Below are 51,114 nucleotides of genomic sequence, written 5' to 3'. Positions count from 1 at the left end.
ATAAAAAAGTTATACTTAAAGTTTACAATATTATCTTAATTTACTGTTAATGATCAGCTCGTTCTAAATACCTCATCTATGGATATTATGGATATTTAAGGTAGAATGATATCAGATGATTATTTTAGATATGAGGACGTCACAATGACGTCGAATGCTGTACAATACAACATCACAAGCGAAAATTAAAGTTCACGCTTGTGGCTGTTAAAATTGCCTTCATATTTATATGAACTTACCCTTAAGATTAACTAGGATTTTTACGGTATAAATCACATTTGCAGACAATGCAAAAGTTATAAATTTTTGAAAGATATAGTCTCATAACTGCAGCGGTGTGCGCATACAACCTTTCATAACGCGCTAACGCGCGTTACTAAATTTGTATGCACACACCACTGCAGTTATGAGACAAAATCTTAAAAAAAGATTCAATGCTTAATAATTGTATCATTAATAATTGAAGTACATTTTCAAATGCAATAAAAATTATACCATTGGATGTCAACGATGGACTTATTTTGTTTGATTTTTTCCTCATATCAGTGGACGTGAATTTTGGCATTAAACGATATAATTTTGAAATTGTATCATTAGTGAACGGCAAGGTATTTCGTTAATGATAAAATTATATCATTAAGGGTCAGAAGTCCCACAACTAATGCAACTTTATATCATTTGTGGATACTGTATCATTAGAGGTTGCTGCAAAGCATTATAAACAATAGAAATATCAAAATGAAATTTGACCAAAATCATGACCATGTCCCTCTAAGAGTCTAACGCCTTTTTTAAAGAGAAAAATGTGACTATTCAATTGTAGATTTAACAGGAATACTCATAGGTTGCAGTCGTTATGTCACTAACCAAAAAACGGGTCATTTTAACCAATGCTTAGGATCTTTGCTTGTAAAATTCTCTTTAATACACATTTTTAGGGGAAAAATCAATATCCCATAAGCTCTGATCGCAAATATATTTTAATGTGAAAATGATGAATGGTATTAAATTTGGTCGTTTAAAGATAATTGCTAGATTTACTTGACTTTTAGCTAACAGATGAGTCGTATCTACATTAGGTATGAAAGCATAATGCATCTTAAAAATCGGATTTTGAAAGGCTTTTCAGCCTGATCATTTATAAAGATATAGCTATATTTAAACGCTTGATTTGAATCATTTACGCTCAAATAAGTGGATGTCGCATGTAATTGACGCTGTTAGACAATGCATGCTTGTCTTTGGAGCAGATGCCATCAATAGCCTTACGATCAGGAATACATTCTCTCGGGACGTAAGTTTGGGCTCGATCAATGCAACAAACTGACAAAAGCGGTAAGGATTAAAAGACCCATTACAGGAACAGGTTTGTTTGAAAACGACGAACATGATTTGGACAAAATGGTCTATACATTGCTTAGCTATAACGAAGAATTGAATACATAGATCATGTGATTTAAAGATTCCTTCAAGAACAAGTTACGTTGTCCTTAGTCATTCTAGTATTACTAATATATATCATAAATATTGAATAGCAATTAATGTCGAAAAAGTGTGGAAATATAATGATATTTCCTGTACATGATTACGGAGAAACGAAACATAACTAAGGACATAGTCATATTCAAAGGTTGATATTGTTCAGTACGTTATTAAGTGCATAATGGGAAGTGTGTTCTGTTAGGTTTCTGTAAATATTGATACAAATGAGACAACCTAATGTATAAACACAATTTAGTTATAGGCTAAAAAGCAAGAATTTATAATGAATAAAAGATTATTAATGCATCTACATAAAAAGGAACTTCATTATCTACCTAGCCATCAATTTCTATTGGATTACTTATTATTGATTAATAATTACTAGAAAAAGAAGTCGCACTACTAGAGTAGAAAAAAATCCACCTCTTTATTATATAAATTTTTAAAATAAAAACCGAGTTTGAACAAAGACAATTCAAAGTTAGGTTTTTTTGTCTATTGACATAATTACAAAGGGCAAAATAAACCTTCGCAACAAGAAAGGACTTTCTGTACCATCAAAGGTATGAAATGAACTTAAACTAAAGAAAAATGTACTTTTAACCGGGTAGATTTTCTGGATGTAAAATATAAGGTATCTTTGTGATGCAATAATAAAGATGTTACGGTTTGAAGATAGTCATTATCAAGAAATTGATGCTTCAGATGAAATATTGGATATTTTTCATTTTATTTATAGCTCACATTAGCTGAAAGTTCAAGTGAGCTTTTCTGATCACATTTTTTCTGTCATCCGTCCGTCTGTCCGTCCGTCTGTCTGTCCGTCTGTAAACTTTTCACATTTTCAACCTCCTTTCTTGCACCACTAGGCCAATTTCAACCAAACTTAGGCAAAGTGAATTCAAATTTGTGAAAATTAAGAACCATACACTTTTACAAGGGAAAATATTGAGGAACTATTGAAAAGTTTTGAGAATTTTTCAAAATCCATTTGCCTAGAAAAGCTGAAACTTATGTGGAAGCATCCTAAGGTAATGTAGATTCATGATCATGAATATCATGATCCCCGGAGGTAGAGTGGCGGCACAATAGGGGGTCGAATTTTTACATAGGAATATGTGGAGAAAAGTTTTCTTCACGAAACCAATTGGCCAGAAAATCTGAAACTTGTGTAGAAGCATTCTCAGTAGGGTAGATTCAAGTTTGTTTAAATCATACTCCTCGGGGGTAGAATGAGGTCACAACTGGGAGGGGGTAGGGGTGGGTGTGCTATTTTTATAACGGAATAATTATATATAGAAAAAATCTTTAAAAATCATTTACATAGAAAACTGTAACTTTAGTGGAAGCAACTTCGATTTGGTAGATTTAAATTCGTTAAAATCAAAATCTTGAGGAGTGAAGTGGGGGCCATTTGGGATTCAGTTGTATAAAGAAATGCATCTTGATTTTTCACAAAAACTTAAATGTTATAATTCATGGTTTTACTTGCGGTATATGCAAGTATTTTGACACATTTCTGATTCTTTGAAATTGTTTAGACCCTGGCCCAGGCAACGAACGATTCTTGGGTAGCACAAGGGGTTGACAGTTTGATGTAGGTTTACATCCCATATATTAACAATTGTTTAGAGTCTTTTTCAGAACTGCAATGCTCAATACGTGATATGACTATAAAACCATCCTGTTAGAAAATGGACTTGATTTTAAACTCCGAATATCCAGGTGAAAATGGATTTTATTAATTCAGGATCCACATGTTTTATACCATAATGTTCAAATATTTTATATTAAGACTCAATTAAGCTGATTTCATCATGCATATTGTTGCTCAGGTGAACGATGTGGCCCATGGGCCTCTTGTTAACGGGTAAGTTTATAGTTTTCCATGAACTGTAACATAAATTAAGCACGTAATGATTGATGAGTATTATATCAATACTTTTTAAACATTCATTGCTCAAATGTAAAAGAAATTAGCTACTATTCGGTTCATCTCAACCAAACGCTCAAGTGCGCTCTACTAATCAAACTGTCGTCGTTGCAATTATTGTCGTTGTCGTCGTCGTCCTCATTAGTTGTTCACACTTTCATTCTTAATTCCAGGACCACTATTCAATTTCAACAATACTTTGGATGTTTTAAAAATATAATGTAAAATAGACACTCTTTATGTCATTCCTAAACTCGTTACGTTGTCATTTGTAAATATTACTTATACATGTATTTACTATCAATATTCATTACACGAAATGTTAAATGTCACAAAAGTGCAATAATATCACAACAATTTCTGTACATCCTTTTAAGAAGAAATTAAAAGTAACTAATGACACAGTCACATTCAAATGGTTGGGTTGGTTCCGGATATAAGCAATCACTTACAAGTAGGTGTTATCTTAGTATTCTGTAAATATTTATACTACTGTAACAACTAAATGTATAAACATCATTAAGTGATAGGTCATAAACATTGTTTTAATGAATAAAATATTATCAATGCGCCTCCAATGATCACATTTTTATAATTTACTTAGTCATGCATTTTGACTGGATCACTGAACATTGATAAATAATTAAAAGAGAAAGATAAAAGTTAACAAGCACTAACAGAAAAATATCTAGAATTGGTCCAAAAATTACTAGTTTGATCAAAGACAATTTATTAGTACATTTGACTGCTTATTAACTACAAGAACCTAGGGGCAAAATGAATATCTGAATAAAAAGAGCTAAATGGGTGTTACTGACTTTCAAACTTAGCTCAACTTTCCAAAAATTCAAAATATAAAATCAGCTTAAATACAAAGAAAGTTAAAGCATTTGGTATTTTAAATTTTCTTTATTTTACTAAAAAAAAATATCAAGCTCATGCTTGCTCAAGTGCCATTATTCATCATGATGACGGTGTAAACAATGACCAGTAATTGTGGTAAATTGTTCTAATTGACTTGCATTCTATATTTTTTAAAATATTTTTAATGACCAAGTAGCCCTCATTTATCCGGACGCCTTCGTTCCCATGTCCAATCGCCCGGATAGGTGAAGCGTCCGGATATCTGAAATGTGTCTATTGTTATCATGAATGATAATGTATTTGTATGCAATGGTTACCAGTATTGATACTGGTTTTTTTTGTTTTTTGCCTTTTATACTAAATAGCAACATATTATAGAGTTGTCTGTTGAAATGAACAATTTTAGATATAAAGAACCCCGCTTTATATTATTATTTTGTCAGGAAATATTAACCGGACTAAAATGATAACCGAATCTAGCTAAATTCTTTGTGTCCAAGTGTGATATGTACTCCTTCATAAACTTGTGAATTATGTTATGATAACATAAATCTTTACAACAAGATTATTTTAGAGTGTTACCAGGAAATGTTGATTAATTAATATAAATTAAAAGGCAACGATAAACAAGATACATCGCAAACGTACAAATTTTGAAATACAGATTCAAAAGCAATAAGCAATTAATTTAAGTGATTGCTCATGAATTATTTAACCCTGATTAAGACGCTATCATCACTACCTTTTGTAATACTTTTACCGTAACACTTTAGGATATCACCTACAACTATGAATGAGCATATATTGACTTATTTAATCAAGTTAAAATAACTAATAACAAAATAGCCTTTGATAGCTGAATTTTATGTAAGAAAGCAAGCACTCATGCTCGGTTGGGAGGTCATTAACACCACGATGTGCAAAACTGTGAACATATCCGGGAATTTCACGATGTAGATATTGTAAGTTATGTACATTTATCACATGTTTATCTCAATATGCGGTGGATATCACTCATGGGATAAATTTTTGATATTCCACTGTGTGTTCTTACGCCACGTGACGTCATAATTGAACAATACATTGCTTTAGGAGATGAATGACGTAGAATGAAAAAGTAACAGAATAATCAAGTTGAAAGTGTAAAGTCATAAATGTGAAGCACTTAATGCTGTTTCATTTTTTTCATAAATTAATAACAATGTGATAGAAAATTAAATACTTGTTTGCTAATCTTCAAGGAACTTTTTTCCGAGCGTAAGGTTGTTGACGTCATTTAACGAATGTGTTATGGGGCTCACAATTGCAATATTTACAGATAAGATTGAGTTTTAACAAAATACGTTATGTGATGTAAAAACATGTTAAAACGTGATAAAAAGAATCTCTCATGAATTTCCGATGGTATATAATATTTATCCAACTCGTCGTGTGCTTTCTATCCCCTCGCCAAGGCCCGGGATAGAACACACACAACTCGTTGGATATCATATACCATCATACACTATATACCAAATCATAAGAGATCCTATATATAATTACTGCGTTAATTAATAATACTCCTATTTAAGGAATAAAATTTTTTTTGAGTATATGATAAAGCGATAAAATACGGTCGGGCCTTGTCAATCCAATAAAGCTCGAAGGGCCTTATGATATATTTTAGTGATCACACCGGACCTTATTTTATCATCTCAAAATATTCAAATAATGATTTTTTCCCCTAAGAAATAAATATCATGAGGTGATCATATATTGTCGTATTATTTAAAGAATGATTCTTATTACTTATGTTTATATAATGGTTAGCAATTAAAATAGTCATTGCTAAAAAAAAATTGGACTATACATTACAAAATCGATTTGTATAATGTTATCACGGACAAAGACACTGGAAATCTGAAAACATTTTTATAATTTTCAGCAAATGTACGATTAAATATCAAAATACTAGTAAATTTGAGATATAAGTTACAAAATCGATTCGTATTGTTATCACAGAGACAATGGAAGCTGGAAATATCATAGGGATTATGTAAGCATGATTTCCTTAATCACAAGCCTAATCATATCTGAAATTGTAAAATATCATGCTAGACAAAAATATCCTTTATAATCACAAAGCTTCAAACCTAAGACCTAATATAATCCATCTTGTGGTAATAGTAATGAAGAATATTACCATAACATCAAAAAGGGTAAATATCGACCAGTCTGCGAATAAAGCATTGTAGGACAATATCATTATGCTTTACTCAATAACGGTTTAAACCTTACAAAATAAAATGTTAAGTGGACCTCTTATGCAATATTGTCGAAGGGGTTAATTACAGTTTTTTGTCTCATTATCATTATGGAATATCTTCATCAAGTAATACTGCGCCGGATAATTATGACAGTGTGGAGATAACAGTTACCTGGATATACATATATGTTTTATAACAGACGATTGCTCGAGAAGTAACTGCGTAAGGAAAAAATATTTTTTCTTAGATTTCAAAGTGCGATAGAATGTTAAATAAAATGCTATATTTTTAATAAAAAGCTTTAAGATTTTAAAATCTTGAAGAAAAATTAAACTACCTATTTTGATTTTATCGTAACACAATAGGAATAAAACAAAACGGTATATGTATATAAAAAAGAAAAATTCTGCTTTTTATTCATGGGAAAATAGACAATATAAGAAATAAGCCGGTTTGAATATATTGAAGGGAGAAGTAATGTTTAGTGTGCGAAAAATGAAACTTTTTTTTAAAAGTGTAAAATGATACTATTTTAGAAATAGTTATAGGAGAGAAAACGAATGTGCAATATATTTGCAAATATATTCAATTGTGACGAAATTGGAAGTCATTACCAAACGATGTCAGACAATTATCATTTCTATAACATTTCATTTATAAGGGGGATCCTTTATTGTAGTATCTCCTTTCCGAAAATTGTGGAAATGATTATTAAAATATAATAAATGAAAACTGATGACCTATTGTTGCTTCGTCGGGATGCAAGTACATAAAAGAAGTGATATTTAAGAATTTCAGATTAAAGTTTACCTGAACGAAAAATTACAATATTGTAATGTATAAGTGTGTTTGTCGAGAAATAAATGAAACAACGATTAAGTTGAGTTAAGATTTTTAAAATTTTAATTATCGTTTAAGGGTTTGTTAAGAAAACTGGGCTTCGATGGGTGCATAAATGTCAGCACGGTGCTGTCTGTATATGTTTGCAAATTGTAAATTAAAGTACTGAAGTACTGAAAGCCGGGCTCTTTTGATGTGTCTTTATGCGTATTGTGTAGTAAAGACTGAAACTCTCTCTCTCTCTCTCTCTCTCTCTCTCTCTCTCTCTCTCTCTCTCTCTCTCTCTCTCTCTCTCTCTCTCTCTCTCTCTCTCTCTCATGCATTTACCGTCGACAAAGCGTCAGAGAGCGACCAAATTTTGTAAGCGGCTATAAACAAAAAAATATGTTCTGTCTAGTAGAAAAAAACTCAACAGTTTCTGCCATCAATTTTGCAACAAGCGTTATTAATTCAATCCCCATTTCTTCAACGCGCAGCAAAGTAGTTCATGGAAATTCATGCGCATTGTATGTGTCCAAAATGCATAGAGTCTTATTTTTAAAACACGTAATTAATAAGAAAACTAAAAAAGATAGACAATTCTCTTGAAATTAAAAAAAAACAAACAAGCAAAAAACCAACACTCTTAAAATAAAAAAACCCAAAAAACCAACACTTTTCACAAAACGTGGTTCTTTGTGTAACTATTTGGTGTAGCGGAAGCTTTTACTTTGACGCTGTTCGGTTTTTTGTTTACTTTTGAAGTTGTGCTATTTATAGTAACATTGGTGATTTGCCTGTCTACAGCCAGGACTCTGCTTTCAGCAGAGCCCGGCTAAAAAACTATTTTCGCTAACAATGCACTAGTTATGTACTAATTGAGAAATTCTCTGCAGTCTGTATGCTGTTTGTTTATGACTCTCTATAGACTAATGAGGAATGTTTTTTGGATTTCGGAAAATTTATCTCGCATGAACAATTCATTTGACATATTGAGTTAATCTCGTTTATATGCCGTTTTCTCCGAGGAAAATAACCAAGCAACATGAAAAAACAACGTTTTTTTTCGTCATATTTAAAAGGAAAAACATACAAATACAGTGTTCGTTTACTTTTTATTTGTCTATTGAAATGGAAATAATTAACGATTTGTCGAATATTATACATTTGAGAATTCATTTTGCTGTATACGAGAGGACAGATCACGCTTGGTGTTTAAATTATTCTGCATTTTTAAAGTATGCAATGTGGATAGGGACCTTTTTATGAAGAAACATTTATAAATATATAAAAAATCACAAGAACATTATTAGAGCTGAGACAGGTAAAGAGATTTACTCTTCATGTATTCTTCTGCAAAAGTTAAAATGTCAAAGTTTTAGTTGCTACTCAGTATCCACCTGCTTTTCAAATAAACTTTCAGATAATACCCAATGATATATTGACAGAATTCATCTTACAGCTTTAAGATCAGACTAAACTTTATATAGTACTTACTCTTAGTAGCTCATGTTTAACTTTTTACTATAAAGTCTAACCCAACATTTAATAAAGAATTTTTTTTGCAAGTTTTCCTGGAATAAAACCAAATGATTTTCAACGTGCAAGTATTTTGCTTGATGTAGAGTTAATGTTCAAGTTTCAAGCAAACCCAGAAATCATTCTGAATACAATTAATCTTAAAAAGGGTTCTATTACAGAGTAAACGAGCATGCTAGCAGCTATAATGGACAGATTTGTCGTACATGTGTACAAGTATTTTATTTATGATACATTTGATTCAAAACACATTATCTTGACTTCCCCCGTACAGTACTTATGCATCTGTTTACAAACACGGAAGGAAACGGCGCTTCTGTTCTAAACTGCTTCTATATACAAGTGGTGACTAACAAAGAAAGCTGATCATGATCAATGAAAACATCCCTTGTAAGTTGAAATAGTCATCAAATGTTGCAACCAAGACTTAATCACCATTAAACAACGACCCGTTAAAGGGTAAGTGTTTGTATGAATTATTGAAAGGTTGACTCTTATTTTCATCTTTTATTGAGTACTTCTTAGCTTTTAATGGTTGCTTGAAATGAGATACTTCCACAGCAAGCATCAAATGAAGTGCACTTTAAAGGTATTGATTTTTTTTAGTTTTATAGAAAATCCAAGAAGTCGTTTGATTATATATATATATATATATATATATATATATATATATATATATATATATATATATATATATATATATATATATATATATATATATATATATATATATATATTAAGCACAAACATTGCAATAATCTTGCTTTCGATGACGAACGGAACTACACAGTCGCTTGAGATAAAACGGAACCCATTCTCCTATCATTCACTATGGGCAGGTTTATGTCAATTTGAGAGTTATTGCAATGTTTGTGCTCATTATATATGTGTGTATCTATGCAATGTGTATCGTTCCGATCCTCTCAAATTGTCTTTTAACTGTATTCCACCTGTATCTCAAGCGACTGTGTAGTGCGCGGTCAGCACGCTAGGTTCCGTTCGTCATCGAAAGCAAGATTTTTGTCTTGCCTAGATGGCTGAGTGGGTAGCGCAGTGGCCGCTCACTGCTAGGAGATGGGTTCAAGAGGTCCTGAGTTCAAGCCTCGGTCGGGGTTAAGGTGGAGCTTCAACAAAAGTGAATTTCCCTGTGCTTTATATATATCTATATCATTCACTATGGGCAGGTATATGTCAATTTGAGAGTTATTGCAAAGTTTGTGCATATTGTAAATGTGTGTATCTATGCAATGTGTATCGTTCCGATCCTCTCAAATTGTCGTTTAACTGTATTCCACCTGTATCTCAAACAACTGTGTAGTGCGCGGCCAGTGCGCTAGGTTCCGTTCGTCATCGAAAGCAAGATTTTTGTCTTGCCTAGATGGCATAGTGGGTAGCGCGGTGGCCGCTCACTGCTAGAAGAATGGGTTCCAGAGGTCGTGAGGTCAAGTCTCGGTCGGGGCGGAGGTAGAGCTCCAACAAAAGTGAATTTCCGTGTCTTTATATATATCTTTATCATTCACTATGGGCAGGTATATGTCAATTTGAGAGTTATTGCAATATATGTGCTTATTATATATGTGTGTATCTATGCAATGTGTTTCGTATCGATCCTCTCAAATTGTCGTTTAACTGTATTCCACCTTTATCTCAAGCGACTGTGTAGTGCGCGGCCAGCGCGCTAGGTTCCGTTCGTCATCGAAAGCAAGATTTTTGTCTTGCCTTGATGGCCTAGTGGGGAGCGCGGTGGCCGCTCACTGCTAGGAGAATGGGTTCCAGAGAACGTGATTACAAGACTCGGTTGGGGCGGAGGTGGAGCTCCAACAAAAGTGAATTTCCCTGTGCTTTATATATATATATATATATATATATATATATATATATATATATATATATATATATATATATATATATATATATATATATATATATATATATATATATATATATATATAACCATTACACTTGCATATTTATATGTACTTTCCGAACATGACACGACATATATAATATAGTTACGGTGAACTGCATTTGTTATAATAATGAATAATTGAAAAACAAATCGATGCGTAAAGAATACGAGTTTCTTTCGGTTTTTAAAGTTCAAAAAATATTTAAGAAAAAATCCCCCCGAAAAAGATACTATGCGTAAACATTGTCTAAAGTGTTAGGTTAATTAACTTTTTGCAAAATTAGCTTTGGTAAAAAAAATAACGGTGAAGCTGAATATAAACCAGCATATACTTTGAGTTTATGACCGAGAAATTTTTGAAAGTTAAAATTATCAGATTTAAAAACTCTATACAAAGTGGTGATTTATATTGCAAAGAGAAAAAAAATGATTTCTGAGAAAATTAACCTGTTGTGAATGTTGTGAAGGAGGTCATTTATAATCTTGAGATATGCTGTTTAAAAGTCAGTGTTTTTGTCACTAAAGAATGCAAACGTATATTGTGTGATAAAATTACTGCTACCAAATTTCTAGTCGAAATTGATATGGAACATTGATATGTTTTATACTTTCTTTTCTTTTGCTACAAATCTTCTTTTGTAGAGGTATATTTTGCCAATATTCAAACTTATTATGTTTAAAGTATATAAACCCTGTCATTGTCGTGTCATTGTTGCCTTTATTGTGTTAAGAATATTTTTTACTTTTTTGATATGGTTTTTGCAGCAATCTTATTACGACAACTCAAAGCTGAGTAAATGTCTTTAACACGTTCATTGATATCGGGCCACATTGTACAACAGTGTAAATATTTCTTGAACTGGCTTTATTTTGCCAAACACCAACGGAAACTTTTATCAAAGATAAAAAAAACTAAACACAAGATTTTACGTGATATTTTATATTCAAATACCGCGTTGTCTTAAAGTATAGTCATATCTCAAGAACATTCTCTAACATGGAATCAATTGAACAACGACAGTCATTTAAATTGCATTATCTCAAGGTATCTCACTCCTCACGTTTTGATGTCATTGCGCAAATGATCTATATACCTGGTATTTAAAATGAATATTATTTTATTTATTAAATCATCACAGAGAGATTATTATTTCATAATTACACATTATTCATAAAGAAATCCATTTAAGCTCAACAAATAAACAAGTTTTGAGGGGAACTATTGTTTCATGTGGAAGGTTTTTACAGAAACAAGCATTTTTATCAATTTTCGGTATACTTTTCTTTTATTATACTTTATTCATTATAAACAATTTGAGTATTGGATAGGTTTTTAACATATTCTATTGGTTCTATGGGACATGTACAAAATTAAATCTTAAAAACTGATGGACATTTAGCATTAATCATGCAAATATACAGAAAATGTCTGAATTGTTTAAAGCTTTATTTTAGGAGAACTTTACCTTTGAAACTATGTATCTAAAATATGACATCACTGACCCACATGTTTTATTATGTCAAATGATACTAAATACATATCTAGGCGAACTGGATTAGTTTTATAAAATTCAAAATGTTTTTGTTTCAAATCAAATTGTAACTATTATAGAAATTGTCTATCTTAAGTGCAAAAAGGTCACACAAAAATTTATGCTGCTTCGTACAAAATATTACTAACCCCTCTATTCAGTGTGACCTTTGTGCATAATTTAAAACAATATTTGAAGAAATAGATTTGCTTAATCAAAAATACTGACAACAAATTCTAATCAGGCTGAAATTGCATTTTAGGTGCAAAAAGTTCAAATCAAATTGGCCATAACTCAGAGGGATAAACACTGACACCCAACATCTTTGTATTTTTAAAGTATGTTATGTCTACAGATTTCGATGATATTCTTCTTAAGAAATTCTTGATACAAGAACATTGAGGAGTCGGATACCTTAATTAAGTTACCCCACTACACATAGACTAATACGTTTTAAGATTCTCGTATCAAACGAGTTGGTGGAATATTGTCATAGCTAAAGGGTTAAAGTTTCGGACATGTGAACCACAGATCATGATGTCAGATTTCGGGACGTTTGATCATATTTACTAACTTAAATTTTTGAACACATAAAAAAAAAATCCAAAACTGCACACATGATTTTCCCGCCAAATTCGCTTATAGACTTCTTATCCATCATGCTATCTATCAAAATCAAGAATGAAGTGAGCCTGATTAATTTTCAATAGTTTAAAAACTTTTATGTGAAAACAATGAGGTGCCCCCTTTTTTCATTTTCATACAAAGTCAGCATACCATGCATTAAGCATTGGATATCAATAAAATAGTTCATAAATATGTAATACAATATATAAAGTTTACTATATTGCATTGTAATATTTCCCTTATCATATCATTAATATGAAATATATCTCTTAAATGACTGTATTGCTTATTGTTACAGTCGTTTAATGCATAATTCTCTTTTACAATTTTATGCTATTCTATGGTATGCGATTATAATAATTTTCTATGAGATTTATATGCTATGCTATGAGATTTATATGCCATGCTATGAGAAATTGAAATGAAGGGCTTGATGATATGGTATGGTATGATATGCTATGGTATGCTATGAGAGTTGGAAAAAAAGCGCATCCATACACAGAAGAGTTCTACACTTTTTAAAGTAAAATAATAAGAAGATAAAGTTTACCACTAATCTACAATCTTAACATTTATTTTTTTCAAATAAAACATTTAAAACCGAGTAAAAATAATGTTTTATGCTATGCTATGTTATGCTATGGCATGATATGACGAATGAGATTGTATGCTATGGTATGAGATTTCAATGCTATGCTATAAGATTTAAAATCTATGCTACGAGATTTCAATGCTATGCTATGTAATGGCATATATTGTAAAAGATATGCTTAAACTGATAGTAAAGGCGACATAGCTTTTTCTGAAAAACTTAACGTCTTTTAAGATATATCTTTCTCAGAAAATGGAGATCAATTATTATATACTATATAATACTATTATTATATATAATAATACAAAATGCACTTTTAAATTTATATGATCATCATAACACCTTTATAACTCTTTGAAGTCCAGGTATTGGAACTAAATAACAGGTCAATTTTCATTGCCGATTATTGGAATCGATCCTTTTATCTGTTGATACTTTATTTTCCAGTAACCTGTACAATCGATAAAGGTGTGATTCAACTTCTATTTCTATTCTTAGTGTTTTATGCAATGCAGCTTGATATACAAATGTGTTGGGACGGAACAAAAACCTAAAAATAAATTGAAATAAAATCGGCTTTCTTGTTTAGCAATAAATGATGCATAATATGTACTCAAAAGAATATGTTTCGTAGTTATATCCTCTACATGCAAATGGATGCTTGTTTACGCAGTTCCCCATTGGCACCCATTGCCGGAAGACAAGCGGTCGATTGGTCGACTATTATCAAATGTCCAAATGAGAAGAGAAAGCACGTTTAAAGTTGTGAATTGCTCGCAGGGTATCGGTAGAAATTAGTGCAATTATAACTCTGAAACTTGTGATCTATCCACACTTGGCGTATTGCTGGCGATCCCCCGTGAGTACGTTCACTTGTTAAGTGCTGCAACACTGTCTCCCCTTCCTATGATCTCTGTTGCATTGGGAGAAAGAAAGGCGCATTGTGTTAAATTTCAAATTATCGGATTATAATGGGTTTGTCGTGTTATAGAAGCGGATAGACATTTACTGTGTGACAGGAAGGACCCATGTTAATTGTTGTGTTTAATCGTTATATATATAGATGACATTGATAGAAAGGGTTCAGGAATAGGTATAGAACTGCGGGACGGGTCTGTAAACAAAACGTCCCTCTGTATAAATGGAGTTCCAGCTGTAAGGCCACGAATGACATATCTGTTCATTGGGGATTTTAAATCGATGCCTGAACTTCTGTCCCAACACGCTCATGTTTATCCTTTATAATAATTAATTACATTTGATCTGATTGAATTAGACGGTTCCTTGACAGTGTTGTTTTCTTTGTGAGTAACGATTCATTTGTTGGTTTAAAGAGGAAATAAAGAGGTGTGTATGAACATTTTGTCATTTAGTTCAATTATTTCAATGTTTTTTGAATGCATTTTTTCTCTTCCCTTTTTGTTCAAAGACAGAGTATTGATTTTTTTTTCTATCCCCGATGGAACCACTAATTCAAGCTGCTATAAAATATGCATCAAACTGTGCTGTTATTTTTTTCTCTCTCTTCCCGCCATGCGAGATGCGAAGTAAATTGCACGGTAAATTCAGTAATATTAAGAATCGCTTAGGGACACGACGAAGCTACGAGACACTTATTGCAAAGGTTTATCATGACTACGTGTAAATTCTCCGGAAGATCCTTCCTAAATATGAGCCAAAAACCACTTCTTGATTGCTTTTGGTCTTTGTAAGCCTTAAGTCTGTCTCTCTATCAGCGACTTTATGATTTCCCTAAGAGAAAAATTCAAATGAATAATTTATAAAGCATCTTGGCTGGTGTTTAGTTTCTGAGAATCGCTTTCAAATGCTGACGTACCGACATTAAATAATATATTTTGATACCGAATGAATATATTGACAAAATCAATTGTTTATCTAGCTATGGAATTATGTTTGATGATAATTTGAAGATCTAAGGTTTATTTTCAGAACTCGGAAAACAGCAAATAGTAACATGGGGAAACAAAACAGTAAACTAAAACCGGAAGTGCTTGCTGATCTGAACTTGAACACAAACTTTAATAAAGAGGAAATTCAGGAATGGTACAAGGGATTCATCAAGGACTGCCCTAGCGGAAGCTTAAGCATAGAAGAATTTAAAAGTATCTACTCCGAATTATTTCCTCTGGGTGATGCCTCGAAGTTCGCGGAACACGTATTCAGAGCATTTGACGAAAACAAAGACGGTACCCTAGATTTTAGGGAGTTTATGTGTGCATTGAACGTATCATCCCGAGGTACTCTGGAGCAGAAAATCCACTTTGCCTTCCGTATTTACGACCTTGATGGAGATGGATATATCTCAAAAAACGAAATGTGTGAGATAATCAAAGTAAGTTTGTAATGTCTGATAATGTTAATTTATGTAAATTTTAGAAAAGCGTACACATTATTTCAAATATCGCGATGGCGATTTAAACAAGGGATACACTTACACAGTTTAACTACGCCCCTCTTTGCATTAGGCCGTTTCTTATATTCTTTCACGTAGCTATCTAGATATTTGTTTGTAGCCAAAAAAGTAGATATGAAATAAATATATTCACAAAGATGTCATTAAATAGCGCCAGAAAGTTGCAACATGAAGGTAAATAATAATGTACAATAAACTATTAACAGTTTTTCGTCGAACTATCAGGAACCAACATTTTCCTCTTTTGTTTTGAGATTTACCTCTAATAATGCCGATTTTCGAACTTTCAATCTTTTGCAATATTTTGCAAACTGAAAGAACGCCTTGCCATTTTGTGTGGCGATTTGGTTATGATATAATAACGCTTTCATACGCATATAATGATAATTTCTGCGATAATGGCATTCTAAAACGTTATGAATTCCAATGTAGATTACAATTATTAGAATTGTAGTAAGTTTAATTGCGTAGGCTTCCACATCTCATTCCTACATCTTGGCAATCATCATTGTTTAATTAGCTGTTCTCATTTCGAAATGAGTCTAATAACGACGCCGACGTTTTCAGAAGTGTTATCTAATCTCAACAAATCGATCAATTTGACTGAATTAGAAATTAGGCACACAAAGTAATCTGTTTTATTGGAAAACCTGAAGGAATGCGACCAGACCTTCTCGATTCTCCCGTAAAGCAATCAATCCGCAAATGTGGTAATCTAATAATTGCTGGATTCATGTTATTTCTAACGATGCACTAACATATGAAGCGAAATTATTCTACCACACTTTAAAAAATCAACATTAGAATATAAAGTATGTACATTACACCCGAACAAATTGATTTCAATCCTTATTATTGAAATGAAATGTATTTTCATTTTACCTATTTTAAATTTTATGCCTCAAATGTCTTGTTTTATGAATTAGTTTACAAATGTGTTCTAAAAAGTGTCCAGATTATGTTTGGCTATTATTATTTTACGATAATTCTACCCTTTTGTTAATTTTTCATATTTTGTGTATTTCTGTAACGTGGAAAAATATTGCAATTGTTAAATTTTATCTTTTCGACGCGTCGCGTTTTGTTAGTTTCTACTGTGGTCTAATACTTTGTAGCAATTTATTTCGTCTTGACTGTGCTGATGTCATCTTTTGAAGTTAATGTTCTAGTTTTTCAATCTGATGAACACTACTCTGAATTCGGTTGTTCTCTGTTGATTGCAATATTAGCGTCAATAGATTTTGTTGATTCATGACCCCTGACATATACGGCATTGTTTTTTTTTTTTGCTTCATGGTTGCCCTTTCTTTTTGTTGTCATATGCATTTTTGAATTTTTTCTGCTGCAGATACTTTTGAGTTACTTGTTTGTATATGCATCTTTTGTTTTGTTTTTTCTATTTGCAAGTGACAATTTAAATTGCAATTTGATTTTGTTTATATTTTATCAAATTTCAGTTTTTGTATATGAATAATATTGTGTGTGTCAAGGTATGTAATATGTGCATGTAATTTACGATTGCCTCTCGGTACAACGAAGAAAAAAATATTTAAAATTAAATTACATTTAATGAAAATATGTCTTCTTTGAATGCTTGTAAACAAAATTCGTATTGGAAACAAAAAGAAGAGCACTTGAATTGTGTTTTTTGGTTGTTCATTAATTTTTTTCTTTTGTTTATAAGGATCTAGCTATATATGTATTTTACTTATTATGTAGGGAACAAACAGATATGCTGTTGATAAACTTACCGTCAATATATTTTCTATTAGTTACCACCACTATCTAGATATATGCTCACATGGTAAAATAAAACTTCCATTTCCATATTAAGTCATACATGGTATTAGAAATCGTTTTTTTTAAAAATAGGCTTAAATTGTATTTAACATAATTTTAAATTTGGTACATTGTATTTATCTGCATTCTTAAAATGATGTAACTTGCACATAAATGCCTTTATTACATAAACCTCCGGAGGTAAGAGAAGTGAGACCGACCTTGGGTTTCAGACGATGTTACATATATAGCTCGGTCATAATCAACAAAAGTAAGAAATTGAATAACAAGCAGAAAACTACGTATTTGTTCAGTTCCCTAACTCTTTGTTTTGTTTTCAATACGAATTCAGTTTCCAAGCATTTAAAGATAACAGTTGCACTTTAAAGCTACGATACCGGAGTTTTGAATATATTTAAAAGTTATTATTAATGATGGATCAGATGGTTTAGAGGTGAATCATCTGAGACTGGAAATTGTCACAATGCACATTGCTAAAAATATACATTTAAAAGAAACATCGCCTCAAAGATGTAGGAGAAAGCGAGGAATTAAAGATCAAAAGATCTTAAAGGTTCTTCGCTATTTTATTGCCTCTCAGGCATTAGCTAGATGGGATTATTAGTTTTCTGTCACATTTCTTTTATTTAAGTGACATTTTACATCATCGCCATGTTTTCAGTAAACACATCTTCGTCAAAGTAAGAAGGATTGTAATGACTATATCTTTTGAAATTTAATAACCATTTCAGTCACCGGTCAGATGAGATTATTCTGCGTTTTTCTTACTAGGAAAAAAATAAATTTATAGATAGATAGATAGATAGATAGATAGATAGATAGATAGATAGATAGATATTCCATTTATACAAACTAGAATCAATAAATTACAAGAGAATTATTTCCTTTATGAAATTTTCAAATAGTTGAAATCTCACATTTCTAAACATATAAATTTGTTATACATTGTTTTGTGAAGGATTGAATTCACCCCATTTGTGCAGCTGTGAAACTAACTTGCACATATGGCAAACCCAGAATTTTATTAGGCATACATTAAAATGATATAAAGCAACGGTATAATATAAATTAAAGTTAATGCAAAAAATATTTTACCTGATCAAGGAATTATTGGAGCATTATTCTTTTGATTCAAGGATTATAATACGATAATCGCATACATATGTCCTGGTTCAATGAAGCAAATGTGTGTACATTTCTAATGTTATTTTTGCGATATTTTAGAATTTTTATCAAATGGTTAAATCAAAACGTTTTATATGCTTGATTTTTATTTTCATGATATTATAACGATATTAAAAATTTGCAGAAATAGATCACCGTGGAAAAAAATTATAACTTAATTTTGCTAAAGATGTCACGTAAGGAACAACTGCATATTTCTTGTTTTTATAGTATTGACACCCATCCAGGAAGAAAGATTATTATATCGATAATCAAGATTAATAATTCATTTTAATGAAACTCCTGTCATGAAATTGATTTTATTCTGTTCTAAGTAACGCTGACTAGCAAGCTATAATTAATCGGTGTAAAAGCTTTGATATCATTTCGAAATATGACAATACAAAAAGAAAGATTATCAAATGTACTTTTAACTGATTACACTGTAGTCTACCGAAGGTGATGTGCAAAGGGACCTTAACTGATATTCCATGTGAATATTGCTGAATAAAAATACCTTACAAATTCGCTTGGAAACTAGCGATTTTTATCATTCTAACCACTGGTCACTGACATAAGCTGTCCTAAAACCTAAATAGAAAGAAGAAATGATCCCATATATTTATGTTTTAATAAATTTGATATACATACCTGCAAAGTAATTTATATACCTCTATGAAATATATTTGAAAGACGGAAATCAACAATCGTTATCATTTACATGATTGATTTTAGGAATAAAACTTTTCCTTTGGGATAAGCAATAATTGGCCAAGTACATTTTCAATAACCCCTTAAATTCAAAATCCCTTAAATTGTTTGGCCGTCATATTGATTGGCAGAGCACGGTGTCTGAGATCTGTTTTTTGTGACGATAAGACTGCAGTTTATTCACTATTTTTTATATCACACAGTCTCGTACAGAACTAATCAGATTTCGAAATCCAGTCGGAAATGTAGAACTGGTATTAGGAAATTGAAGAACGGGTTTGTTGGTATCAGAAGGGGCACTGTTAAGATTGGCTCAACAGATAGCGAGACACCTTTCATCGTATTAAGTGATTTGTTTGATGATACTTTTTCACGATTTTTATTAACGATTGACAGGAGAGAAGTGTAATAAAGGAACTGATGTGCTAAAGCGCTTATGAAAGCGACTTCCATACAATCTGTGGAATTAAACAAACACACTTTATTGAATGAAAGCATTGCTTTATAAATAATTGTTTCCTCGGAATTAAATCCAAGCGAAAATATTCCGATGTATGTACTTATCCCATTAAATATCCAAACGCCTATTTAGATTATTATCCTATATGGAATAATACATGATCAATTTAAACTTTACAATCTGTATTCACTTTATACATTTTCTTTCCTCTAACACTTGAAACAAACCCGTCGTGTGAGTTAACGTATTTTTGCATGCTTGTTTTGCTTGTTAATTTAAATGCCAAAGTATATTTTTAGATATTGATCATCTCCCAAAAAGTAATGAAGCGAATTTTACATTTGCATATAAATTATTTTATCTTTAAGAAATGTTTTGGTTAATATGAAAACTTCATGTTGACATCTACATATTTTAGGCAATTTATAAGATGGTTGGACCAGCCATGAAGGACGATGAGCAAGAACAAACTCCGGAGAAAAGAACGGAAGTGCTGTTTGAAAAGATGGACAAGAATATGGACAAGCTCCTTTCGTTGTCTGAGTTTATAGAGGGGGTAAAAGGAGATTCCACCATTGTCAAATTTTTACAGTGTGACATCTAACAATTCGACAGCTAAGGATATTCCAAATGAACTGTTTGTTATCGTCTAAATAAACTGATCTTATGTTATTCGTTATTCTTTATTGCATATTATCGTTTCTGAAATTGTTTTTGTAGAAAAATTGTGAAACATTATCATATATTCATTCTGAAAAACAAGGATTGCTTATGACATTTCAAAAAGTCGGTTCAAGTTTGTTGAATATTGTAAACATGATAATTTTACTCTTTTGTACATCATCGACATTTTTCAATGTCTACAATTTCTTTTAACCAAAATATATTTCTCATCAAATGATATGTTAAAAGAAATCTTTCAAGTTGATATATTGAAGCCAAACATTAATTTGGTGAATGTTGTCATCCTTTTGATATATTTATTAATATCTTTTTCGGTGTTAATACACACGAAACAAAAGAAAACTAATCTTTTAATGGCTCAAACAATGAAGAAATATCATCAAAGTAAAGAATAGCATAAGTGATTTGAGATTTGACTAATCAGGTATAAAGTTGTAGCTCTTTATACTCTAGGGGTTATTAATGGCGCTGTTCTAGTAACCCATATATTGATCAGACTCTAATGCACCGAGGCTGATTTTCACGGAATATATTACTCATCAACATTGCTCCTTTTTATAAAGTGTACAGATATTGTGTATTGTACTTGAACTAATTTCTATTATCTTAAAATAATGTAATCGGTATCTCCTCTATAGACCACTTCAGGCACTGTACAGTAAATTGATAAAGATTTATTAAAAACAACTACTTTGTAACATTCTTAATTATTTACATTGAAAACATTTAGACTAAGACATGTTAAAATTTTATTTTAGAACTATGCTTATAAAATAAGACATTTCGCTCATGTGTAAAAAGGGCCTTCTTAACAATAGCACACATAAGAAATACAATAATACATACCGATGGAATCAATTAACCATGACAAAACCTTAAAAATAATATGAAAGTAGCATTTTTCAGCTACTCTTTGCAATTGAAAAACACTTAATAAAATCAGAATGATCAATGTGGAATGCCAGAGTCGAAGACATATTACTATATGGATTGTTCTGACGACAAGATATAGTCACATTCAATCTACTGTTCATGTCGTCATCGACATTGTTCAAAATATTTTAAATTCTGTATAAAAACTTATGTTGCGATAGTTCACCTCTTCTTTAATTGACACGTCTTTTCCATCGGTAGCCAGTACCATATGAGCAAAATTCAATCTAACCAATAGTGATATCAAATAAAAAAAAAAAGGTCTCATTTCGCAACCGTGCTATACGCCACTTGAGAGATACTTGAAAATTAGCCACCCCATTGGCAAAGCAAACAAATGATTTTCATGACTATAGGTGTATTTTTTTAAAAACTAATTTCTGGTGATTTTTATTTTAAGGGAGTATCATGTTTGGTAGTAATTCCATTAAAGTCATATGAGACGTCGATTTTCAAACAACATCCAAGAAAAAAATGTGTTATGATTTATGAATCAACGCTTTGCGTATCGTTTATTTCATTTAAGGAATGAATTCAATATTTATATGTTTTATACGATATAAAATGGTTTGGGGCAGTTTGCGCTTTATAAACCGCGAAGCGGTTTATAAAAAAGCGTAAACTGTTTCAAACCATTTTATATCGTATAAAACTAATAAATATTAAATTCATTGCTTATAATTTAATATTTTTACTTTTTACACGATAAAAACGGTCATTTGACCTTTAAATGAGGTAAAAATGTACAAATTCAAACATAACGTCAGGCGTATTGATACGTTTTTGACGTTAGTCTTACCATGACGTAGGCAACATTCTTTATACGATATAAAATAATTTTTTAGCCAATCAGAAAGCGCATTACAACCAGAATTAAATTATATATCTATAAATTATTAATAAGGTGAACGCTTTGGTTCATAACAAGAACGTTAATTCTGATAACTGTATGAAATTTATCTGGTTATTTATTATTCCCTTGTGGAGGAATAGACTTACATTAAAAAAACAACATCCTTCTCCTATTTTATTGAAATGCAAAAGACATTGGAACATCATTCCTGGAAAATGAATGCTACCCTGTGATTTATAATAAAATCAAACTCCTTTCGTCATCGAAAGCAAGATTTTTTGTCTTGCCTAGATGGCCCAGTGGTTACCGCGGTGGCCGCTCACTGCTAGGAGAATGGGTTCCAGAGGTCGTGAGTTCAAGCCCCGGCTGGGGCGGAGGTGGAGCTCCAAAAAGGTGAATTTCTCTGTGCTTTATATATATATAAAACTTAAATAAATGAAAACACAAAGATCGAGTAAAACATAAGCGCTTTCATTTTCTTCAGATGTTTTACAATACTAACATGGTAACGTTTGTTATGACGTCATAATAGTTTAACGGCGTCTTCAAGTCTCTGAATGACGTCATATTTCCCCGTATTTTTAGATATCACAATACTAATAATAACAGATTATATAACACGGTTAATACATGAATAAAACAGCTTAATGTAACCTCTGAGTATTCTAAATGTTTACGACAATGCCGTAAAATGCTTTGCGTTTAAGAAAAAAAAACAACTCGTTAACAAATGATTGTAACAATGATTGAAATAATAATGGCTAGTGATGAAAACAAATGTCGGAATGGGATTTTTTTAATGAGATGAGAGATGGAAACACAACAAAACATAAAAAATAAATATTTTAGCATTTTATTTTTTCACCTTGTCTGATTTAATTGCTAGCACATGAAAGGAAAAATATGAACTACCTGATAAATAAATGATAGCCTTGCCATCAATTGTAATTAGGTCTAACAATATAGGCTCGGTGTAACCTTAGAGAGACGAGTATGATTATATGATGCTACACTCCCATGGACTGACCTTTCTGTCGCAATCAATTACTTAATGCAGTCGGATGTTCCACTGACGACCATTCAGTTGCAATTTGGAATTTTTGTTCCCATTTGAAATGGTTTTTATTAGTTTCAAATACATTATGCATTACTTACTGTTAGATTGTTTATTTTGAGTATGTTTGTTAGAGAAGGGTCGACTCCTTGTTTTAATTTGACGACTCTTTATAGCTTTATTTGTTTCAAATCATACTATACTACTATGGTTGCTTTTTCGACATTAAAGGCAAACATGATATTCCACCTATTTAAAATAAAAAGCATACACATGCACTAATAAAAAGCACCAACAAAAGCCATGTTTTGGGGACCTATTTTAATACAATTGCAAATTATGAAATAAAACAACTTTCACACATACTAAAATACATATGGTATAATCATCAATGACACAAAGGAAGATAACTCTCATACCATACATGCGTATTTAACTAGAATACACAACTGCAGTTCTTAATTAAAAAATCAATCGTGCAAGTTCGCATTGAAGAAATTATTAAACAAATATAATAGGAGAAAGTAACAAAACAATGTAAATTCCAACAAGAGAAAAGCTGTAAATGTGACAGCAAACCGATTCTTCTTTTGTGTGAACAGTATTTATAATCCATATTTTTTTCAAACCTGAATTGATGAACACTACCTATCCAGAGAAATGGGGTACTCTATATGCAATATTTAGCCAAAAATTAAAATCCTAGCAATATACACACCTCTGCTATATGTCCATTTGATCTGCAAAAGAACAACTTCCTATTTTGAAAACTGTAGGGGGTGTTATCCGTACAATAGGGGTACACTATATTCAATATTTTGCCAAAAATCAAAAGCCTAGCGATATGCACACCTCTGATATATGTCCAATTGATCTGCAAACGAACAACTTCCTATCTTTAAAACTGTAGGAGGAGTTATCCGTACAATAGGGGTACTCTATATTCAATGTTTTGCGAGAAAATGACTGTGTTTATCAGCTGTTATTTCTTCATAAATTATCAGAAATCAAAATCCTACCTTTATGCATACCTCTGATATATGTTTAATTGATTTGCAAAAGAACATCGTCTCCTATCTTGAAAACTGTAGGAGGGTTTATCTGTACAATAAGGGTAACATTTTGGCAGCCGCCCGATCGTCAGCCCGCCATTTTCACCATTTTAATAACCTGTTTTTTTCTTTAGAAAATCCGGTTATAAAGGCTAAAAGAGAAGTTGTATTATGAAATCGTTCAGCAAATGTTTTAAAGTAATCGATTTTCTTTACTCCTTTGGTGATGACAGGTGTCAGTAATATCAATGTTTAAGAGATTCTAAATATATATAAATGTATTTTCTATTATTACCTTTGAACAGTGTAATATCATTTTGATTAAACGCCCTCTCTGCATTTGATGCGTTAAGCAAAGGAACCATGTTATATTGGTAGAAGAAAAAATCACAGATATCAACTAACGTTAATTAAAAGAATAACAACATAAAACACTTTTGATTAAAAAAATAATGGGAAAGAAATAATATATCTACAGCAAATTACCAAATGCTATTACAAATAATGCCTCCATACGTTGCTTTTAATATAAAAAACATAAGCCGTATGTAAAGTGTGGTTGGCGTTATCAAGAGCCGAATAGTTTCACAACGTCTTTAGCTCTAGAGAACGAAGGTGGAATGCTATTTTGATACTGGTATCTTCACCTTTAAAAGAAACCAACACTAATATGGCTTCAACTTTGAAACGTTTTAGGTAAATTATTCAAGGTAAACTTTTTAAGTTTACAAAAATTACTCTGTACATTTCTCTCCAGCAATAAGACCAACGTAACCAAAGTATCGTAACCAATGTAACGTAACCAATGTAACGTAACAAATGTATTTACACAAAGTCCAACAATTTTGATATTGGTTTAGCATAAAAGATAAATAGTATTTCTTAACTAAAGACTCCATAGAAATGGTTGAAGAAAAGTGCGACATATATGGATGTTCTGATAAAATTGTAGCTGGATCTGATGATACAAAACCAAAAAAAAACCTGTATACTGGGATTTGGAAGAAAAAATGATTTTTTAGACCTTTAGATAAAAAAAATGACGGACTTGAGCGAAATTTTTGCCTTGAGATAGAACAAATCATATGTGCCCTCACACCCAGTCCATTGATATTGACTATATATGAAGTTCATACTAAGAGATGCAACAACATGTTCTGTTTCAGATCATATCAAAGTCATTCCAAAGCTAACAATTCAAAGTATTTTAGACAGAGAAACTGAATCAACGGTGGTTATTCTAACACAACGTGGACTGCACATAAAACTTGAAATATGTTCCTTAAATTTTACGTGTTGTTCTTTGACTTTTTGTCAAGCAATGCCAGAATGTTTCATATCCGTGTTTCTTTCACAACATTTACAATAACATTAACGTTTTATTTCCGGCAATTTCTTGGAAACAACATTTACTTTTAACAATCACTCACTATGCATTTCTATGAGTTTTTTTATTCTCAATACTACCCAAGTACAAACGGTCTGCTGATTCCAAAAACCTATGTCCTGTATTAAATTACTGTCTTTCGGGAATGTGTCGCTCAGAATTTTGTTTGATTTATTTCGTCCATTTCTATCGGTCGGTGTTGCTTTTGTCCCTTGACGGCATCTTACTTATTTGATTGCTTTCTATGTCTATGTTTCTGCTAAATCACAAAAAAGCAATTTTAAGCGATTTTGATAGTTTTATTTACCTGGTTATCGCATAAGATAATGTTTCAAGAACTTTGCAAAAGTTTATTAGATACTGTTGTGCCCCCACAAACGCTGACGTCGCCATTTCTTAATCAATATCTCATATTAACAAATTAACGATTTTAGTTCAAATTACTTCACCGATTTATGGCACATGTTTTATATTTGTTTGTTTGCTTTTAATTGAATAACGTCACTTGAAGACGCAATTTTAGAAAAACTCTAGTACATGTTCACCGAGAAGATATTTATCGGTGTACTAGTATCAGGAAAGCAAAGAATGCCAAGGCGTTGAAAGGTGTGCTTGATTCATAATTTCATTTGTGATCCATTGTGATTAACTATAGTGCTGCAGCGATTTTGACTTCAAATAAAGGATCAATTTTAGCGTTTTGCGGTCAATAATATTTTGATATACATGTATTGAATAATCATTGAATATTAATTAGCTGTGATGTAGCAGTCCAAACACTTTACTGACTAACACGCAGACTGTCATTGTCGAATTTTTTAACTTAGTTTAATATTCGTTTTGATTGACTATTTGTCGGTGGGAATTATATATTATAAAATCATCAGAGTATAATAATTAAAAAACCAATTACTTCCATGGTACAACACATTCTACTGGATTTGTAAAATGGTATATATGTTTACAAAACAACTGTCCAATCTGAACAGAGTAGGAGTTGAAACCTTGCTCGATTAAGGAAGATCGTCCATATATTCTTGTTCACAATAAGTTTTTTCATCCTTTTATGTTTTTTTTTTTCAAATCACAAATGCTTTGAATCGTGATCATTTAAATCCCAGAGTCTTTATTTTACTTCATTGCTCTACTGGCAATTAAACACATTTTTGCATTCATCACATATTCCTTCCCCTAGCCTTTAAGTACATTAAAATCTATACTGATTTTCGTCACCGGCCATTTCTGTTATCAAGATAACTAATGTACTAGAAAATAGACATTCTAAGAATTTATTAAACCATAGTTCTAACATATATATTTAGCATTTGTAGAACAGTCCATAAAACAAATTGACTATTTAAGGCATCAAACATATCATACTTGGATATTTAGTAAAATTATATATCTTTCGGATGAGAACAGATCTCCAATCAACATCCATTTGTCATGCTGTGACTTGTGAATTAGATCGTTAAGTATTTATGTTGTGATTCACAACAATGACAACATGTAAGATTTTTTAATCTGTTATAACTCCCACGAAGCTACTCTTATTTCCCAAACGTGTTGAAATCAAACAATCTTAACACTAAAGTAGCGTATTATTGATGTTTCATAGTAGAACTTTGAACAGGAAATGACAGGATTCGTGATGTATATTGACGCTGGAAATACTTCTTTTAAAACTGGCCTAGACTTGCATCGTAGATATTATTTGATAGAGATTAGAAAGGTTCTTGTAGGATGTTAGGAATTATGTCTTTGCTGATTAAATATCGTTTTTATTTCTATGCCCCAGATTCCATACTCTGAAACAAATTGATGAATTTGAAAGGGTTTCAGACTCTGTCTAGTTTTTACCAAAATACTACATCACGCACTATTTGCAGGCAATTTAATTGTGAAAAGGGTATTCTCAGCGATGATTTCAAATAAAAAAGAGAGAATCATCGCCAAAATTAGTAGGTCAATATAGAATGTTACATTTATACTGTACGATAGCATGTGATGCTTTTATAAATATTCCCTTTAGATCTATTTCAGTGATCTTTCTATAGAAAGTGGTACGGGTAATATATCGGCTGTGGTATTTTAGGAAAGTTTTGCATTCCAAATGACCGCTACAATTTATTACAATCATTGAAAATTCACACATGGTTTGTTTTTGTAAAACTATATTAAGAAAAGATTGGAAGCATCTTATCATTAATAAGAGCATGCAAACTTTTTTAACAGACCGGATTGATTTTTTTAATTTACTTGAAATAGATCCAAACTTAACAATATACACTCGATTATTTTCATTCATTGTTACTCTATCGACAATATATGCGGCTCAGTAGGAAATTCCCTTGAATATCCCAATGTATCATATATGCCATTTAGTTGAAAGCATTGGTTAGCGTTGACAATGCACACAAATTAGCCGAACTAATTACACCAAGGAATCCGCTTCTGACTGGGTTAGCCACTGGTACGTATGGTGCAATCCAATGCTCTGGAGTGTGGAACAGCTGGAAAATGATCTGGGCCATTAAGTTTGACTTCACTTCACCCAACAATCCCTGTGGATACACCCACAGATTGCCTCCAATATGGAAAAGTATATAAGTCGGCGACTCCAAATGCTTGACTGATAATTTCTGTCAATTCGGTCCATTCATTCATGACATTTTACGTGACAAGGGAACATTCAACGAAAAAAGGTAAGAGAGGGAGAGTAAATTTAATATATATCATTCATTGTTGTAATGTGTGGGAGATTTCAAAAACCCTTCCTTTAGTTTCTTTGAAAAAAATTTATAACAGTTGTTGTGCTAATCTTATGAAATTTTTGAATTTTGAAAAAAAAAGTTTTTAAATCTAGATTGAAATAATGCATGATTAATCTTGGTTTTATTCACTTGCTTAAGGTAAACGTAACATATATAAGAGAATATATGCAAAGAAAACGTATTTGAAATTATGATTTCAATTGCCTTTCTGTAGTTGATTAAAGCAATATGAGCTGTATTTCTTAGAATTTTATTTTGCTGCAATAACCTGCTAGTATGCTAAGTCTGCATGTAACTTAAACTTTTATGATAAATAAGATTTGAAAAAATCATTTTTTTTTTGTCAGAAGAAAGATTTCTCTTCTAATGAATATATAGAAGTTCAATTTTTGTACAGGACGACAATAATTCAATTTTGCTTCAATTAAGGCTTCTTAAAAGCTTTTCCCACAAAAATAAGGCTAACAGAAATTAATAAACCATTATTTTTTTGTCATTTTTAGTAGAAAATAACATTTTTTAAAAATAAATTTCAGCGTGAAAATGGCAGCTCATATTGCTTTAAATGCATTCAACTTCATAAAAATAATGGATAATCTAGCTTAAATGTGAAATTTTTTTTGATTGCATCGACTCATTACTGTCAGTCAGAATTTCGATTTTCCTACGAATTGGAGTTATACTTGATTTGTATCATATTAGCGTAGTTGTGTGCAACTACGACTTAACAGTTTTCCAAAAATAAAACAAATCTTGTATTTAAAAATAATAATTTGTAATGAAATTCCTTTCATTGTCACCTTTTGATTTTTAATTTCATTGCTTAATTCTAAAAGGTTTGAATCAGTAGCCCAATGACTACAGTAATTGTACAAATATTAACTTGTTAATGACGGTTTACAACTTAAAACATTAATTATTTACGGTTTTTTAAAACATATAACAATTCGGATTGAATTTTGATGAGCATTGTAAACATAGCTCATATACATCCATATTAGCGGAAATTTGGTGAAATCCCAGAAAAAACAGAACGATCGGTCGAGACCATCTATTTCTGTCTTATTTTGTCGAATTATTGGAATGTCTATTCATACATCTGTTAATTATATCGAAGTATATAGTTTTTATGATTAGCTTAATGTTTCATGATTTAAAATCATGTTTTAGTATATCTCTTTATTAGTAACAATCGTAATCGTTTTCAGTTAATTGACTGTTCATTTCAAAATTTATATTCATGTACAGTGCCGACACATCATAACTGGTAATTGATGTTAAATAATTAAGTGATCAGTGATGGTTTAGCTTTTTGAGCTTTACTTGCAGATAGAATATTTTTTTAATTTACTTTTTCGTTAAACAAAGTTGTTATAAATCTGAGAGAGAGAGAGAGAGAGAGAGAGAGAGAGAGCGAGCAAAAAGATTTTCATTTGAAAGGGCAGTGTCACGATTTTGGTCAATTTCAATTTTTCTATTTTTATTATTTACAAGTTTCAGAATGCATTTCAAATGCTCAAATGAAAGGACTATGTGCGGTATGGTGAAATATCTGCCCCCGATTTCAACCAATTTTAAAATAGTATCGTATTAAAATCAAATCTTCATAAATCATTGTACAGAGGATGACTATTACTTTTATCTTGATTTTAGTCATATTTGCTCATTCGCTGTTTATCTATGACGTCACCTGAATGACATAATTCCCGCTTTGCAAACAAATGAAAATTTTCTCATTTTTGCTTTATATTTTGCATTCGGAAGTATAAAGCACAGGTCTGCTCAAGTACGATTTTAACATATTTTTTTCTTCATAAAGTTTTACACAATTATACTAAAATATGGTACTTGAGCAAGCCTTCGCTCGATGTTTTCCAGTCGAAAAACCATCGGAAAACACCCATATTTTGCTACTAATCATCAATTTATCCAAATAAGGCAATCTTCATGACGTCATTTCTACATTATGACCTCATGTGGTGATAAACTTTTACACCATTATTTTCAATATATTGTTAACTATTTTTCACCTTTTTTTAAAGCTCTTTTTAAAACTTTGATTTGGGGGGCAAAAAATGCACAGTACCACACATAGTCCTTTGAGAGTCAGTTGTAGAATTATAAGCAAGTTACAGAGCTCACAATTCTTTCTCATGTAAACAAGGCTCGTGCCCTGTTTTTTTTTTTAATAAAGGTTCAATATACCAGTTAAAACTCTTTTTAAAGCTAATTTTTTATCGTCTTATTTATTTTGGCATAAATGAACAGTTTCTAACGTTTAACACATTCATTTTAGTCTTAAACTGCAATTTATACTTCAACATTCAAAATGTAAACAAAAGCTTTGTTTACATAGCATTATAAGCGAGCTAGAGAGCTTACAATTCCATGCTATGATAGCAAGGAATTGTAAGCTCTCTAGCTCGCTTATAACTCAACGAAAGACAGTCAAATTTTGGTTGACTATTAAACATGCCCTACTGAAGCATTGTGAACATTCAAATCGGAAAAATAATTGTTGACCAAAATTGTAACCATGACCCTTTAAGAAAATCACAAGCTATGGACAACCTGTTGTTTTGTTTAAAAAGAACTCTTTATAAAGGCTTGTATACTAGTACTCTCAGTATATCTTATATCGGTTACATGCGTATATGCGGGCGTTTCATTTCTTAATTACATGTAACCATGCAAATAATTGAAAAAGAATATTACACACAAATAGATCTTTCATTTTTAAAACAAATATTATCCAAAAGGCACGTTATATCTATCAATAAAGAAATGTTATTAGATTGAAAACTATTTGTTTCCGAATTGTCGGTATTTCGAAATGTTACAGTTTCTTAAAATAAAGCATGATCACCAAGTGACGTTCACTTGTTTGCAATGTATTTATTCCCCCTACGCATATAAATTGCTATAGCAGTGATGTAAACTTTATGAAATTTCCTCGTGTTCGATGTTAATTTAAAGTACGTTGTCATTTGAAACTTCTGGAGCATTTTACGCCTTCTTTTAAATAAAAGAGCAAGTTAGTATTACTACTAACTTCATACAATATTTAAAAAATACAACAGGAAAACCAAAGCATATTTTAATTTGAGTTTGGGTTAATGCAGGACATGAGATTTGTTTACATATAACCAAACAAACTATATTAGCTGGATTCATCATTTTGATTCAACATTAATTCCTTCAATGATTTATTTGGTATTCACCGTTTGTAACTCTTTGGAATCGCAATACTTCCTCACCCCCATTTGTTTTCACACTGTCGCTAAAGTATTCTCTATAGATTGTATTTTCATTAAATGCGTGTTTACAAAGATGTGCAACTTAGGAATACCCAACATTAACCACATAGTTGACTTGATTTTTATCTTATACCCCGTGGTTAAGGAGTGAGCTGGCAGTTTACATGAAGAGATAAATTAATTGATAACAACACTGCAAATAGTTTTTGGGATTACGAAACATTTCTCTACGTAAAACAAACATATAACATCTGATGTATGGGTTGCTGCAATATTTCAAAAGTCGTCCAGTCACTAATCATTGTAATTGCTTACTACAATGAAATAAATAAAATTATCTTATTCTCTGATAGAAAAGGAGAACGGATGATAATATTCAAGAAACCAAAAATATTTATCTCTGATTTTCCCCGCAAGAAGGAACTGTAAAAAGCTGTGAGCAATTAATACTTCTTAATGAAACGTTTCTGTGACAGAATCAAAAGAGCTGAAATCCTAGCTTCATTATACTTTCCCTGATTTAATGACAGAGAGTACTTGTCTGATTGAACAGAAGTTCTTGATTTAATTAAACAGTTCTGTATTTTCGCATTCTGATCTAAAAGAGTTTTGAATGATCTATTTTTGTAATGAGTGACTTTTTCTTCTCTTTCATTGTAATGAGAGTCTTTGATGTGAAACGATTTATTTCTGATCTTAGTGTTGCAGCCACACCCTTGACATTTGAGGGTTTAGCAGTTTTGATATTACCTTTTGATATAATGAAATACCCAAACAAAAACGATGTCTTAAGTGCAATATGCTGTCGATGTTAATACTTTTCTATTTTTTTTAGGAATGGTCTGGGTTTTTCCAATTGCATCTGTTGTACTTCTATCAGTCTTTGGTAAGTCAAAACTGTATATTCGTTTAATACTTATATAATGTTTACAAGAAAAATATTTTTTTCTGATTATTGTGCAAACCATTTCAATAGCATATATACAAGCGGGTTGCAATTTGTGAGTGATCTGTTAAGAAAACCATGTTTTTCTTTATATTGTTATATCTACATTGACTAAATGGATATTTCTGTAAAAATCAGCAACAGGTTCCCCTATTAAGCAGAAAGATGCCTATCACAATATGAAGGAGAAAAGCCAAAATAATTTGGTGTTGACAATTCATCCCAAACACAGCAAGTCACTGAAAGAAAGTGAGAAATTAGCGATGATAAAACAGATCAACCCAACAAACCACGAATCTTCATTTGACAACATTGAAAAATCATGGACCAATGTATTGCTGAAGGATACCAAAAACAAGCGCACATTTGCAAACCTTCAAAACAACGAAAACCGATTGCATAGGGAACCATTACTTGCTTTGATACCAGTTCGAGACAGGAGAATGTGGAGACGAAGGAATTTTCAAATCTATAATACTGTTCCGGATTCAAGATATCACTTTGAATCGTATGCGGTTGATCCAATGTTTTATTTCTTTGGAATTGGAAAGTAAATAATGATTGTCGAAATAATTTTCCTAATCTGTGAGCATTTCAAGAAAAACACTGTGTACAACTTATGTTGAAAAGTAAAGAAAAAATAAAGAAAGTGATTATCATGAAATAGTTCAAGCTTTTGATATGGCCAAAGAAAACAGAGATGATTTTTTTTTTTATTAACTATGAATAGTAAGCTTTGAAGTTGAAAGTGGCAATGAAATCATAGCCAAAAAAACCAAACTTCTGGTTTTATTTTAGTCGCTTTACTTATTTTATCGAAATGTCAAAAACGTAAATGCATTTATTGTTGCATGAATAACACAAAGAAATACAATAACTTTTATCTTCATATAACATTGCGGTCATGTTGAGCGACCTGTAAAAAAGACAGAATACAGAAATAAAGAATTTTTCAAAGATACATTTTGTACTTTTGAAAGAAAGTATAGAATTACCTCATTTGTTTCCGTGTCCCGTCGCTACACCGTGATGTGCATTAATAGGACCCTGAGCTTCTAGTGTTAATCGCTGTTCAAGATACCACACAATAGTTTTTATTTAACATGATGGAGATTTATAAACAATGAGTATTTCTTTACGAGTCACGAACTTGACAAACATGGTTGCCTTACTTGCATGATATAGGTCTTCAGGGTATGCTCATCGCTAGTGCTTAGTGCTGTAAATATAACCAAAATGCAACATCAATCTAAACCCTAGAGTGTTCAACGCTACATTTCGTAATGATTATCATTAATCTTGGCTTCATAAACAAGATGATCTAAGTAAAAAGATCCAGTATAATTTGTAATCTGAAATTCATTTCTAGTAATTATTTGTATTAAATATTATGTACATACAAATCAATATGTCAAGTATTCTTGAGTATCCAATGGTGTCAATGAAACTCGTCAAATTCCCGGCATCAGCGTGTGAAACCAAATCTACTAGTAATAACTGCTGGTCCACAGATAATGTTGTTAGAAATGTCTGCAGATGGAGTTGTTTCAAAACATCAAGAATGCTGCGTTCCTAAAACCAAATTGCGAATTCGGTGAATACAATAATACTAATTTAAACTGACAACATCATTTATAAATTGTTTTACTGAACGAAACAAAATGCTAATGATATTACAGGAATAAAACTAGACTAAGTCATATAATAATAGAATTAAGGCAAAATTGATCGATCTGATTAACGCAGAATATTAAATTTCTCTTTTACGTTTTATAAACATGCTGCATTGTCGTCATATGTGTATAAATATCAATGAGGTATTAACTCAGAGAAAAAAGACCGATGTTATATATTCGGAACGATTGAATAAAAAATAACCTTTATTTCTAATTCAGGAATTTCTGACAGAAAAATAGAGAACAATGGAGGAATACTAACGAGCCGCAAATACATCTAGCTATTTCTGTGTTGATATATTTCAATAACCAAAACCCCGTGTAATATCGAGGGAGGAAAAGGAAATTATAGAAAATCTAATATATCAGACTCCCAAACCAGTTGGATTCAATTTTGCCCTGTCTGCATGTAATGATAGAAATATTAAGAAACAGTCTTCCAATGAATCATTAATCATTATAACAGCTGTTTTGTACAAAGGAGTAGTTTATAATTGTTCAGCGTTCGACTCACCACAAGTCCACCGATACAGACACCCACCAGAAGTGAAAGAACTAGAACCTTCATGATTGGGAAAGTTGGCTCTGTAAAAGGTCAAGGTTATACAACATTTCTTTCTGATATGCTTTCGATTTTTAATATACTTGTAATTTTTGTAATTCTTAAAAAGGTAGGATGGTCCCGGCCATTTTTAGGCTATATTCTCCTTAAGAAAAGTTTTGTACATACAAACAATAATACATTGAATTTTAAAATCTGAAATATAGCGCTATATCATTAATTTAATGATAGTTTATGGTTAAACAAATCATATCAAAATTGACTTTATATGTTAGGGTCCAAAATAATCCCCTAAAATGAACATTGTCAATTTACTGTAGTTTTTCGTTTTCTTTGTTTTTCCATTTTGATCCACATTTTAAAATATTATATCATAAAGTTAATTTTGTTTTCACATTTCATTTTTTTAGCATAAAATGGCATGGTTTCAAGCAGTTTTCAGTTCAGAAAAAAATTAGCGATTGCTTGAAAAAACAAATATATTCATCAAAGATTTTCTGTCCGAGACTAATAAGTGACAAAAAGATTTTTCTTGTTTAAACTCTCGCTCTGCATTTTCCATTTGAAAAAAAGAGAAGAAAATGTCTAATTTTGACTGAATTTGAATTACAAAACCTTTGTCAATTTGGACATCAAATACAGCCAGTGAATGCAAAAAATCAAATAAATAGGTTAATATATGTATTATATAAACTTTTCTAAAAGAAAAAAGTAAGAACTTAATGGATCTTTACAATACTTTTATAATACTTTTCAGATGGCAAATAATGGTTGCCTAATCTTACACATATAATCATATATAGTTCTTTTAAAGAAAATCTGATGGGTAATCAGTCGATCTACCAGCCTCCATAAATTCATAATTAAAATGACTAAGCAATAAATATTTCATTTCAAAGACAAATTCGTTTCATGCCTAAACATAAAAAGCCATATTTAGAGACAAAATGGTTTGGCGTTCAAATGAATGTCTATCGATGACCGTGTCACATATATTCATGTTCTGAATTAGTTATATCTACACTAGTTTTCATTCATTGTTGTAAAAATGAATTATTATATCAAGAAATGAACATGCCAATGCAACAACTTTTAGAATTAAAAAAACTTAATCAAACAGGCATTTCTTTCTTAGCGGAAAGGTATCTATTTCTTTGATGACGATAGATGTAATATTATAGGGAAATACATTGGTTTACAGGTATTGAGTGTGAATGCCACGGTAAGAAAAAGATCTATATGCAGTTCGATAATTTTAGTAACTGTTTGATGAAATAACAAGAGTGAAATCATTACTTTAGAAAACCGTAGAAAATCAAGTGCAATTACATGAAAATGAGTGAACATAAATCTAACTTGAATTCCAATGTAATGTTCCAACTCACTGTGGTTTCTTTATTATTATTTTGAGATTAATGTTTCAAAAGTCCTTCAATTTATCAAAAAACGATCCTCTCGATTCCTTATTTGACTAGATATTGCAATTCAACGGTCACTTACATTTGCAGTTCAACTAAACAACTAGAATTGTATTCAACGAAATTTGATGAAACCACGGTATTATGACGAGATTCAATCATTCAATCATTCAAATGGTTGTTGTTGTTTTTTTAATTTGAAATATTTTCTACTTTTGATTGTGTCTTGTCAGTGCATTGTATAATTTGTGGTTGAAACTACTGTAAACGTAGTACATTTGGCTGTGTATTCTTTTTAGCTCTTTTGGCAGAATGCTGCTACCGCTAAATCTAGTACATCGCTAAGTGAAATGCATATATGTGTAAGAATAGTCACATTCAGAAATACGCTAATTCAAATCCACGCCAACTTGTTCAAAAACCAATATCCGCCAAATATCGTACACGCCAAATCTAAAACGTTTACAGTATCTCTTGTGTATTTAATAACAAAGCTACTGGTTTATTTTAGAGAGCTCGATGGTCGTTGCCATTTTTCGACTTTTCCCCTGAAATAAAGAGCTCTATCTAAAGAAGGTTAAAGAAGATCTGATGGATAATTTATTGACCGTCTAGCCTCCTTAAATTTGTAAAAATCTTCCAAAACCCTATTCAATATATTCTAAATAAAATCGATTATTAAATTTCATTATTCTACATACTGGTTTTGCTATAAGAACCATTCTAACAAAATATAGACTTTGGTCAGTTGTGTCAAACAGCAATATGACGTAGGCCTGTCTATTTCATTGTTTGACACTAAGCCCATGGCTCTTTGAAATCAACAAGTTTTGTCTGGCTTCTAAGCTACGAATACGCTGTATATTTCACTCTAAGTCAGCGTCATTTACAACTTGTTTTGATGCAATTACATCCTACCGAAAGTCCAAGGTCTTGTTAAAATGGTTCTTAAGCCTTACTTTTGCAGGTGAACAGTTCTGTAAAACAAAAGGCTCTAAATGGACAAAGTACTTACTCTGTGTCAAGTGTCAAACAATTACTGATAGATAAACTTAGGCTAGAGAATCCTTACGTCTTATTCTGATAAGTGTGACCAGGTTACCTTTGTGAAATGAACCAGTCGATCTTAAGATTAGTATTCCTGACGTAATTTTCCCCTACGTCAATTTGTACAATTCCATACCGCTTAAATACTTCTTTCTAGGATAATACTAATGACGTCGGAAATAAAACGTTGAAATGAAAATATTATGGCAAATATTTCAAATACTTTGCATTTTTGTCGGTAGGAGGGGGTGTACTCAGACTAGTTTTTGATTTTTTAAAAATTTCATTGTGATATCTGTGAAAATTACGAAGTACATATAGTATATGGACTATTTGGGAATATTTCATGAAATAATACGGTTAACCTTTTTTATACTAATATGTAAGTAAATTAAATTAAATTAAAATTTGATAAAATCATTAAGTAAATAATCTCAAACCGGTTCATCTTTAATTTAGTCATCTAGTTTAATCAAATACTTCATTTGTCAATGTTTGAATGACGAACATTTAAGTTACCTCCAAATAACCGATTCATCATTGATTTAATATGTAATTATTTAAAATACTTAATTTGTCAAGTGTTTGAATTAGGAACATTAGCTTCAATTAACCAGTTCATCGTTGATTTAGAACTATTTTAACAAGACCTTGGACTTTTAGAAGGCTATAACAATCTATTTATTGCGTCAAAACAAGTAAAAAATGACGCTGGTTTCAAGTTAAATAAAGACAGATTGCGTAGTCTTTGTTCAAAAGTCAGAGAAATCGTGTTAATTTCAAAGAGCCATGGCTGATTGCCTTGCAGTGAAAAGGACAGGCCTACGTCACATTGCAGTTTGACACAACTACCTAAATTTCAACTTGTTGAAATAGTTCTAAGCATATAGTTCAAATTCTTCTTTTGTCGAGTGTTTGCTTAGACAGCAATTAAAAAATATTCAGTTTCAAGAATGTAGAAATGTTTATGATTCAATAGCATTTATGGATAATGCCTTGTGTGAATTATAATGTATTTAAAAAAAAAACAAATGTACAAACAAAATGTTTTTGTTAAAAAAAACTGCACAAAATTTTCGAATTTAAACAAGACAAAATGTAATTATTTTAGTAAAATGTACCGTACAGCACGGCTAAATAGCCTTTGTAGGCATTGTGAATGGATAGTTTTCAAAACTCACATAACGTCTTTGTTGTCAAATTCATGAGTTATAGTAGTGACTACACCTTGATATAATATTCGTGTCTTATCATTATTTGAATATTAAAGCACTTTTCTTATCTCGGGCAACGCCACTATTGCAACAGAATTTGGCCACACACAGGTACAGTCATTGTTAAGATTCTACTACAGTTACTCTTGTCATCATAAAACGAAGGTGCACTTATTGTGTACTCATAATAAAGATTCTTCATCTTATTCTATTTGTAAACAAAACTAAACCTTTAAATGTTAGTATAGTCAAACGTGAATTGGCTTTTGAACATTCGATACTGTGATAGTTTCATATATTTACACCTTTGATAAGGGGTGGAGTTCTAGACTCTCAATCATTCTTAAATTTGTACTTTACTTTTCAAGGAACAAAATGAAAACTGCCCTGTGTCTTTTGGTTTTATCAATATCTGCGGTGTTCTGTGAAATTGAAAAGCGAGACCTTTTGGAAATTCTTGGCATCATTCATAAAGATGCAGGTTTTCAGACTTTTCCCGTGGATATTCAACTCACTATAGTAGAATTGGTGGCAGCAGCAGAAAATGGTGTCCTCGTCCGATATGTCGATGAGAAAGGTTTCGCAAACGTCCTGAAAGCTTTAAGTGGTATGTGTCAAAATGCTCAAAAGTAGTACATGATACTCCAGAAAAATATTTCATTTACAATCAATCATGATTCAGTTAATGAATTTTCCAGATGAAATTCTAATTAATATGATGAATAATATATAGAACTAATCTAGGTACATTCTTAATCATTAAAGGCTCTCCTCCAAAGAAAACGTTCTTGTCATTGATCACCAATTATTTGAAATAAAAAAAGTTTTTCTCCAATTTTTCTTTCTTAAAAAACGAGACGTTTTACTTTAAAACAGTTGGAACATCCATGCAACAAAAAAGCCTTGAATCCTATTTACTTATGGTAAGAGAAAATTCATATCTATCTATCTATCTATCTATCTATCTATCTATCTATCTATCTATCTATCTATCTATCTATCTATCTATCTATCTATCTATCTATCTATCTATCTATCTATCCATCCATTCACCCACCCTCTTCATCCCATCCATCCATTCATCCATCATTCATCATTCATCCATCCACTTGTCACATTTTTTGCAATGATTCAATTTACCATATTGCCTTATCTATTTGAATCTTAATTATAATTAATTGGTGCTTTATATGTATCTTATCTTGACCAGCATATGAATATGGAATACAGTAAGACAACAACAACATCAACGACAACCACGACCACAACAACGACGACGACAACAACAACACCGAAACCACAAGTTGTAGGAGTTGGTAGTGTACGTGCATTTATCATATAGTTTAGGTCACCAATCATTAATTATTGACTTTTTTATACTTATTGTTAGGTCATATTTAATCACCTAATTGTCTAAGGATATTCCCGTTTTCCCGATTACGACAAGGAGCACACAACGAGAGGATGCTCACTCCTCAATGGCACCTGATCCAACCTCTAATACTAGTATTCTTTAGCGGTCCGTGTTTAATTGTTCTGTTCCTGTCTTGTATTTTTTTCCTTTGGACTTTCGATTTTGAACACTGTTCGTTATCACCATATGCCACGAATATTAAGGAGGCTGAATAGTTAGCAAGTTAGTTACCCATTATCGTATATGCCTTAAAATTGTAAGTATGGTTGTCGTAGACCTACACTATTCTACATTTTTATACACAGCTTTTCTTCTCAAGAAGATCAAAAAAGTATAAAATAATCACTCAGCTTTCTAGAGGAAAGGAAATTTTATGAAAAGTTGCAAAAGAAGTGGAGGAGTGAAAATTATTCGTTGCCGCTCTTTTTTTGGGGGGAGGGGGGGGCTGACCTGTGAAAAACACAACAAGATTGTTTAAATCTAAATTATGGTAAATCAAAAGGTCGAAATAAGTATTCTTTCTTTGGGGATTTACAACATTGGTTGTAGGAATAAACTGTGTCAAGAACAAAACAATCATTTCTTTTGGTAAAAATTATGGTTTGGTCAACGTTTAGATTGGAATATTAAAACATAAAACTATGTTCGTAACAATAAAATCAGTTCAATATATTGTTTCCCTGTTTTAGGCATAATTTTGTTATAGCTTAATACAGTAAAAGACAGTTATAGCGAACACACTTATATTGAACTGACGCTTGCAGCGAAGTGAATTTCATTTCCAATGACTTTATTACATTTTGTAAACTCGACAGTTATAACGAATTGCACTTATGATGAAACAAAATCGCCCGTCCCCGACACTTCGTTATAAGCGTGTTTTGTTGTATCGTGGAATTGTTCTTATTACCAATAAAATGATATTAATATATATTAGCATAATTCTTTGATTATGTTGATGCATGGGTAAGGGAAACTAACGGAAAATTTATTTACCACCAATATTAATATATCCACAGCACTATAAATGTAATTTAAAAAACCAAACAATAGATTATATACCAATCAAAGAATTAAATGTCCATTAAATAATTCCAGCTTTAACGTTTTCATTATAAGTATAATTGTAAATTATAGCACAACTTTACATTAGAGAATGAGCATTTTCATAAAATTCTCTCTTTTATTCATCCATATTGATTTTAATGGAAAAGCTATTTCATACTATGTACACTGAATATTCCATGCGTATTTGTTCTAAACAAGAAACAACATATTAAAAAGTTTACCGGGATATGAGTTTGATTTATCACGTGATCAAATTCTGTGAAGCCAGAAAAGAGCGGAAAATATTGGGAAATCATTAAAAATTTCACGCAGATTTGAAATATTTTGTTATTCTATAGGTTTATATAGGGATGAATGTGAATATTATATTTTGTGTCTGACAGGGACCCCTTGGCCGGCGTAACACTGATAATTACCTGCAACACTCTATATTGAGCAGCACAGCTTTCCAACAGCTATCAGAAGACAAAAAAGAAATCATCAAGCGAGTGTTAGAGTCTGTAAGCAACCACCACCTATCGCAGACCATCTTTCTCCAAGGCATCGACTTTATTCAAAAGCTAAGTAAGAAAATCGTCGTACAAATCCTGTTACATCAATACACAGTGATCTTTGTGAAATAAATCAAAGTAAACACGTGTGGTCATTGAGTCACGCATTGCATGTATATGACTGATCGATTATATTGTTTTAGGGCTGCCAGTTGATCTTGCTCATAAACTCACATTGCTCATAATGCACGTAAGTATCGAATCAATACTGAAGAAATATTTCTCGTGCACAAAGATATTAGAATAAAACTTAAAAATATAAATATCTATAATTTTCAAACTGTCAAACTGTACATAGTGAATTATTTTTTTTAGGATTTGATCTCATCTATACATATTCAAAAACATTTGGGGTAAACAAGAGTGCTGAACGTTTAACAATACAAAAGAAAAACCAAGATTCATTTTATCCATTTTTGTATCACAGGAAATGATGTTGGAGGGACATGGAGGAAGATTCTCAGGGACACACGACGATGAGTAACTACCTCATATTTATTTTGTAGTAGTACATAGTCATATATTATAACGAAATAGATTCTCATAATCGAGATTTAATATTTGTTCAGCATTCCAACTCCAAATAGTCTCATGACACATAACAATGCTTTAAGCAATTAAGGGTAAAGTTTGCGTTTTTTGTTTTGCTTTGTTTTGTTTTTGTTTTTGTTTGTTTTGTTTTGTGGTTTTTTGTTGTTTCATTTTTGTTTTCTTTTTGCTTTTTGAACTACTCTTATTATAGTTTTGTTTCATATTTTCAGATAAAACCTGAGCTTTTGGTATCATTAAAGTGCACGAAACATTCATACATTGGTTCGTTTAATACTTAATATTTGAATAAATGGAGGGACTTATGGTCATGTTTTGATATCTCAGTACACGAGTTACCAAAGCAATAAAATTGATTTGTTGTTTATATCTTGAAAATGCATCATTTTCATCATGGATACCTTTTTAACATTTAACAATATTGATTTCATACATACACAAAACAGTGTAAATTATATCATAATGTAAATGACTGATAAAAAAATTACATGTAGTTGACCTTTAGACGTATTGTTGCGTGTATTTATATATACATCCCTTAGTACCATGGAAGGTTAAATCGTAATGTTTATGCGTTGAGAAAATCATATTAATTAATCTCGAAACAAACCCGTGTATTTTTAAGCTGCTTTAAAAAAAACGAAATAAATTCCAAGAATCCAATGATAATGGTGTTTTAAAGATTCATAATCGAAATCTAGATAATAAAAGAGACTACTATTCCCGGGAGAATTAAAAAACAAGAGATAATATATCTCTTCTACATAACACTCCTTTGAGATTCACAGGAATGTGGCCGTAAAAGGGAGAAAACCGTCTACAATGGGATTACTATAGTGTCAATATCACATCGTATCAAAACAAAAGACGCAAAATAGAAATATTGGAGAATTCTGAAGTATGCATGCACTTTCGTTTACGATGACTTTTATTGATAAAATATCTTTCGAAGAAGTACTATTATAATATTTTTACAAAAGCCTTTGTAGTGGAATTTCTAAGATTTAACCTTAAGAAATTACAGATGAATAGAAATGAAATGTTTCCTCTGTATTTTCAAAGTCGAGAGTTATATATACATATTAAAGGTATTATTATATTTATTTTGAGTCTTTCATCTTGAAACACGGCAATGGACAGAAGGTATAACACATACTATTGTAAACCCTTTGCTTAAAAATAGATTGATTCAACACGAAACATGCAAGAATAATGAAACATGCACAGATATCTTGCAAGATTAGTTCTCTCTTGTTGTTCCTACTTTAATCTATTGTGCTTGTAATTCAGTGGTACAAAACTTCATCAGTAAAGACAGGATTTTTTTGTGAACATTTCAAATGAAATACATGTGAGTATGCCTACAAGCGTTAAGAAGCTCAACACTTCGTATATCTATCTGGCATGCGGATCTGGAATGAGCAGAGATATGCGTTTGGGCTGATTAACTGTTAGCTAATTCATCAACTCCCCTGTGTTACGTGAAGAGTTTATAACACCCAATTGACGTTCATTGATCACGTTGTTCGGTTGTCGTGGCCTATTTTCATCTGACAAGGTACATGTACAAGTTCTTTGAATAAAAGCAAAACTAAGTAGTAAAATCTGCTTCCCTCTTGCTTCTGTTAAGAATAGCCAGGGGCATGTTTACTTAAAATGAATGTCTATTTACGGGTTAATCGAATAACCTTGATTTAAAAAAAAATTTCCTTGGTTTCAGGGAAACTACCTGAATGGTTTGTTCATGAGATACTAAATCTGAAACAAGCATTTGATATAGTATAACATAGTAATGGATGATCATTTGACATTTCTAGAAACATATAAGAAAAGGTATACCTGAATGGTTTGTTCATGAGATACTAAATCTGAAACAAGCATTTGATATAGTATAACATAGTAATGGATGATCATTTGACATTTCTAGAAACATATAAGAAAAGGCATTGGCGGAATGAAAAATGTCAATCCAAACCAAATTAAATATTTATTGCAGCTTAAACCTTAGTTTGTAAAATAAAAAATTACAATTACTTTCATTCATTTTGCAATGTTATATGATCTGCAGTCTAAAAAATGTTATAGCGCCAATTAATAATTAACCGGCCACTCTTACCTTTAATTGGCGCTGATTTGTCTCTTTATTCATTTGGATTAATATATTGTAATAGGAGTCGAATTAAATTTTTCTCTAAATTGTTCGTATTGGTCAATTTGGCTGAATAATATCATAAATCAGTGGTTAAAGTCACGGGCTTGTAAACCGCAGATCACGAGTTCGAATTGAAAATTATAATTTTCTATTCAAAATACATATTTTTTCGCTTACAATAAGTATCTAACATATTCTTCTTATGCTTGATGCTATCTATCCTGATCATGTAATTTTCTACCGATTTGAGAAACTTAAAACTTTAGTCACCTAAATTAACTAAATCTTAGATTTTACAGGTGATAGGATTTTTGAAATGTTAGTAGTCTATCGAAAAAGTTGTCAGTGCGTGCGTTTCATGAGTGATTGTGTGTACATTAAAGTTTTTATGTTAATATAAAAAACAGGTTTTCTGCGGAGGCGAAGAGTTCTAATTTTAAAAAAAATCCAAAAAACGTTCGAATACGTAGATTTATTGTATGCGTTCCGATCTGCACTGTAAATCGTAGATACATTTGTCAACTATAGAGCATTTGTTCAGAGAAATTCACTCTTGGGAACATTTCTCAGGAAACAATTTCCATTTTAGCGCTTTTAGGACGTTCAGCTTTGCACGTCAGCGCATTCAATCAAAGTGTTATCTCGGTCATCAAGTCCTTAATTATATTTTGTACTCACCTAGTTGTCTGCATGGTTTTAAATAATGAATAAAAGTGACCACAATTAAAACTAATCCTATTTGTAAAGCAAGCAAAGGTTTTAATTTTGCATATAAGCTTTACTTCTTCCTAAATTTAATTTCAGACTCATTCCTGCCACCTACTTTTTGGGATACTAACATACTATGAGCACAAAACGCTTTTAAATATCCACCAGCCATGAATTGCTCGTCTTGTAATATTTTATCAATAACTGCCCCCTCTCCCATCTCCTCCCAATGCAGACTGGTCTTTTTAAAAACAATTTCTGGTTAATTCATCAGTTTCGATATTTAATTTCTCCCCTAACAGGTCAGATGGTTTTTTTGTATTGGTCCACGTATTAACATATTCAATATTTCTGTAACAGTTTCCTGTTCCTTTCTCTTCATCAACAATTATTCCATTCTATCCTTGACAGCCTTGTCTATACCACACCTAATTTAATTCCATATTTGACAGACTTGTCTATACCACACCTAATTCCATCTTTGACAGACTTGTCTATGCCACACTTAATTCCATCTTTGACAGACTTGTCTATACCACACCTAAGTCCATCTTTGACAGACTTGTTTATACCACACCTAATTCCATCTTTGACAGACTTGTTTATGCCACACCTTATTCCATCTATGACAGACTTGTCTATACCACACCTAATTCGATCTTTGACAGTTTTGTCTATACCACGCCTAATTCCATTCCATCTTACTTCCATCTTTGACGGACTTGTCTATACCACACCTAATTCCATCTTTGACAGACTTGTCTATACCACACCTAATTCGATCTTTGACAGACTTGTCTATACCATACCTAATTCTGTCTTTGACAGACTTGTCTATACCACACCTTATTCCATCTCTGACAGACTTGTCTATACCACACCTTATTCAATCTTTGACAGACTTGTCTATACCACACCTAATTCCATTCCATCTTTGACAGACTTGTCTATACCACACCTTATTCCTTCTCTGACAGACTTGTCTATACCACACCTAAATCTATCTTTGACAGACTTGTCTATACCACTCCTAATTCTACCTTTTACAGACTTGTCAATACCATACGTAATTCTATCTCTAACAGACTTGTCTATACCACACCTAATTCTACCTTTTACAGACTTGTCTATGCCAAACCTAATTCCATTCCATCTTTGACAGACCTGTCTATACTACACCTAATTCCATCTTTGACAGACTTATCTACACCACATATATTTCCATCTTAATTTCATCTTTGACAGACTTTTCAATACCACACCTAATTCTATCTTTGACAGACTTGTCTATACCACAACTAATTCTACCTTTTACAGACTTGTCTATACCACACCTAATTCCATCTTTGACAGACCTGTCTATACCACACCTAAGTCCATCTTTGACAGACTTGTTTATACCACACCTAATTCCATCTTTGACAGACTTGTCTATACCACACCTAATTTTATCTTTGGCAGACTTGTCTATGCCATACCTACAGTACCGATCAGACCCAACCTAACAGTAAGTAAACCCCAACTAAACCCTGGGTTTACTTTCTGGGTTTACTTGGGGTTTACTAGAGTGGACCCAGAGTAAACCCAAAGTAAACCCAGAGTGGACACAGAGTGTAAACCCAGTCAGAAGTATACCCCTGAAAGCAGATGTTTACTGTGTATTCGGAATATACAAAGGATAGGAATTACAGGCAGTAGGATGATAAGATAAAATACTAGTCTGCTTCACACTTCAGTGCATACAGTTGACCTCAAAAGCAATTTCAAAGTAAACCCAAAGTAAACCCCGAGTAAACCCAAAGTAAACCCCGAGTAAACCCTAAGTAAACCCAAAAAGTAAACCCGGGGTTTAGTTGGGGTTTACTCTGGTGTTAGGTTGGGTCTGATCGGTACTGTAACTACATCTTTGACAGACTTGTCTATACCACACCTAATTCCATCTTTGACAGACTTGCTATACCACACCTAATTCCATCTTTGACAGACTTGTCTATACCACACCTAATTCCATCTTTGACAGACTTGTCTATACCACACCTAATTCCATCTTTGACAGACTTGTCTATACCACACCTAATTCTACCTTTTACAGACTTGTCTATACCACACCTAATTCTATCTTTGACAGACTTGTCTATACCACACCTAATTCTACCTTTTACATACTTGTCTATACCACACCTAATTCCATCTTTGACAGACTTGTCTATACCACACCTAATTCTACCTTTTACAGACTTGTCTATACCACACCTAATTCCATCTTTGACAGACTTGTCTATACCACACCTAATTCTATCCTATGGGTTTTGGTGATACTACGTACATATTTAAATGCCTTTTAATTATATCCTAGACATTGGCAGCCAGATCAACTTAAACTGGTTTACAACGTAATTCTAATCCTCTATGCTTAATGTATGTTTGACCTCATCGATCTTCAAACTCCCAACATTTCGTTCCTGCTTCCGTCAGCAGTTGTGATATCTTGTTTTGCCATTATTAATATTTTTTCAGGTTTCATTTCTCAAATTTCTGTCAAATTCTTTGTAGATTTTGGTATTAAGCATTTGTCATTTCACGTAGTTTCTCAAATTTTAATGAACCAATTATAGTTATATATCTGTCTGTGTTCTGTATTTCCTTTCGATATCAAAGTTTTCTGCTGCGAGGTCTTCTATATAGCTTCTATATGTTAATTTATTTTAAATCGGTTACTCTGTCCTTATATCAAATTGGATTTAGGTGGTTCGACTTTTCAACATCTGCTTCGTTCGATAGTACTTCCCTTTCCCTTTTGATTTTGATAGTTTGCCCTAAATTTAATACTTCATGTATTAATAGACAAATAAAATAATCAAGTCATATTTTGGACATTTATAATCTTGATTAATGCTAAATAACAAAAATGTTTGAAAAGTTACAAGCTTGTATACATGTAATATACAAATGCAGTCAAGATAATTTAACAAACTCATTTTTTAAAAATTACAACTGTATTTCTTTAAGTTATACACTAATTTGGAATTTTGAATTCAGTTGTCTCTTTCAGTTAGTTTGAACATATTTCATTGAATAAATCAAGAGGATTGGAAAATATTCTTATATAAATTACTAGTTCCTCTCTCAGAATTAATATGTTTTACGGTGCTACCGTTATGGCGAGCGCAGCAAGAATTACACATACCTTGCATCATTGTCAACTTATAGTTTTATTTAGGTATCAACGAACGTCAAATAATTTTTGAGAGTATTGCTCTACAATAAGTATGCCAAATGTACTAATTTTAATGGTTATGATACATACAGCGCAACCCCCTTCCCAGAGATAGAGAGAGAGAGAGAGAGAAAGAGAGAGAGAGAGAGAGAGAGAGAGAGAGACCGGTACCTGTTTGTAGGTGTGTAATTACCCACTTTTAAATTTAATGGTCTGACTATATGCAATATCTACATATTTTTTTAAACTGTTTATTTTTTCATTTTATTCCTTTTTATTTATTTCAAAATGTCCTATTGTTTATTTCCTCCCTACTCATGCATGCACAATTAGCTTAAATAGCTTAAAAATGGATCGTTATGACAGTAAATTATGGCTCTTGCTAATATATATATATATATATATATATATATATATATATATATATATATATATATATATATATATATATATATATATATATATATATATATATATATATATATATATATATATATATATATACATAAAATCTCTATATTAAAAAAAATTAAAAACAAATCATCCGTCAATGAGGCAGGTATCGCAGTTTACTCTGGAATAGCTAGTACACGCATTACAGATGTTTGATCCACCTCTAAATTTATCGCGGGAAATATAGCGCGAGTGCACTGTGACGTCATCCATGACTTTGTTCGTCTTTGTTTACGTTTCTCGACTCAATACGGAGGTATGGAAGCATGTAACAAATCTTTTGAGTCTCGCCATAGCATATGCGGTACTCAAAACGTGTCTTCAAACTTTAAGTCACCGTAAATTACGAATTAAAATTCGGCCATTTTTGGCATAGCACCACGGGTGAAAACATTAGAGAGCATTATGGGACGTAGACAAAAAATTTTGTTTGATGAACTGTAGGTTTAGCTCGTTCTTTTTCCCGCGCACACTGGTTCTTAGAGCTCGCTTCGCTCGCCGGCGCTGCGCGCCGGCGAGCTGCGCTCGCTATTACAAACTGTCATGCAACGTGATTGAAGGGTATTAGATTTACAAGAATCAATACGGATGGAATAAGGTTACATAAAATATTCATTGACTTATCAAATCTGCAAGTGTCGAAATTTGTGAACAGCAGCAAAAACAAGTAGAAAAAAGGGATCAAAAAGGTTATTTTTAGCTGAAAATTAAGTAAGATAATTTCTACAAGCAAAAAAGAAATAATACGCATTTTCAGTTTTACCGCATGAAACATAGCTATAATTTTAAAAAAAACCCCAGATTTATGTCTTAGCTCAGAATGGATAATGTTGGTATAGCGTTTTCCAATAAAGAAATAATTTTTGAAATTATGTGGGTTTTCCTTTGAATTATTTAATTATTCTTACGGGTATTTTATTTGAATATACAATGAATATTTTAATCCTGTTTGGGATGATATCGCGCAAATGTTCAGGTACCCCCATCCCGTATGAATGTTAAACATAGAACGATGTAGTAATTTAAAGCACCTGGCCCCGGGGCCATAAAACTTAGACAAGCTCACTTTCGATCTCAGTCTTACTTTTCAACTATAGGCTCCTTTTGTGAAAGTGAGACTTAGATCAAAGGTAAACTCATCTAAGTTTTATGGCCCCGGGGCCTGGTTTTCAGTGCCCCCCCCCCCCTCCCCCGGCCGGGGACCGTCTCAGAGTAAAGTGCTTCTCTATAATCAAAATGAGGAAGTCTAGTGGCAGCAGATAATTGAAACATTTCAATTTTTTTCAGCATCATGATATGAACAGCCATCCCAAACAACGGAAGCACATTCAAGTAAAGGTCTTATAAATGTAGTGTACAATTTTGACAATTCAAGAATTTTCTACCAATTCTAAACTTCATTTTTCTTCTTCAAAAGACCAATATTTTAATACTCACTGTATACAATACCATCTTCATATTCTTTACGGCCAAGAATTTGAAACATGTACAGTTAGACCCACCTGACCTAGCTACACCTGTCCGTGGACTGGAACACATTCCAGTTTATTGTCCTTAAAATAATAATATAGGCAATGCAGAAATATATTTTTTAACGAAAAAAAACCCACCTTTATTTTATGTAGATTACATGTTCATTTGATGAGCCATTTTTACCATATTAATTATATATTAGGCATTTAACTTGTATATACAAGAATAATTATCATTAGCAAATATTTACATTCACCAAGTGTATGCATGATTCCCTCTATTTCTTACGGAAATTAATTGTAATTCATAAAGCTCTGTAGAAACCAGAGGTGAAATATAAACGCCCCATTTATCGATTGGTCGTAATTAACCTTTATCAACCTAAGAAAAATCACGGACTACAAGAAATAACCATGATGATGTCAGACTCAAATTGACATCTACAAAACGATTTTGTTGTTTCTTTTAACTAACGTACTGATGTTCATTTATAGTGATTTAGTTAATTTAACTAACATTTTACAATCAATTTTGAAAAAGAAAAATGTAAATATAAACAA

The 51,114-nt window shown here is 31.7% G+C and overlaps 4 protein-coding genes across 11 annotated transcripts; 3 read left to right on the top strand and 1 right to left on the bottom strand.

Moving 5' to 3' along the window:
- Nucleotides 1-9,201: 9,201 nt before the first annotated feature.
- On the top strand, nt 9,202-20,901 carry LOC128161274 (neurocalcin homolog). 3 transcript variants are annotated; one of them, XM_052824527.1, is made up of 3 exons: nt 9,202-9,342; nt 15,494-15,896; nt 20,531-20,901. In XM_052824527.1, exons 2-3 carry the CDS (start codon nt 15,519-15,521, stop codon nt 20,714-20,716), a joined length of 564 nt encoding a protein of 187 aa, XP_052680487.1. In that variant the 5' UTR covers nt 9,202-9,342; nt 15,494-15,518; the 3' UTR covers nt 20,717-20,901. The 3 variants fall into 3 exon arrangements, with proteins under 3 accessions (XP_052680487.1, XP_052680488.1, XP_052680486.1); XM_052824528.1 differs by lacking the exon at nt 9,202-9,342 and adding an exon at nt 14,282-14,402; XM_052824526.1 differs by lacking the exon at nt 9,202-9,342 and adding an exon at nt 14,427-14,890.
- A 7,761-nt stretch (nt 20,902-28,662) lies between these two features.
- LOC128161238 (uncharacterized) lies at nt 28,663-33,747 on the top strand. Its single transcript, XM_052824469.1, has 3 exons — nt 28,663-28,780; nt 32,942-32,992; nt 33,191-33,747. The coding sequence occupies exons 1-3, from the start codon at nt 28,741-28,743 to the stop codon at nt 33,604-33,606; spliced, it is 507 nt and encodes a 168-aa protein (XP_052680429.1). The 5' UTR covers nt 28,663-28,740; the 3' UTR covers nt 33,607-33,747.
- LOC128161239 (uncharacterized) lies at nt 31,934-37,795 on the bottom strand. 3 transcript variants are annotated; one of them, XM_052824472.1, is made up of 6 exons: nt 37,724-37,795; nt 35,243-35,313; nt 34,453-34,624; nt 34,225-34,271; nt 34,048-34,120; nt 31,934-32,420 (listed from the first exon to the last, which is right to left on the bottom strand). In XM_052824472.1, exons 2-5 carry the CDS (start codon nt 35,294-35,296, stop codon nt 34,049-34,051), a joined length of 345 nt encoding a protein of 114 aa, XP_052680432.1. In that variant the 5' UTR covers nt 35,297-35,313; nt 37,724-37,795; the 3' UTR covers nt 31,934-32,420; nt 34,048. The 3 variants fall into 3 exon arrangements, with proteins under 3 accessions (XP_052680432.1, XP_052680430.1, XP_052680431.1); XM_052824470.1 differs by lacking the exon at nt 31,934-32,420 and adding an exon at nt 33,879-33,968; XM_052824471.1 differs by lacking the exons at nt 31,934-32,420; nt 37,724-37,795 and adding exons at nt 33,879-33,968; nt 37,668-37,697.
- A 269-nt stretch (nt 37,796-38,064) lies between these two features.
- Nucleotides 38,065-42,857, top strand: LOC128161237 (uncharacterized). 4 transcript variants are annotated; one of them, XM_052824465.1, is made up of 9 exons: nt 38,065-38,137; nt 39,026-39,080; nt 39,338-39,576; nt 39,846-39,892; nt 40,180-40,290; nt 41,835-42,015; nt 42,146-42,192; nt 42,430-42,482; nt 42,764-42,857. In XM_052824465.1, the coding sequence occupies exons 1-9, from the start codon at nt 38,080-38,082 to the stop codon at nt 42,765-42,767; spliced, it is 795 nt and encodes a 264-aa protein (XP_052680425.1). In that variant the 5' UTR covers nt 38,065-38,079; the 3' UTR covers nt 42,768-42,857. The 4 variants fall into 4 exon arrangements, with proteins under 4 accessions (XP_052680425.1, XP_052680426.1, XP_052680427.1 ...); XM_052824466.1 differs by lacking the exon at nt 42,764-42,857 and having other exon boundaries at nt 42,430-42,486; XM_052824467.1 differs by lacking the exons at nt 38,065-38,137; nt 39,026-39,080 and adding an exon at nt 39,118-39,207.
- The last annotated feature ends 8,257 nt before the right edge of the window (nt 42,858-51,114 follow it).

This window comes from Crassostrea angulata, chromosome 8, assembly GCF_025612915.1.
Source record: "Crassostrea angulata isolate pt1a10 chromosome 8, ASM2561291v2, whole genome shotgun sequence".
Lineage (NCBI taxonomy): Eukaryota > Metazoa > Mollusca > Bivalvia > Ostreida > Ostreidae > Magallana > Magallana angulata.
The sequence above is the reverse complement of the archived record's forward strand: the minus strand, read 5'-3'. Positions and strand labels throughout refer to the sequence as shown.

Coding starts and splice junctions, on each gene's coding strand:
- LOC128161274 (XM_052824527.1), top strand. CDS start 15,519: ATGGGGAAACAAAACAGTAAACTAAAACCGGAAGTGCTTGCTGATCTG. Junction 15,897..20,530: donor AAATGTGTGAGATAATCAAA/GTAAGTTTGTAA, acceptor TACATATTTTAG/GCAATTTATAAGATGGTTGG.
- LOC128161238 (XM_052824469.1), top strand. CDS start 28,741: ATGACATTTTACGTGACAAGGGAACATTCAACGAAAAAAG. Junction 28,781..32,941: donor GGAACATTCAACGAAAAAAG/GTAAGAGAGGGA, acceptor TATTTTTTTTAG/GAATGGTCTGGGTTTTTCCA. Junction 32,993..33,190: donor TGTACTTCTATCAGTCTTTG/GTAAGTCAAAAC, acceptor TGTAAAAATCAG/CAACAGGTTCCCCTATTAAG.
- LOC128161239 (XM_052824472.1), bottom strand. CDS start 35,296: ATGAAGGTTCTAGTTCTTTCACTTCTGGTGGGTGTCTGTATCGGTGGA. Junction 34,272..34,452: donor AATACTTGACATATTGATTT/GTATGTACATAA, acceptor TTATATTTACAG/CACTAAGCACTAGCGATGAG. Junction 34,121..34,224: donor TGAAGACCTATATCATGCAA/GTAAGGCAACCA, acceptor TATCTTGAACAG/CGATTAACACTAGAAGCTCA.
- LOC128161237 (XM_052824465.1), top strand. CDS start 38,080: ATGGACTATTTGGGAATATTTCATGAAATAATACGGTTAACCTTTTTT. Junction 38,138..39,025: donor AACCTTTTTTATACTAATAT/GTAAGTAAATTA, acceptor TGAATATTAAAG/CACTTTTCTTATCTCGGGCA. Junction 42,193..42,429: donor TCACATTGCTCATAATGCAC/GTAAGTATCGAA, acceptor TTTGTATCACAG/GAAATGATGTTGGAGGGACA.